Source organism: Acanthaster planci, unplaced genomic scaffold, assembly GCF_054643075.1.
Source record: "Acanthaster planci isolate LZ-2023a unplaced genomic scaffold, COTS_SCS Contig76, whole genome shotgun sequence".
In the NCBI taxonomy this organism is placed as follows: Eukaryota; Metazoa; Echinodermata; class Asteroidea; order Valvatida; family Acanthasteridae; genus Acanthaster; species Acanthaster planci.
In genome coordinates, this window is record NW_028257698.1 from 1 (window position 1) to 66,231 (window position 66,231).

At 40.0% G+C, this 66,231-nt stretch overlaps 2 protein-coding genes across 13 annotated transcripts; both read left to right on the forward strand.

The window, feature by feature from the left end:
- The first annotated feature begins 203 nt into the window (after positions 1-203).
- LOC110982772 (uncharacterized) lies at positions 204-21,332 on the forward strand. Of its 4 annotated transcripts, XM_087132068.1 has the most exons (29): positions 204-333; positions 2,011-2,301; positions 3,603-3,731; positions 4,661-4,960; positions 5,117-5,245; positions 5,786-6,082; positions 6,275-6,412; positions 6,589-6,735; positions 7,172-7,459; positions 9,163-9,444; positions 9,747-10,037; positions 10,189-10,338; positions 10,728-10,877; positions 11,367-11,470; positions 11,846-12,068; positions 12,198-12,309; positions 12,595-12,744; positions 14,448-14,634; positions 14,913-14,955; positions 15,594-15,745; positions 16,061-16,280; positions 17,492-17,602; positions 17,712-17,878; positions 18,014-18,127; positions 18,326-18,396; positions 18,666-18,706; positions 18,907-19,003; positions 19,423-19,528; positions 20,048-21,332. In XM_087132068.1, the coding sequence occupies exons 1-29, from the start codon at positions 210-212 to the stop codon at positions 20,117-20,119; spliced, it is 4,686 nt and encodes a 1,561-aa protein (XP_086988194.1). In that variant the 5' UTR covers positions 204-209; the 3' UTR covers positions 20,120-21,332. The 4 variants fall into 4 exon arrangements, 2 of the variants coding, with proteins under 2 accessions (XP_086988194.1, XP_086988195.1); XR_015424009.1 differs by lacking the exons at positions 19,423-19,528; positions 20,048-21,332 and having other exon boundaries at positions 18,596-18,706; positions 18,907-18,998; XM_087132069.1 differs by lacking the exons at positions 15,594-15,745; positions 16,061-16,280.
- Positions 21,333-22,643: 1,311 nt separating this feature from the next.
- Positions 22,644-32,454, forward strand: LOC110982773 (angiopoietin-1 receptor-like). Of its 9 annotated transcripts, none has more exons than XM_087132073.1 (17): positions 22,644-23,169; positions 23,368-23,580; positions 24,560-24,679; positions 25,436-25,570; positions 26,224-26,358; positions 26,891-27,148; positions 27,494-27,622; positions 28,272-28,423; positions 28,705-28,933; positions 29,234-29,344; positions 29,592-29,758; positions 29,905-30,018; positions 30,218-30,288; positions 30,557-30,597; positions 30,798-30,894; positions 31,298-31,403; positions 31,919-32,454. In XM_087132073.1, the coding sequence occupies exons 2-17, from the start codon at positions 23,397-23,399 to the stop codon at positions 31,988-31,990; spliced, it is 2,121 nt and encodes a 706-aa protein (XP_086988199.1). In that variant the 5' UTR covers positions 22,644-23,169; positions 23,368-23,396; the 3' UTR covers positions 31,991-32,454. The 9 variants fall into 9 exon arrangements, with proteins under 9 accessions (XP_086988199.1, XP_086988198.1, XP_086988196.1 ...); XM_087132072.1 differs by having other exon boundaries at positions 23,382-23,580; XM_087132070.1 differs by having other exon boundaries at positions 22,644-23,089.
- Positions 32,455-66,231: the final 33,777 nt, after the last annotated feature.

Consider the following 66,231-nt stretch of genomic DNA (forward strand, 5'->3'; position numbering starts at 1 on the left):
GCACACAAAGCAAGAAAAGCAAGATTTTTTACACTTCTTCATGTGATTTCTTCATGATTTCTTCACGTGTCTATCAAATATGGGACAAGGTTTTCCTTATCGCCCATCTTCCCCATCGCCCATCTTTTGAAGATTTTATACAATGTAAATTATACCCTGGCAGAATTTCGATGTAACTATTTACAATTATGTACTTTCGTTTAGATTGTATGGCTGATTTCTCAGGAGCCAATTGTGATCAGAGATGTAACTGTGTGATTGGTGAGACTTGTAATCAAGACACTGGTGGGTGTAGCTGTTCACCAGCATTTAATGGAGCTGTGTGTGATAAAGGTAAGTCAGAGAGATGACAGAAAAACAGTCTTGTAGGAGTTGTAGTATTTATACCCTCAGTTAGTCCTATAAGCGTCTTAGGAAAAAAAATAGAATTTTTTTGCTGTAGCTTTAGCAAGTCATAGCATTATGTAAATGATATAACACATCATCTATACTTGGATGACGGAGGCTCTTCAAGACACATGGAACTATTTGAGAGATTGAAGTATACATTCATAAATACCTGGGTTAGTTTTTCTATTCCTATTGGTTGAAACATGCCACGTGACCCAACATTTACATTTGATAATGCTCACTGCGTAAAGCACGCACTGGCACCTGGATATGAGACAGTTTAATCCATTCCTATTGGTCAAGAGTCTGTGTGCGCGCAGCATGCGGAACTCGCCACACACACGCCAAGTCCATATAAGGAGATTCTTCTGGACTACTTGCACAAAGAATATACCATCGATTGGATGGGGACATTCAAGATAATGAAAATAAAATTCTTGAACTAAATCCTTGGAAATTTATCATGGTTTCCTTTGTCTCTCCAACTAAATGGTATTTATGAATGGGAAGAGATGTGTAGGAGAATGAACACTGATAAAGCCCTTGCATGTGGCTCGGGCATTAGTGGCATCCATTCTCATGAGCCGGTCTTAAACGCCCATTTCAGACCGGCCAAGCACATATTTATTCCCTTAGTAATGCTCAGATATTTGTTGGATAGAATGGGACCAACCAATTTTTTTCCAACAAAAGCGAAAATCCGACAACTGTGACGAAGGCTACAGGTATATACTTGACCACTGATTTTCAATCATACAACGGTTAGCAGTCCACGAAGAATAAAACAAAGCAGTACCATTGTGCCTCTGGTAAATTCTAACATTAAAACATGTTGTACTATGTAAACAGAAAAAAAAATGAAACTAAAAAAAAAATAAGGCAAGTTTCAGCCATTGTGCCCCACTTATTCTTGTCGTAAGTGTTACCATATTTAAAAACTGTCATAACAATTTGTACTTAACCCACACAAAATAATCAATCCAAAACTGGCAGCCTGTGATTTCATGCATATGTAGACTTTTATCCAGCTAGAAAGACCTGGTACATGCACTTGTGCACAGTGCTGATTTCTTGCAGTTTAGCAATGGCAATGGAGCAGGAAATGGAGCGTCAGGCCAGGTATATGAAAAGTCTGTTGCAGAGAATATACTTGTGTGTAGGATGGGTACTTAAACAGCATGCGTGAGGTGGCATTACAGAGATCAGTGCTGTAAAAACCCAGCAGAGCCAGTGGCAAAGTGATTGATTTAAGCAAAACATTTCTGGAAATTTCGCAAAGTCCCTGTCATGATTGGAGTGAATAAATATATAAAATATTATTCTTTGTCAGTTTGACTTAAAAGGGGGAAACATACATGATTTTGAACAAATGTTCCTGGTTTATTTGCCTGGGAAAAGTTGAAATCCTATTAACTCGATATGACTTCAATTAAAAAGGAGTTTTATAAAGGACACGTGAAATCAAATGTTTCACGTGATTTTTTAAGTTAAACTTCGAATCAATTTAACCAAATCTGAATTTTCTTGGGTTTACTGTGTTCTGTGTTATATATTGCACTGTTTGCATTTGACATCAACTGTAAGACATTGACCGAGACGTTTCCCTTTTCCCTCTTTCAGATGATCTGATTGTAGACATGACATCCAATCCAACTGGTCCAATTACGGACGTTGCTGGTACACCTCAGTCTGTATCCTTGATGTGTAACATCAATCTTCCTGCTCCTGATGTGTCTGTAACGATAACTAAGGTTCCAGGTACTACACCAATCTCACATAGTGTATCAGATGGCGTTTACACTGCAGACTTATTTGATGTCCATCCTGCGGACACAGGAACCTATAGATGTACGGTTACAACAAATGGTGCAAGTCCAGTGACTAAGACTGCTGACCGCATGTTGCAAGTGGGTAAGTTGAAGCTTGTGGAAAACATGACTGATAAATTCTTTAAACTTAATATCGTGAAGCATCCCTGCTGAGACACAGATTTTGTTATTAACCACTTCGGACCAGGGCATTTTTCAATGTTGAGGATGCTGGGCCGGCATGACTATCATTTTTTCCGTTTTCAAAATCCTTCAACAATTCATCATTCCATTTAACAGTCGTTTATAGCCGCACAGAGTAATCTTCAGGCACTACTCTAAGTTGACAGGTGACCTTCATTGACACCCGAATATTTCAGCCAGGCCTGCAGCCTTGTAAACAGAGCCCAGATTGTGCGGTGTTATACAGCTGTCTTTTGTTCACGAACCTGGCTCAGTGCACTGCCGACCTCTTTTCAATAGGGGCCAGATTAGCATGCAGCAGTGCTGTGTGGCTCATCGCTGCGGTGGTGGAGAGCTTTTGTCCCCGGTGGTAATCCGTTTGCTCTAAATACCCAAAACCCTGGTATACGGTTTCAAAATAACGCTGGATTATCACCACTTTTGAGAGCGAAAAATGCCGGTCATGCCCAGCAGCCTGGTCTTTTGTTCGGAGTACGGTCTTTTGTTACAGGGCCTTGTTTCCTTTGTCCGAGTTCGGAGACCCCGGCCACACATATAAACCATACGGCTCCGATCCCGGAGTCCCCGGCTGGTAGTGGTTAATACATTATACTCCTGTTTTGTCATATCAGAGCAGAATAGTGGAGGTACGCTTATCGCAATGTTTCCATGCTAACCTGCTCTGTCAAGCATGGCTGTCAAAATAACAAAATTTGCTGCTTTCCATTGTTTCAAATGGTTTATTTTTGAGTAAATGCTATTAATTTACAAGTTTGTATGTCTATATTTTCGTCCTACTGGCTTGAGCATCATATTTTCGTACCCTATTTTCTAGGTGGGATTTGAATTCTAGTAAATAGGAATTTAATGTAGTCAGATATTTGGCCATCTCCTTCAAGGCTTTGCCTAAATAGTCCAAACTGTGACGTAAAGTATAAGCTATTAGTCGGTCACAGTCAGGCACTCAACTACCAGTAATGTGAGATGTCAGTACCAGAAGCTTGAGTGTACCATAAAGCACACATAGCAAGAAAAGCAAGATTTTTGACACTTCTTCATGTGATTTCTTCATGATTTCTTCACGTGTCTATCAAATATGGAACAAGGTTTTCCTTATCGCCCATCTTCCCCATCGCCCATCTGTTGAAGATTTTATACAATGTAAATTATACCCTGGCAGAATTTCGATGCAACTATTTACAATTATGTACTTTCGTTTAGATTGTATGGCTGATTTCTCAGGAGCCAATTGTGATCAGAGATGTAACTGTGTGATTGGTGGGACTTGTAATCAAGACACTGGTGGGTGTAGCTGTTCACCAGCATTTAATGGAGCTGTGTGTGATAAAGGTAAGTCAGAGAGATTGTGAAGTATGTATAGGACTTGACAGTCCAACGAAATCTGTTTTGCTTTTGCCTAAGTACTCAGGTTTATTTTAATGTTAACAATGCATAATAAACTCAACCCAAGGAGGTAGCATTGTTTTTTCCATATACCTTTTAAACACTACCGTTTTATGAAAAAGTGTGCCAAGAACAAAGTTTGTGAAAAGGGATATTTGTGAGATGCACGCATTGCCAAATAATTCCAACACAATTCAAATGAAACATTTATGAAAATTGAAAATAATATAATTACCAATTTAAATAACAAAAGCCTCTGAATAAGGAAGCAAACATGTGGAGGGCCCTTTTAAACTAGTACTTTACAAGCACAAGAGGGACCTTTGGACGTTAATGCACTGAGCCAATGGCTCATAGCCGTCTTTAATCATATTAGTTTAAAATTGACCCATCACACTATTATTCCTATTTGTAAATACATGTACCTTTTTGAGTGAAAGATTGAAAACAATTCATACATTCATATTTTGCAATGATTTTGTTCTTCAGTTTAAAATCAGATTTTATGAAACACCCCTCCATCCATATCTATATATTAGTGAACGTCTCTAACATGTATAATATGACTCAGAATACTGCCCAGTTGGTGTACATGTAATTTTCATTCCCAAATCTGTGAAATAGATACGCATTGATTGTGTTAATCGTGCTAACATGATGATGATGGTTGCCGAGTATTGGAGTTAGAATCCAGACACTCAGCTTTTTGTATAAAACCGGGAAAGTGTTCATCAACTGTTACAAATCACACAGGTGACTGGCTCTCGACCAAGAGAAATGGGTAAAACCCATGTAGATTTTTTTTACAGAGATGCTATTGCAATGGACACACAGAATATTTTTCTTACTTACTTTCCTCTTGGTTATCATTTCAGATGATTTGACGGTTTCCTTGACTTCTAATCCTGCTAGTCCAGTAACAGACACAGCTACAAACCAAGAGGCAGTGTCTCTGACTTGTACTGTTAACCTTCCTGACAATGATGTCTCTGTCAAAATAACCAAGGTTCCAAACAATCAAGCACTTCCATTGAGTGTGTCAACAAATGGTGTCTATACTGTGGATTTGACCAATGATGTCCATCCAGCCAACGCAGGAACCTACAAATGTGAAGCAACAAGAGTCATTAATGGAATGTCAGTTCCAATGTCTGCAAATTACCCCTTAGTTGTTAGTAAGTAATGTCAAACAACTTGTCGGTGATAATATGATTATTGTGAAGAAAATTGTAACATGTTTTGGCGTATTTTTCTATTTTTTATATTCCATAATAAGAATTCTGTACACTTACAAACAAATATGAAGCAAATTGTGTGGATTTTTTTACCAGATTGCTTTGATGACTTCTATGGAGCCAATTGTAATCAGAGATGTAACTGCGTGAGTGGTGGGACTTGTAATCAAGAAACCGGTGTTTGTAGCTGTACACCAGCATTTCATGGAGCTGTGTGTGATAAAGGTCAGCAATTAATTTTCCTTATCGTGTGTCTTAATGAAAGCATTGACAACGACTTTATCGCTCATCATTTCCAGACACATATTGACTAAAACAGTGGTTGTTACAGTCCCCTTTTAAACCTATTAGTACAGGCCTGTTGAATTGGAGTTAGATCTTTTCCTTTTCATTCAAGCTAACTGTTAGCTTGAATGGAAAGGAAAAGATCTAACTCCAATTCTAAGTAGAAGTTCTGTTAGTAACAGAACTTCTACTTACAATGTACATTCCGCAGCAGATGTTCATTAACACAAAATTTGTGGGGCCTTTCCTACGTGTCCTACACTGCTGTTTTCTAAAGTCTTTGTTTATTACATGTATGTGAACGGAATGCCAATTTAATTTGAGATTTGTCTCTGTCCTTTTCACTGTTACAATACAAGGTAGAAGCGACCTGATTAAAGTTTCCCACTTTACGTTGGTTTTATCAGACTTTGTCTGTCCTTTCAAAGAGCAACACACTCATAGAACAAAGCATTTGGTTTATTGAACATTTCTTTTCAGACTCCTTGAATGTTGTTTCTGTGACATCTACACCACCTAGTCCAGTTTCTGACACACGGTCTGCAGACAACGTAACCATACAGTGCACAATAAACCTACCAAATAGCGATGTACTGGTTGGTTTGATGCATCCAGGATCATCAACATCAATGACAATGACTCATCGCATGAATGGATTGCATGAGCAAACACTCAGTGATGTACACCAGACTAATAGTGGTATCTATACATGTGTGGCCACTGCAAATCCAGAAACCACTATTTCTGCCGATGGAACCTATCAACTGAATATAAGAGGTTTGTTTTGTAGGTCTGATCGATTATTTAGGGAGATAAATGATTAATTAAGGCATTTTTAATGGCGATGGCTTTTGAGGCTTTGTTTTAGGATAACTGTGTTATTTATTTTAGGTTCAATTTGTTTAAGGAAATGTTAAAAAAATTCAGACGTCTCGTCGTAAAACGTTTGTGGTTTGTCATTTTTTTTAGATGTTGATGAATGTACCAGTGCTCAAGACAGACATGACTGTAATATGCATGCTACATGCAATAACACAGAAGGTGGCTTCACCTGCCAATGTAACCGTGGTTTTGAAGGAAATGGTGTTGGTGATGGAGGTTGCACAAGTAAGTACATAGGGTAGGCAATGCAACACCCAAGTGAATGAAATCATTGAAAAGCAAACATTCAGTGGCTTAATTTGTGTTATGTTCCTGGAAAGTCAATGATTTTTTACCACAAAGCAAAGGAGCTTATAGAATTTATCATTATGGAATTCTTGACTTTCTTTGTCTTTCCACAGTTTGTACTCCAGGAGTCCATTATGGCTTCAATTGTCAAGAGAGTTGCACCTGTGTAGCACCAGTCCAGAATGACGTCGTATGTAATAATGTTGATGGAACTTGTACGTGCAATGATGCAGAATTCAGTGGCAAGACATGTGACAAAAGTAAGAACACATTTCATGTCATCTCAATCAAGCAACTGACCTTGACTAACAAGATGTTCAAACAGGTTGTTTGTCATTTCCGTTGATACGGGGATACTAGTTATGAAATGATACGCCACTGGGAACTAGAACTGAAGGGACACACATATCACTCTTAAAGATTATGCATCAACATTAACTATACTTAAAGTGGGTTTAGGTATGGTCAAAGACGGCTATGCCAAGGGATAAAAAGTCATTATTTTCACCGGTCATGTAACCTACACACATATTGACCAGCACACTTTCCCAAACCAAATTGGACACCAGTTATGCTGTAGGTTTATGACTCATTATCTTGTGTTGATTTCTGATTGTGAACTTTCAAGTGAATCAATCATGAAGATAGAATTCACTTGTATTTTAATGTAACTCAAATTCTATTTCCATTTTACAGGAAATCTTGCAGTGACCCTGATGCCAGATCCTAATCCTGTCTTAGACAGGCCTGGTGTAGATAATATCACATGGAATTGCAAAGTCAATCTGCATTCCAGAGATCTTGTCTTACCAGTGACAATCACCTATCCCAATTTCACTGTTTTGCCAATGAACATGAGTGAAGAGGGATTGTATGAAAGGATACAGAGTGATGTGATGCCAAATGACAATGGCAGATACACCTGTACAGCCATTGCAGTCGGAATGGAACCGGTAACTGGGCCGTTTGATCTGGATGTACTCAGTAAGTAGTTCTTGTATATAGATTGATTCCAGCATGGTCACGTCATATTTGACCCGCTCTGCAAAAAAGTACAGTACTCTCATTATAAAGAACACTGTTATAAAAAATACTGTTACAAAGAACAATTTCTGAGAATCCTACTTTCTTGAATTCTTATGTTTTTCGTTGTTTTTCCACTCTTATAACAAAGTCCTGGTTATAACAACGTAATTTGTCTGGTCCTTGCAACTGTGTTATAACGAGAGTCAACTGTAATAAGTTGTGTAATGCCAAATCACATAATGGCCTGTTCTACATGTATTTGGAGGTTTCCTCAGAAACGTGATATTTTGGTTTTCTTTTATACTTTGCTTTGAGAATTTGAGACTACAAACACAGATACTGATGAATAAATATAAAACATTGATCATTCAGTAGGAAATCCTGTATAGCATTGTGTTTGCAAGTGCTACACTTCTTGAGTTTTTTTTTTTGAGCTTTTTCTCGAAAAGTGCTTTTATTGAATCCGAAAATGTGGATATATAGATGTCCATGTCTCCAGAACGCAGCGCACTACAGAGGTCATTCAGATATCATATTGTAGGTTTTGATGTACAGAATCCCAGCCACTCCAAAAACTCATAACCTGAATCTGGCGACGTATTACCCATTTTTCTGGAGCGGATCATATATTGAAAACAGCCCTTTATCCCTTTGACTTAATAAGAGAAATTTTAAAACAGTTTAAAGTTAAGGTAAGTTGCAAGCTTGAAAACCAGTTTTTCAGTAGTCCAAAACTGATGTCATCATGTAATGATTACATCATGCCAACATTTTGGAACATGGTTCATGGGAGTGGCTCTTGTTAAAAATAAGAACCTTGCATATACATGTACATGTACCTATGTATCAGCTGAATTTTTGGTGTTTTCCCTGTTAAGTCTGTTTATCAAATACCAAAATTTTTAGCATCATGTACATTACTTTGTGTAGACTTGCATACATTGTACTTTCAGGTACATGTACATATGCCGATAGTTTATAAACAAGGAAGGCACACTACCCCCATGATTGAGTTCATTGGAATTATGATTTTAGCATCAGGGATATTTCCTTTTTTATGTTTGGAATTGTGCCCCTCAAAAAACTACCGGTACTCCCAATAAAAAAATGGAAATTGAAAACTGGGAAAATTATATTTAAAATAGCAATTTAGTATCTGTTCTAATGTCCTACGTGTATAGTCTGCCAATGTCCATTCACATTCTACAAGAAGTACATGTAATTTATATCAAATCAGCAATAAAACGTCATCTTAAAACTGACCTCTCCCACGAGGCCTTAATTCTTGAATAGCCTCGAAGAAGCCATTTCCATAAAGATATTCATCATTTATATTCATATTGAAAAATCAAGCTGAAGACAAGCAACGAACAGTCTGATCCCTTGTGCTTGCTTCTGTAATTAAAATGTTTTGTCCCACAGTTTGGTTTGATTTTACTTAACGCTATTGTTGTTATTCCCAGGCTGACATTTAGGACATGAATCTACAATGTACATCTTAAAATAAAATCATTTCTCAACAATATTGTGTTTTGTATGTCTATAAAAACCACGCTGTCCGCATAAAAAAAGTAAAGTAGAGAATAAGTAAAGTAGAGAAAGAAGTGCAAGCTATAACCAGGACTTTTTATTTTATAGTTGATGTGATCTTCTCTTAATAGTTGATGGCAGAATCATATCTGTGTCGGATCCTGTTGAGGGAGAAGTCGGTGATACTGTTCGGATCAGCTGCACAGTGTATGCAAGATCAAATGTTGACATCGCATGGTACTTTGGAAGTAATCAAATTATCGATGATGCCAAGTACGCCATAACAAACTCGTCCCTTGGAGACTTTGAGCAGATAAGCTACCTGACTGTCAACAACGTGATCGCTACCGACAATGGCAGTTATGCCTGCAGTGTGATGGATGACATAAGGGAGGCATTGGTCTTCGTTATCGGTATTTTTTATTCCTAATCTCTCAGCTCTTCAGTTTTTAGATATAAAATGCTCTGGAGACTAAAGCCAAGTAAACAGTTTAGTAATACACGTAGTGATGTAATTATAGCCGGAATATCGCCAATGTTATGCTCTCAAATGCAACCAAAACCTGGACTGCTAAGCTTTGGAAAACAATTCTTGCAAAAATGATTACTAATGCCTTCATCACTTAATCGATAAACTTACACACATATAACTGTAATCATGTTCTATTGGTCAGCCATCACTGAACCACGCATTTTCTTACTGATTTCGTTTCAGAGAGACCTGCGATTGGCACTGTTCAGGTTTCTGCATTAAGTTCTGATCAACTTAACGTATCCTTGGTCATCACCTTCGATGGTAACCTACCACCTCCAATCTGCCAGGTGAATTACAGCACTACTTCAACTGGTCCATTTATGTCATCACCAGGCAGTCCAGTCACTGATGTGAGTCACATTGTGACAGGTCTGCAAGCCTACACGGAGTATTACGTGCAAGTCCAATGTACAAACAAGGTTGGATCAAGCGACATCCAGGCAGGTGGACCTCAACGGACTTTGAAGACAAGTAAATATTGCTTCCTCGTGAATTATAGAAATATATCCCCAAAATAAATGTTTCACTTTCAAATAAGAGCTAAACTTCATTTAGTATGGCAGCATTATTTTCTTTAGCTTGGATCAGTCTATTAAATTAGTGTTTGAAAAACCTGCCATAGAGCCATCTGAGCCTCGGAATCTTGCTCCAATGGATGTCCAACCAGAAAGCTTTGTTGTCATTTGGGATGAGCCAGCCGTTCAAAATGGACCAATTGATGGCTATAAAATCAACGTAACTAGACAGTCAGATGGTGCCAACATTAAAATGGGTAAGTTACAAACTGTTGTGCCTGTACGCTGTTTATAAAAGTTAATTTGCAACAACAGAAGAATAAACATCTGCAGCCATTAACAATATCTTCTAATCAAACACAGTCATGAACACTGCTATTACAACATCATGTTTACGAGAAAGAAAAAATGAGTGCCCAAGTCTTTATTGACCTTTTACTCATTATACGAGGTACTTGTGATAAAAGGTAATTTTGTAACATCCCAATTAGGACCTTGTTATCTTCCACTGTACTTTGAGAATGTCGTTAACAAAAATCACCTTTGAACATAAAGAACAAGAAGACATGAATGCCCAATTATTCTTAGAACTTCATCCATTATAAGCGCCTTGCTGAAATGTTTCTTAATGTGTTTCAAACAACAGCTCAAGTAACTGGAAATGTGACATCATTACTAGTCGAAGGTCTGACAGCATACACTGATTACACTGTGGTGGTGATTTCATTTAACAAGGAAGGTGGACAAAATCTTACAAGCAACCCAACTCAGCAGATTTTCACAACTGCTCAAGACAGTGAGAAAACATTGTAAAGAATTAAATGTCTCTAAGGATTCTTTTTGAAAATTATACTTCACTCATTTCAACGTCATTTGAAGCAACAGTTAGATTTTTTTACTGGCTTAGGCTGTGAGAACACCAACTCCACGCACTGAGCGATAAGTGTCGAAAACATACCCAAGCGTACTAGTAAAAAATGACAGACAATGACTCCCACTCTAAATCAAAGTCCCCCGCCCCAAAACATTGAAAACAGAATTCTGCCCCGGTAGCTATTTTTGGCTCGATATACAGGCCTCGGAGGGTACTAGAATGCTTTTACGATTCTTTCAGACCTGACTTTCTTAGAAAGCCTCTCCCTTCGATTTTTGATCCGTCGGTAAGCATTTTAGAGGAAAACTTGGGACGACAATGTTCCAGATTCACTCAATATGATTTTTGCAGCGACTCTGTCATTTAAATTCTTGACCAAGATTATCAATGTGCAATAGTTTTCCCTTCCAGCTCCATCACGACCGCTGAATGTTGCAAGCCAAGAGCAAGAAAACTCCTGCATTATAAGCTGGGACCAGCCTGAAGTTGTAAACGGAATAATTCAAAGTTACACGGTAGAGTTAATCATCCAGTAATCTTGTTTGTAGGCATCAACCTCACTCCTAGGGTCTAACTTTAAAGTGAATTATTTCACTTCGATTTATCTGCTTTTTATCCAGAAACAGAAGGTTTATCAGTTAGAATGACCGAACCTCCAAACGCACAAGAACTTTTGGATAACTAATAAATAATTTATATCCTGGGTGTTCACCAACTGACCACCACAACTTTTGTAGAGGTTTGATAAAGGTTCGCCTCAAATACCACAGGTTAAGTTTCAAACATTTCTATTATCGCGTAATGCACCGTGGGCAGTAATATCCACACTCCTGGCGATAGTTCAGCAGGCAACAGATCCAGGTATTTTTTTTATCATTGTATCTTTTTAGGTTTACTACAATGCTTATCCCCAGCCCGGGACGGGATTTAGTGCACAGGCTGACATCCAAAACTCCGGTGCAAAAATTGTTGATGGCAGTCAAGAATCATATTCATTTAACAAGAGCGACTTGGCCAGTTTTACAGACTTTCGATTCAAAGTCAGCGCCACTACTATAGCAACGGGAGAAAAAAGCTCAGAAGCAGTCGGTAGCTGCACCACCAACGCAGCAGGTATTGAAATAGATTGCTTCCACACACACTGTAAATTATACACACACAGTCTTTATGCTCGCCTTTTGCTTGAATTACACTCAACTAAGACTGACTTTCCATGTTTTTTATCCTGCAAATCATGCATAGTTCCTGCTAAGCCAACGACTCCAGTCCCACCAACGGACATCGGCAATCCTGTAACTGCAAACACATTCATAATGAGGTTAGCACCAATAAGTCAACGAAGAGGACCAATAAGGTACAACGTCTAAGTATTACTATCACACTAAAAACACCCCACAGTTGATTCTGTAACCCAGTTTTTTACCCACTAAAATGACCTTGAGTCATTTTTCAAGTTGAAACAACGTCGTGTGCCAATTTTCAAACAGTGAAATGACAATTTTGCACAAAACCTTGAGCAATCGATTCATACAACCTATTTAATACAACCTATATGATATTTTCACAAAGCTGAATTTCACGGGCATAACACAAATTGCTGAGCACATAAATTCACTCAAGCCTGTCATTTATTCAACAGCTGCTTTGAAGTAACAATCATTCGGTTGAATAATAATGACGACATCGATGACAGAGACCCGGATGTTTTGTATCATCCCGACATGCTTGGTACCTACCTCGAGGCACATGATACAACAGGAAGAGCTTATGTAGCATTGACCCTAGTAGGGTATGTGCGTTCTGCCACACCAGTACTGCAATGCTTTAAATTTGGCCGTTTGCGGTTGTAATGCTTTAACAGGAATTTTATTGAGCTGTGCATGATAAAAAAAAGGCCTGTTGCGTTGGGAAGCTATAGACGCACAGAACGCGTGTTGAAAGCGTCCAATTCTGTTTAGCAATGAGCAGATTCTTTCTCAAGTTAAAATCAAACACTTCAATGTTTTCACCTAACGCTATGTTCGACTAAGAATTCTTATTCATTTTTGTTCCTAACAAGGAAATTGACTCTAATTTAACAAAACAAATAAATTGAAGCAGAAGTGTTTTGACAAAGACGGTAAGAACACACACATTTATTTAAGCATAATCGGTTGTTTTTTTCTTAAAACGTATTGTTGCGCTCCCGCAAATCTTGGAATTCTAGCGCCCCCTAGTTTACTCTTTCTCGGTACTTGCATTGGTCAGGGTCTCTTATTTAGCTCAGCTATGCATTATGGACATGTAGCAGAGACGCTAATTTTGTATTAAGTTATTCATGCTGTACTCTGGCATGATCGCGTGTTCCTTCACTCCTTTATCCTTGTGTTTTCTCTGTTCAGTTTTGGCATGTCGAAATTCCCCTCCACGTGGCTGCGTGGTTGGGCGTGGTAAGGTTCCCTGAAATGCTAATGTTCAGAAACCTCAAACTTTGTAACTGTCAATCATACGCTAGAGATGACCGGGTAAGCACTTTCACGCACCCGCCTCTACACTTTGTACACGTGACTTCTTATTCTGTCTCTAGCAGGAAGTCATGTGACCCTTTGAGATGGAAGGTTTTCATTGGTTGAGCTGTTCACCGACGCTCATACTTTATTAATTCCTATGACTCTAAAAGCCTATAAATAGAGCAGATTTTCCCTCGCTCGTCGGTCAGGTGCGGCGGACCAAACCCCTGTCGTAGTGCGGCAGTTGGACCCTTTCTGAGAGAAGTGCGATAGTACCCATTCTTATGGCAAAGAAATATAACCATATGAATGGCCAGCTTGCTTAGCTTGGACCGATGCGAGAGCGGTACGAATTAGCCCAGGGTGCTAGAGCGAGTAGTAGCAGCCCGTCACCGCTACGTCTGAACCGATTGCCGGGCGAGACACCCCCGTGTCCCTCGCCACCCTTGTCCTGCTAACTAGCCCAGTCCTCCCCATCTCTATGCTGAGCCAATGGTACACAGTGTGGCGACTTTATCCTTGCGCTCAACTCATTGCAGTCTGAGCAGCAGTGCGGTCGGTACATACCGGCGCTGGCCCCGTCCAGCCCTTGCTAGTCAATGTGGTGGTCAATGTGATGAGTGTAGCCTAGCTGTGTGATGCTACACACATGTACCGTACCCACTCCGTCCGACTCACATTTCCAATGGTCCTGCCAAACTGTAGTTTAGTTACACTCGTATACAACTTCGCCTCTCTATAACTTTGCCTTTTGTGTGTTGTATTATGTTAAGCTACACCTTCTTCAAACCCACATTGAACTTTGATGAAGAGAAGTGAGAGCAATAAACCAACCATACAGTTTGACTGTCACCCAAACCCCTTGTTTCACGTCCACCTTTTAATAAATTGTTGACCCCAAATATCACATCCCGTAGACACTAATAAAGTCCATGCTACCATCGACTTGATATTTAGGGAACGCAACAGTATAATAAAATCTTTTCGATTACCAACACAAAAGGCACGAACTGACTGAAGGAAGAGACGTTACTGTAGGAAGTGGAGGAATCTCTGTGTGTGGTAGCAATGACTCAAGACGCAAGCGAAGGCAAACGACACGACACCACGAGGGAGAGAATGGACCGCTAGCGCCTAGTACCAAGTATACAGCGTTCATAAGGGCGTATGCTGTGTTGGAAGATGGAACGGTAAGATCTGAGCCCATTTATTCAACTACCAAATGTAAGGGGTTGAAGGCTGAAGCCATCAGATGATCGTTTTGTTGAGTGAGTCATCTCAGGGATATGGGTAACACTCCTGATGTTTCTAAGATTCCGGGTTTTACAGATTCCCATGAGTCCCCTGTGTAAAGGTGAGAGGTGCGTGTATGAAATAAAACAAATCCTGGTCCCCTCACGTTATCTTGTTTACAGCACTTCTGTATCATTGTTCATCACTTTGAAAATGATGTTCTTCCCCTTTACAGGAAGATTATGTAACGAGTGACTTGTTGCAACCAATCTACACAGGTAAGGAAAAACGCTGCTGTTAAAAGGTTTTTACGACAAATTGCCACTGTTGGAAGCATGCAGGTAATATATTAGGCGAGGCATAGGAGTTGCAAAACACTCTAAGCATTATTATATATGCAGGATCATGGACACTAATCAAGGAAAGAAAGAGTCCTATATCGAGGTATCTTGACCAGCGTATTTTAGGTGCTGTCCGTGGTTCGAATTGTTCTAGTTTCCCCCTTATGGCTATTTCCTGTTGGAATGATCACTGTTGAAATGTGATTGAACCCACTACCAGTCTGCCCCCCTTGGGTAGTCTTAAAGTTTGTTTAAAATGGACACATCAACGTGCTTTCGACTTGAGCTTCCCATATTAGCAAGACGCTTAAGGCCTATTTCACATCACATAATACGATAATACATTACTTCCTTGATCTGAATATTGGCATTTTGCTGTAAAGCTCGTTTACAAGCAGCGGTTAGATCAGATGCATTAAACACGTGTTAAGAATTTAAACTAAGCATTATTGATTGAAGTTCTCTTCATTAAAGACTTGTCAGTTCTATAGCCTTCCTGTTCCATGGTCTTTTCAGCTCACTTTATCAATATTAGATCGCCTTATTTTGTGTTAATCTGGTAATTTTCTTTCTAGCAAATGCCCAAGCCGACAATGCTACAGTAATCGCCGTGGTGAGTGTAGTAGGTACGGCATTCACCATCGTATTGATTGCATTTGGTGTGAGGATATGGAGGAAAAAAAGAACGGCAAAGAATAATCGGCCAAAACGGACAACTGTAGAGATGGTAAGTGTAATGCTTGGTTCATCTCTGGTTATCTGAAATAATAGATGAGTGCATAAGCGAAACAAGGAAATGAAAAAATTGGCCAGTAAAAGGAAAATAAAGTACATTTAACAAACGTAGTCGTTCGGCATTTTACAAAACAATTGTGTGTTTGCTATTTCTTTCAAATGAATAATGCTTCCTTGCTTTTGATTTTACGGAATTCTTATGTTTACTGTTTGATTTACCCCTCTTTGAAAACGTTGGAAACAATTACGCATGGAATACTTGAAATGTATTTTGGTTCCCTTTTTTATGGCACATTTTTATGCACAGGATGAAGTTGACTACGAAAGGACAATGCCAGAAAATGGTATAGCGTCCACTGTCTACGAAGACATTGGCTTGCCATCTTGGGCGCTGAGATGGGAGATTAAGTGGAAGAACATGGTGGTTGGGGACACAGTCCTCGGTCAAGGGAACTTTGGTGAAGTGAGATCAGGAACTGTGAACATCGGCGGGAAGATGACAAAGACAGCAGTCAAAGTTCTAAAAGGTTACAAAAATTAGTTGTTTTACATGATGCCAACTCCGTAAGTTTATCAGTCCTTGAATTGAACATTACGCAAATAGAGTATGGCGCGGAGGCAAAGAAGATGCAAATCTTAATGAAATCATAAAATTTAATATTTTACAAAATCATGTACTTTGAGTGGTAAAAGCTAAAATTGTGTCTCCATTTCACTTCTTTTGGTTAATTTATCTCTACCTTCCTGTAGAATTACAAAATTAAATCCAGTGGTAAAAAAACGCGGTACACTAACGACCCTTTTAAGTTGTACATTATTTGTACATGTACCTGACCAGGCCAAACAAGGTCGCGGAATATTTCTTATCAGCCACAGTAAGTTAGCAGGGGCGCTAAAAAGTCTAGTGGGAACAGTTCCCGTACAATGTAGATTGAACGCCACCACGCTAGACCTACGAACAAGACTACCGCTACATAGAGATCGACAGCTTGCACGTGAAAATGGACGTACGGTTCCCCGTCTCCTTGCGAACACTGTGATAGTGTGCCGCGCACACACAGTGAAGCGTGCCCAGATAAAGCTATAGACACATTGTGTACGGGTACATCTTGTTCAAACGCCACGTAAAAGGTGGCAGATTTGGCCGATTTGGGGCTGGCAATGTATTCATCTTTCACAGCGAATAAATGTTTCTTTACGGTAAAAAATTTAAAGGTCCACATGGGAATGTGCATTAGATTGACACGAAGGAATGTCAAGGGAAGTTTCTGCCTGGCCAAGGAAGAAAAAATCTAATGGAAGAAAAATCCGATGGAAAAACTGCTTTAGTCAGCAGTACGGTGGCTGATCTCCGCCAAGAATACACTTTTTTATTTTACGGCGTTGGAACGCCCCATTTTAGGGCGTAATGACGCCATATTATGACGTTATAACGCCCTATTGGACCTAACGCCCAGGCTTTATATCCATGTTATTAATGAGCATCAGGACTACCTGCAGAAAAAGGACTTTTATCACATACCTTGCAAGATTCAAACCGTCCAAGAACGGCCACAGTAACTGCAAATACTATGCGCATAAGCGGAGCCTCGTGTATGTGAGTGTGTGGACGCCGTAAGGCGTTATAACGCCATAAAATAAAAAAAGTGTATTCCTGGCGGAGATCAGCCACCGTACAGCAGTAACCTTAAAATAAAAGATACATGGTTTGTTCTCTACGTTTCCTTTATGATCGCAGGACAAGCATCCAAAACTGATCGGGATGACTTCATGGAAGAATTTCGTACAATGACCTGCATCGGTTACCATCCTAATGTTGTGTCGTTACTTGGGGCTTGTCAGAATGAAGGTAAGTTTGTAACGGTGTGGGTCATTCAAACGAACTCAGTCTTGATAAATGTAAGTTTACAACTCAACACCTATACCTATCATTATTACGATTGTTTTTGTTTACAAAGATGTTCTCTACGTTGCTCTGGAGTTTCTTCCCAACGGTGATCTGCGCAGCTATCTGCGCACAGGCCGCTTGGAGTCAAGCTCAGGTGAGGGTGCCTTATCGTCTGACCAACTCATTGAGTTTGCCCTGCATGTTGCTAAGGGAATGAAGCATCTAGCTATGTCCGGGGTAAGTTACTAAGCAATTCGATTCATTTGTAATGAACTACATGTAGTGGGAATCTGTTTGCGTGTTTGTGTTTTCTTCTGTCATTCAAAAAATCATGTTCAGCTTACACTTCTCTCTAGTGATCTTTTTCGATAGGTAATTCATCGTGACCTGGCTGCACGAAACATCTTGCTCGGAGATGGACTGGTTGCTAAGGTTTCTGACTTTGGACTTTCAAGGGGGGAGGATATCTACGTCCAGACTTCTATGGTATGCATTTTAGATGCGTGTTGTTTCACTGGTGTTGATCTTTGTCAAACAAATGTTGTAAGGAATAAAATCAACCAGTTTTTGAAAAAAAAAAAAATTTGCCCCTGGCCAGTTTTTCTGACTGTTGAGTTTCAGTTTGCCTGTTAAGTTGGATAAGGTTTACAAAAAGTAATACTTATACTTCTTGATAATTTGCAGCGCCGTGTTCCCACTCGTTGGTTGGCTATTGAGTCCTTGATGCATCGTACCTACACAACCCAGAGTGATGTGTAAGTAGAAAGTGGTGAATGAGAATACTTCATGAAAATATCAAGACAGGATAGCACAAAGATTCATAGAGATTACTCCAATCAATGCTGGGGAGCCAAGCAGCTGAGGTACCGTCAGCTCTTTTGACAAACATATATCATTGCATTTTCCCAAACTATGATGGTGTGGCTATAAAATCCTCTTTCCTGTGCATTCTAGGAATTCAACGCTACGTTTCACTTATTTGTGCCATGGCTGATGATAGTGTTTTTCTTCTGTCTAACATTAGGTGGTCCTTTGGAATTCTGCTTTGGGAAATAGCTTCAATTGGTGAGTCATCTAGGACATCCTGTAGAAATAAATCCACAACTTATGCAGTACAATTCATGACTGCATTCACAAAGTTCGAACTGATTCGAATCGTTCAGATCGTCTCACCCTCCATTGTGGCCTTAATGTGCTTTTGATGTGCTTTTAAAGAAGTTATTAGATTCTCTACAATTTAATCACGATTCGCTCATTTGGCACAGGGGGCACCCCGTATCCATCTATTGCTACCAAGTCATTGGCAGCTCAACTTATGGACGGATATCGCATGTCAAAACCACCGAACTGCAATGACGAAATGTAAGAAGATTTTATAAGATTTCAAATCGGTAGGATGGACCATTGTTGGAAACAGAAAAGTATGCTCCAACCTTTCCGATCCATACGATTCAGTGCAACGTTTTCTTTTAGTTTAAGCAAAATTTTTAAATGGTTGGTGTTATTGAGTGAATAAATATGCACACATTCCTGTTTGTATCATCATAAATTACCAAATGTGTTTTCCTAATGTTCTGTGCGTACGATGATGAACTCTGTATGAAAACCTGCGAAGTGTCATTGCCTTGACTGGTGTCCGTAGGTAAGTAACAGGGCAAAGTGGCAGATGTTATTTCCTGTAACTGGTATGATATACCTGTGGTATATCTATTGAGCTTTTATTTTCTTTTCGGTGTACAAGGTCATTGATGATTTTTGTATTTCATTTTCTTCCCAATTAGCTACTCTTTGATGCTTCGTTGCTGGGAGGAGGACCCTAGCAACAGACCCACCTTCAGCGATCTGGTCTGCATCCTCAGAGAAATGGATGACAATAAGACTGAGAACGTGAGGAATCTTTTCAAAAAGAGAATGTCAATTTCACGCATTCCGTCAGTAATATAGTTCTTTGCAGCTTAGTTGTTAGCTTTGTACTAGGATCCATCTTTGCAAAATGCATTAGCTGCTTCTTCCTTTGTCTTTGCAGTATTAAAAGATTTTTAACCACTTTTTTCACCACTAACATATTGGGTTTGTTCATTTGAACTTTAGAAAGACTAAAAAACAAAGGCAGAAATATTTTCTGAGCAAAGTTTAAAGCAAATAAATAAAATGAAATTGACAAGTCAGTTGGAGACTTAATTGCGCTTCTGTCCCATGAGCTGCATACAGTTACAAAATAATGAACTTCGAATGTACTTCTTCAATTTTATACATACGTCTGTTTGGTATTATTGACTCTAAACATTTCTATAAGTCAATCATCTGCACTTTTTAAGGAATCTGCTTTAGTTTCTAGTACTCAAGGTCGTGAAAATACTTACGACTAAATTGATGACAGATTTTAACTTTGTGATCTTGTTGCAGACATACATGGCTATAGATCGCGCTCACTATGAGAATTTCAGTGTGATCCGACCAGAGCTTGATGACAACTGAACTGTAGGTGCGAGACTCGCCGTCAGCAGATTCACCTAAGGAATTGAGATTATAAATGCATTATGCAAATAACAGTTCACTTCTCACCGACTTCACGGTGTGTGTGTATTTCTTCAGAGCATGAGAGTGGTAAAAATGAAACAGTCTTCAAATGTTTCAGTATGAATAAGTCCCAAAACTGCGTGTTGAATATTTGTTCGTTTTGATATGAAATTGCACCGATGATTTTCCTTTTTACAGTTTGAATAAAGACTTTGTTATTGATAAGAAGACAGACAGTACCCTTTCGAAGCCCTCAAGCTTTAAAATATTATTCAGGTAATGAGTCAATATGAATAAACTGCGATAACTGTGAAAATTAAATGTGTGAATTAAATCAGTGTCTGTGACTAAAACTACAAATGTTACACTTCTTGCACAAAGCATGTTTGGAGAAGGGATGACCAAAATATTTATGCAAACGAAGTAATTCACCCATAATTCTTAGTAATGTTGACATTCAAAATACATAGACACTTTAAATTACCTTCAAGGTAATTGTGTTTTATTCATTGTGTGTTTTGGTCGTAATAAAACATCTATCTTAATAGTATTAGAAATTATGGTAATTAAGACCAACTTTGTACTTACTCCATTTTTTAATATTTTACATTCTGACATTTCTTCCAAACACTCAGACAATTTGTGTGAAACTAAAGATAGTTAAATGTATACTTAATCTTTTACAACAAAAAGGTAACGCATTCGTTTAACTAATCTTTATTTTGGTTAAGTCAAGTACGCAGATACCTGTATACGCAGTTTAGAAATTAAAGAAGCAAGGATTACCTTTATTCTTAATGTATTTAAACATTTTTAACACCACACAAAGCAATGATAATAAGAGGTGAGATGGCCATACATTGGCATCACCCGCTACTGCTGTTACGTACTTTCATTTCCTGAACGGTATCGTGATTATAAATTGAAAGTATTGACTTAAGGGCAGTTTGTTCATTTTTATGCATATAGACAGATCCAAACGGCTGATGCTTTGTAAATAGTAAATATTATCCTTTATTAATACTTGGAATCAGACTGAAATATTTCATCTTTCCATTCCTGTGTGCCGCTTCGTCTCTGTTTTCTCAGGGTTGCTGGAATAATGTATTTGGAATGTTATTATAGTTGTGTACTTTCCATGCGGAAATAAAACGTTTTTTTTCAAATTTTACTTGTTATCTTAGAAGTGTTAATCGGGATAATTATGGGAATATTGGGTTAGGTAACTATTGTCTATACTTAGGACATGTTGAAATTATAGGTAGCTGCTGGATTCTGCAATATTCATAAGATTTAAATTAGAAAATTTATCCAAGATAGTAAAAGCTCATCTCATATATTAGTTAAACATAACAAGGCAACAGCCTTAATGAAAAATCTCGTAGTAAACTGGTGTTTTACGCAGTATCGATTTGAAACTTTGTTAATCCTGTACCAGGGATGCACGAGTTTCATACTTGTTGGGACGATGGAGATTTTTAAAATCATTTTCATAGTGCTGTGATTACAGTGACATAACAAAGGAATGAAAGTGTGGAGGGGACCTGGTGAAGTTAATGAAAATATAGCCAATATTAAACGGAGCTGTATACCACTCCATTCGTAAATACCCTTCAATTCAAATATCACAAGAATTTTGTAAAAATTGTAAACAGATTAAAGTGACGAATACAATTGAGTTCAATAAATTTCTTCCGAAAGATAGATAGTTTGGATCATTTAGTCTACCACTACAGGAACCGGGCCCCGAGACACGGTCACAATGCTGGTTACTATTGCAATAGCTGATTTAATTTATCACTACGGAGAGAAAAAGTGTATAACATGTCATCGAATTTGCACTAGCACTGAGAGAGTTACTCTCTCTGGCAAAAACGTTTGTGAGGATGGCAGTTTACAAAACAGGACAATGGGGGTCATTTGGATGGTAAATATTGTGCGCACATTGTCAAAAGGCAGTCAAGCGAACTGTAGTTCGAGCGCTAAAGCTGTTTTTTTGTACAGATTCATGGGCCACATTTATTGCTAAATGGATTTAAAGACTTCAGTCAATCAATCACAGTTACTAACACAGTCAAATGAATTCGGGGATATGACCTGTCTTACAGTGGTATAACTCCCTCTTCATTATTGGCTTCAGGTAGGCAGGCATTTACAGCTATTTTTACCGTATACTTCCTTACCGTAAGCGACCGACTTTATATAGCAAGTGGGCTAGATATAATCGTTAAAATTCCAACTAAGAATGCACGTGAGTAGCCGTTTTCCCATGGTTAAATTTGAAATCTTGGTGGTCATAAATAATAAGCTGTAAGATAAAATAAAACCAGATATGCATTCAAAATTTCCAGAAGTGTTCTCTTTTGTTTTCTTCCAAGATGGATTTTGTCTCTGTTTCCTTTACCAAGAATTTTCCAACAATATTTGATTTAAGTGTATACCTCCTACAAAAACTTGTTCAACTTCACATTAACTTGGCTTCTGTTTTGACTGCACTGCTGAGGGTCCTTCCATATTTTGCCTGCCAATTTGGCTAATGAGAAAAAGCTGAATTTTGCCATATAAATGGAATTGCGCACTTCTCAATCGATTGGACAATTGATATCAATGGCACCCTCTCAAACTCTGAACCGAGTTCAGGCTAGTTGAGAGTCACTGAACTATGCAAATAGTGAACGGCTGACAAGGTTGGTCGAAAGGCCATAATTCCAGGGTTCATGACGAAGTTCGTGTTGAATATTCATCGAGAGTACATTTTGAAAATAGAACGGGTCAGTACTTTTGTTTGCATGTCTGAAAGACTGCAACCTGACTACATGTATTAGAGTTTGTGTGCACAGTTGCAACGCGGAAGCAGAATTTCTTCCGGGTATATTTTCCCTTTGCATCGCTCGGAATTGTCATGATAGGCTTGCTGAATGCTTGAAGGTATGGACCTTCGTGCTCGTTCACAGCATTGTATTTGTAAACAGCATGAAAAAGGTTCAAAATATTAGAGGCACCGAAAGGTGAGTGATCAGAAAAGGCAAAAAAATATCTTGGATGTAAATTCTTGTCCATAAAACACTTCTTCGGATCAGTGTTGTTACGACACAATCGACTTAAGATATCTTCAAATTGATTATTGCACCCAGAGGATATACAAGAAGGAGAACATTTCCACGAAGAAGGATGTCTGACACAGACCTAAAATTCACGTCTCCCAGTTTCTTGTACACAGATTAAAGCGTTACAGATGACAACCAGTGCCATGGCATCTCTCTGGACCAACCTGAATGTGATGACGTCCGTGTGCTTGCTTTATGCATGCTATGCAAGTGGGCAGTACTGTTTGCTGAGCGGCAGTGATGACATCAGAAACTGTCCAATATTCAACTGTAACCCCCCTCCAGAGCTTCCAACTTTGCCAGATTGCTTAAGTAAAACCTTTTGCTATTCGTGGTGCAATGATGTTCGCTTCCAGCAAAAATTAAACAAGTTTTTATAAGTCGCTCTCGTAAGATAATGGTCTCATTGAAGTGAGGCTTTCAGTCTTTTTTTATAACTTTTAACATGAGCAGAGTAATAAAAAATGCACAGCAATCGGTATATTTGCAAGGTATTTAAAAAAACCCCGAAGGTCCGGAAGTGTGGGCGTGTAAAAAAAGTCCTACAAGGGACAAGGGAGATATTGGAGAAAATGCTGAGGGGAGTCCACCACTGACGTTTTCGGGGTTAAAGTTTGGCTGCAATGAATTTTTGTGGAACACAATTTTTCTTCAGCATTATCTTCCTTCTCAATGTTTGAAAATTCTTTTACGTTCCTGTTTGGTGAAATACAATGAAAAGTGCACTTTTTAAAATAATTTAAATCATCCATGCTTTCCTGGACAACTAAAGGCGCTCTTAATGTGAAGTCATCTAGAGAAGATAAAGTTCAATCCATAGATTTTTCTTTTCAAACCGTGACCGACAATTTACTTACTAAAAACATTTCTGAAAAAAGGATTGATGGTTTCTTATTTCTATGCATATAAACAATAATGAATCAGCGTTGAAGAGAAAACTGGGTCCAACAAATTTACAAAAAATGCAGAATATTTTTAATACAAACCAATGTGTCATTGAGGCTTTCTTCCTGAAATGACAACACCCTTTTGCTCATGAATATGGAAATACTCATCAGCATAAAACCAAAAAGACTGTAAAATACCTTCTGAAACAGTGAAACACAAAGGTGCATTTTGAAGTTTTGTATTTCAACAAATTAATTACAGCTACCTTTTTGAAGGGATACAAATGAGATGGGGAGTGCTTTGTGTTAGGAAAATCCACAATACATTCCTTCTTTGCACACTCCTGCCACCTTGTTTGTTTCAATTCCCATCAGTTATGTAGTTGAATTTCTGTGATTATTAGACATTACTAAATGCCCGCCTTGCGTCAATGGTAAACCCAACCGACTGCCTGACGAAAGCTGCAATTGCACGTGTGATCCTGGCTTTAGTAATCCAAGTGGAGATGGGAAGATATGTACAGGTATCTGTCTGTAAATTCTAAACGCAACCTTCATGAAGCGTTTGTTTCTTTGATCTTCATTTTGTTTGAGTGTGCCATAAAAGCATTTCTTGACCTAATACTTACCACTAAGCATGTTTACATGCAGTTTGGACTGAGTCTTTTTAAGTCTATGCATGAAAATACATAGACTTTTGTCCTGTTGCTCCGTGTCCGCAATGGACTTTCACCGAGGGTTTTACCGAATTGATGGTCAAATGGTCAAATGTGACCATTGTCCGCACTTGGACTTTCTACACAAGGCATTTTACCGAAAAGTAACCAAGGCATGTTGTTCATATGACTGAGGTCGCTTTGTGACTGATTTTGCCAGTCTTGTATATAAAGAAAGTAGCGCTAACATAAGGCTTTGGAACCAAAATGGCTAATCATTGTGTTTGGAGCATGAGGTATTGTGTGCTAATTGTCCATGTGTGCTGACGCATAATCCACCATTTTGATTCTAACTATCGAAACACTCATGTCGCAACTCTCTCCATAAACAGCTCTGGATTTCTTTCTGACCCTTCCACAAATTATATTATCAGCTGAAGCATCCGTTTACATGATTTATTTCGCTGTGAGACAAAACCAATGTCCGCACTGGAATTTCTGTCACGGTTGTGTGAGTTAATGGAACCAAAATCGTCCACTGAAATGAATACTACTGCGTTTTTATTATCCAACTGTTTTCAATGCTCAGAAGTTATTCAGTTGATTTTCTGTGTTTGCCTTCAGACATCAATGAATGCGCAGCATCACCACCTCAACATGATTGTGTCAATGCGCAATGCATTAACACCGTTGGTAGCTTCACTTGTATGTGTAACACTGGCTTTAGTAATCCGAGTGGAGACGGAAAGACATGCATAGGTAGGACCTACGTGTACTTGTGTGTTGATTCCTATATTTTCAAATGAACTATACTAAAATGTTACTCTATCAAATGAAAAGACCAAATAGAGTATGTCTAGGCTGTCAACCATTTTTCTGTGAGATGGCTGCATTTGTAAGGAAATTTTTTAGTTGTTTGATGAAGTTATGAAGTTTTTCACTTGAAAGGGATTGGAATTTTGAATTCATTTGTTTAAAATCACTCCATCTTTGTGATTTATCTAAGAAAACTACCACCGAGCATGGTTTATGGCAACACTGCAAAACCCAGTGTTATCAGTGGACCATGCCAACACTTTACACCGGTGTTAAAAGTTTTGGTGTTATTTCAAAACTGTTGGTGTTACTTTTACCACTCTTCAGTGCACTGCAACACTTGTGAGTGTATAACGTAACAACAGTGGTGTTAAAGTAACACATTTTGGTTTGGTCATCTGGTTCCACCACAAGGTGTTGTTTTTGACGTCAGAGTTTGTGCAGTGAAGTGGAAAGTCTGTAAATACCAATTGGATCAATAGTGAATTTTTAAAGATTTTTTACAATTTCTGATCACATTTCCCATTATTGACTCTATTTCAGCCAACCTTACCGTTTGCAACAAAAAATAATGTCTTTTCATACTTTTTTGGGAGACTTTAACGAATGCACAGGACAATCACCACAGAATGATTGCGTCAATGCTCAATGCATCAACACTAACGGAAGTTACACCTGTAATTGCAATACAGGCTACAATAATGTTAACATGGATGGAAAGACATGCATAGGTAAGATGGTACAAAAATTGGTTATATTTATTTGATTCTAGGGGCTAAAGTCAAAGACACTGTAAAGTCATTAACATATAAAGAGGAATAAAGCAAGTGCATACAGTGTACATGGACTTGAAGCAAAGGTATGTGCAATATTGTGTCATATAAAACATTAGTAATACATAAAGAGACGAGTTAGCACATGCATTTGTAATTTGTACAGCTGTAATTTAAAGAAGGGGCACTGTTTTTTAAGAGAAAATGTGGACTGGTACATTTTTAGCAGTAAGCCTTTCAACTTACATTAAGGTTTTTACATTCGAAGCTTAACTGTCAATGCTAGAAATGACAGAATATGTCAAATGTCAAAACAAGTAAAGACGGAGCAGGAAAACTTACAGAACCAATCTCCAGCTTTGATTACAGTCGAGCATTTGACGCCCGCATAACCTTGTCTTGTATTCAGGAGAGAACAAATGACAAAGCAAAAAAAGAATACAGTCTTGTATTTTGTATTTTTAAAACGTTGTCACTTTTCTGTTCATAGATAATGAACCCCCAGTTTTTACAAACTCACTTTGTCACATGGCTGTAAACAAAGTGGCAGATCCAAGCAGCTTGACTACCTCCGTTACTTGGAATGACCCACAAGCCTCTGACACGACTGGCAAATCTCCGATTGTGACATGTTCACCAGGATCAGGAACTCATTTCACGATAGGCCAGACAGATGTGACGTGCACAGCCAAAGATGATGCTGGAAATTATGCTGTGATAAATTGCACATTTATGGTCACAGTGACAGGTACTAGTCATCAAAAACACAGTTGTCTTAATTATTGTCATTAGCCGCTGCAGAGAGTTGTGCATGACGTTGCACAACATGGAGTAATTAAATAATAAAACTTATTTTTTCAATTCCAAACTCAACTTTTCGGTAGAAGTACGTTTCAGTAGAAACAGAACGTCATTTTTACAATGAATTGGAATATGATAAGTGTAAACAAATCTCCACATGAAGTTATTTCGAACTGAAGACTGATGTCTCCCTTGCTCAGTGTTTTACTTGGAGTGAATTCTGAAATATTACAGTATTTATCCTCAAGCGGTATTTTATGCAACAGACTTTTCCTTTGCCTTCCTTTGGTAGATTTTGATGAATGTTCTGCAGATGTGAACGGAGATAACTGTCATAACTATGCAAATTGTACTAACATAGATGGAGGCTTTTTGTGCGACTGCACGGCTGGTTATATTGGAAATGGAGTGATATGTACAGGTATGTTAAAAGAAGAAAGTCATAGGTCCTTGGCCGTAGTTTCTTGTACAGGAATGGTGATGACTTCTCGAGTTTTTGTCAAAACTCATCAGACGTAATAGGGTATGCAAGCATGGAAAGTATGCTAGCGTATTACCAACTTCAATCGTGCGTATGCAATTTGCCTTCAACATGTAAACTAAAATTATTCTGTGATGCCGACCTTGTGAAATCGATAATACCACCTATTTAATCACTGGACCTTGTGATAAGAGATGTTCCGTTGACAATCTTCCTTAAGCTGTCTAATAAAAATATTTTTATATATTTTAGGGCAAGGTTGCCAAAATAGAGTTGACTGCTTGGTTTTTGCACGGCCTATACACCTGAAATCACGTGGTACAGTAAAAGTTCAGTCATAGATGCAAGCAATCCTAAACACTCGATTACATCAGATGGGGGAAAGGAACAGCTTACAAGCTCTGTAGTTTCCTTTAAAACCTCTTTACTAACAGCCTTGCAATTGGTAGTTAGATCAGATGCTTTAATAGGCGTGTCGCGCATTTTAGCTAAGCATTATTTAATTGATTTTTTAATTAATCAAGACCTGTCAGTTCCACGACCTTTTGAGCTGCGTTATTTTGAGTTATTCTGATAATTTTGTCTCTAGCAAATGACCAAACCAACAATACTGCAGTAACCGCCGTGGTGAGTGTAGTAGGTACGGCATTCACCATCGTATTGATTGCATTTGGTGTGAGGATATGGAGGAAAAAAAGAACGCCAAAGAATAATCGGCCAAAACGGACAATTGTGGAGATGGTAAGTGTCATGCTTGGTTATCTTAGATTATAAGGTAGTTCATTTAAAGAGCAAAACAAGGAAATGAAAGAATTAGCCAGTACAGGAAAAATAAAGTACTTGTAACAAACCCAGTCGTGCGGCATTTTGCGAAACAATTGTGTATGTCAGTTATTTCCTTCCAATGAATAATGCTAGATTTGCTTTGATTTTCACGTATTTCGCATGTTTGCTATTCGATCTACCTGTTTGAAAACGTTGGAAACTATTGCGCATGGAATATGTGAAATATATCCCTTTAGTTTGTGGCACATTCTGATACACAGGAAGTGACAATGCCAGAAGATGGTATAGCGTTGACTGTCTACGAAGATATTGGCTTGCCATCTTGGGCGCTGAGATGGGAGATTAAGTGGAAGAACTTGGTGGTTGACGATAAAGTCCTCGGTCGAGGGAACTTTGGTGAAGTGAGATCAGGAACTGTGAACATTGACGGGAAGATGACCAAGACAGCAATCAAACTTCTGAAAGGTTACAAAGAAGTATTTGTTTTACACGATGTCAACTCCGCAGTTTATCAGTCCTTGAATTTAGCATCACGCGGAGAGAGTAATTGCTAAGTAACTGGACTACCGACAGTAAAATTGGCCGGTGGCGTAATGGAAGACGCAGATCTTGTAATTGAGATGATATAGGAAAGACGAAGGCAAAATTAATGATATTTTACAAAATAATGTAATTTGAGTAAGCCCCAAAATATTGAGAGTGGTAAAAACTTGGTCAGTAGTGACCTGAAAGTAAAAGGCACATGTATTGTTTCCTTTACCGAAGGACAAGCATCAAAAACAGATCATGACGACTTCATGGAGGAATTTCGTACAATGACCAAGATTGGATATCATCCTAATGTGGTGTCATTACTCGGTGCTTGCCACAATGAAGGTAAATCAGTCATGAAGACAGACCTTTTTAACGACTTCAGCAATGATAAACGTCATTGAAAAGCAAAGAATTAAGTAAAGCTCTAAATGATGTTTGCTCTTTAGCCACTATACAAAAGATTTTGCAGCCTTAAAGCAAACTGTTTCTCTTTTGTTTTTCGGCTTGCACTAATTGTGACTCAATACTACACAAAAAGTTATGAATATTAAGTAGAAGTCATCTATAAGTATTATTCTGTTTTACAAAGATGTTCTCTACGTTGCTCTGGAGTTTCTTCCCAACGGTGATCTGCGCAGCTATCTGCGCACCGGTCGCTTGGAGTCAAACTCAGGTGAGGGTGCCTTATCGTCTGACCAACTCATTGAGTTTGCTCTGGATGTTGCTAAAGGAATGAAGCATCTAGCTATGTCCGGGGTAAGTTACTAAGCAATTCCCTTCATTAGTAATGAACTACTTGCAGTGGGATTCTTTTGCGTGTTTGTGTTTTATCTTAAGCCCGAAAGTTCAAAATCGTTTCTCAAGGTACGTCTCTATGTCATGTCTTTTATTTTCTCTTACAGGTAATTCATCGTGACCTGGCTGCACGAAACATCTTGCTTGGAGAGGGGTTGGTTGCTAAGATCTCTGACTTTGGACTTTCTAGGGGAGAGGATATCTACGTGCAGACTTCTATGGTATACATTTTAGATGCGTGTTGTTTCACTAGTGTTGATCTTTGTCAAACAAATGTTGTAAGGAATGAAATCAACCAGTTTTTGAAAAAAAAAAAGGATTTGCCCCTGGCCAGTTTTTCTGACTGTTGAGTTTCAGTTTGCCTGTTAAGTTGGTAAAGGTTTACAAAAAGTAATACTTATACTTCTTGATAATTTGCAGCGCCGTGTTCCCACTCGTTGGTTGGCTATTGAGTCCTTGATGCATCGTACCTACACAACCCAGAGTGACGTGTAAGTAGAAAGTGGTGAATGAGAGTACTTCATGAAAATATCAAGACAGGATAGCACAAAGATTGATAGAGATTACTCCAATCAATGCTGGGGAGCCAAGCAGCCGAGGTACCGTCAGCTCTTCTGACATACATGTATCATTGAATTTTCCAAACTATGATGGTTTGGCTATAAAATCCTCTTTCCTGTGCATTCTAGGAATTCAACGCTACGTTTCACTTATTTGTGCCATGGCTGATGATAGTGTTTTTCTTCTGTCTAACATTAGGTGGTCCTTTGGAATTCTGCTTTGGGAAATAGCTTCAACTGGTGAGTCATCTAGGACATCATGTAGAAATAAATCCACAACTTATGCAGTACAATTCATGACTGCATTCACAAAGTTCGAACTGATTCGAATCGTTCAGATCGTCTCACCCTCCATTGTGGCCTTAATGTGCTTTTGATGTGCTTTTAAAGAAGTTATTAGATTCTCTACAATTTAATCATGATTTGCTCATTTGGTACAGGGGGCACCCCGTATCCATCTATTGCTACCAAGTCATTGGCAACTCAACTTATAGACGGATATCGCATGTCAAAACCACCGAACTGCAATGACGAAATGTAAGAAGATTTTATAAGATTTCAAATCGGCAGGATGGACCATTGTTGGAAACAGAAAAGTACGCTCCAACCTTTCCGATCCATACGATTCAGTGCAACGTTTTCTTTTAGTTTAAGCAAAATTTTTAAATGGTTGGTGTTATTGAGTGAATAAATATGCACACATTCCTGTTTGTATCATCATAAATTACCAAATGTGTTTTCCTAATGTTCTGTGCGTACGAAGATGAACTCTGTATGAAAACCTGCGAAGTGTCATTGCCTTGACTGGTGTCCGTCGGTAAGCAACAGCGCAAAATGGCAGATGTTATTTCCTGTAACTGGTATGATATACCTGTGGTATATCTATTGAGCTTTTATTTTATTTTCGGTGGTTTTTGTATTTCATTTTCTTCCCAATTAGCTACTCTTTGATGCTTCGTTGCTGGGAGGAGGACCCTAGTAACAGACCCACCTTCAGCGATCTGGTCCGCATCCTCAGAGAAATGGATGACAATAAGACTGAGAACGTGAGGAATCTTTTCAAAAAGAGAAAGTCAATTTCACGCATTCCGTCAGTAATAGCGTTCTTTGCAGCCTAGTTGTCAGCTTTGTACTAGGATCCATCTTTGTAAAAATGCATTAGCTGCTTCTTTCTTTGTCTTTGCAGTATTAAAAGATTTTTAACCACTTTTTCACCACTAACATATTGGGTTTGTTCATTTGAACTTTAGAAAGACTAAAAAACAAAGGCAGAAATATTTTCGGAGCAAAGTTTAAAGCAAATAAATAAAATGAAATTGACAAGTCAGTTGGAGACTTAATTGCGCTTTTGTCCCATGAGCTGCACACAGTTACAAAATAATGAACTTCGAATGTACTTCTTCAATTCTTTAGATAATGTTGGGTATTATTGAGACTAAACATTTCTATAAGTCAATCAGCTGCACTTTTTAAGGAATCTGCTTTACTTTCTAGTACTCAAGGTCGTGAAAATACTTACGACTAAATTGATGACAGATTTTAATTTGTGATCTTGTTGCAGACATACATGGCTATAGATCGCACTCACTATGAGAATTTCAGTGTGATCCGACCAGAGCTTGATGACAACTGAACTGTAGGTGCGAGACTCGCCGTTAGCAGATTCACCTAAGGAATTGAGATCATAAATGCATTATGGAAATAACAGTTTACTTCTCACCGACTTCACGGTGTGTGTATTTCTTCAGAGCATGAGAGTGGTGAAAATTAAACAGTCTTCAAATGTTTCAGTATGAATAAGTCCCAAAACTGCGTGTTGAATATTTGTTCCTTTCGATATGAAATTGCACCAATGATTTTCCTTTTTACAGTTTGAATAAAGACTTTGTTATTGTTAAGAAGACAGACAGCGCCCTTTCGAAGCCCTCAAGCTTTAAAATATTATTTGCGATAACTGTGAAAATTAAATGTGTGAATTAAATCAGTAACTTTGACTAAAAATTACAAATGTTACACTGCTTGCACAAAGCATGTTTAGAGAAGGGATGGCCAAAATATTTAAGCAAACGAAGTAATTCACCCATAATTCTCAGTATTATTCTCCAACTCTATGTGCACAAACCACACATTGACACCACGTTTTGGTTTTTGGCAAAGATTTCGAGCGGCAAGTTTATTTGTTTTTGCTGATTTCAACACCACTTTCTATTGCCACACTTGGCAGAAATTCTGTAAGATTTCTTGGCACACTTGCCATACTTGCCACACTTGGCAGAAACTTAGGCACACTTGCCAAAGAGATACTTGCCACACTTGGCAGAAAAACAGGAACAAACTCGCCAAAGGCTTGCCACACTTGGCAGAAAAAAGCAAGGTTGTTAGCAGAAAGACTTGCCACACTTGGCATAACAGGTTGGAATTCCTTGGCACACTTGCCATGCAGACAAACCCCACCGGAACAAGTAGGTGCTTGTCCTATAATGAATAGTCATGTGATTCTATTTATCCTTTACAACTTAAGAAAAACTTACATAAGGCACGCCGTTTTTTCCACCGCTTGAACAGGCGGTTAGAATAAGCCCCACCAGAACAAGAGGGTGCTTGGCGTAGTGTTGAAGAAAAACGAAATGAAACATTACTAACAACTAACTTTACGTTATAATCACTGCGAGATAATTCGCCTAAATTGTTTATTTGTTTACTTCGGAAACTGCGTGTCGCTCCCAGGTAGTTCCCGCCATTAAACCAGTAAAAGCTAAATTCATAGTCCAAAATTATGGTGGAGATGGGGAGGTGGTGGGTTTAATTTGTGTGTTGCCGCCTTGAAAATCTAAGCCGAAGTGGCCCATTTTTAGTGCCAAACTTGCTGTGGTTCAACCGTTATTTCCTTGTGGCCTTCTGGCTTCACCAATTATTCCCCTCGAGACAGTTTAGGTGTCTGAGCCCGGAAGAAGTACTACATTCTCTGAACCCTCTGAGGCCTCTGTTGATTGATGTAAGGCCATGCAGCCACTTTGCTGATCCCATTAAGCCAGCTAGTGCAAGACCGTGATGGGTGAGACAGTAGTGCCTTGTTCACCATGGTATAAGCCAGATGACCAGGACTGTTTCAATGACTAAACGACGTGCGTTGTGGTGAATAATGCATTTTATCCCATAGCGATAAAATAAATTATTCTCCAACTCTATGTGCACAAACCACACATTGACACCACGTTTTGGTTTTTGGCAAAGATTTCGAGCGGCAAGTTTATTTGTTTTTGCTGATTTCAACACCACTTTCTATTGCCACACTTGGCAGAAATTCTGTAAGATTTCTTGGCACACTTGCCATACTTGCCACACTTGGCAGAAACTTAGGCACACTTGCCAAAGAGATACTTGCCACACTTGGCAGAAAAACAGGAACAAACTCGCCAAAGGCTTGCCACACTTGGCAGAAAAAAGCAAGGTTGTTAGCAGAAAGACTTGCCACACTTGGCATAACAGGTTGGAATTCCTTGGCACACTTGCCATGCAGACAAACCCCACCGGAACAAGTAGGTGCTTGTCCTATAATGAATAGTCATGTGATTCTATTTATCCTTTACAACTTAAGAAAAACTTACATAAGGCACGCCGTTTTTTCCACCGCTTGAACAGGCGGTTAGAATAAGCCCCACCAGAACAAGAGGGTGCTTGGCGTAGTGTTGAAGAAAAACGAAATGAAACATTACTAACAACTAACTTTACGTTATAATCACTGCGAGATAATTCGCCTAAATTGTTTATTTGTTTACTTCGGAAACTGCGTGTCGCTCCCAGGTAGTTCCCGCCAGACGCGCAACGCGCGCCCCACTGGGACGACCGCCCGGACTTCGAGCCTCCCTTTTCAAACACTTGCACAATGCCACCCATTAGGCCCACATCCCGGGAAACGATTCTATTTTTCCAAGGCAGTAATGATGTAGTCTTCTAAGTTGGCCCTAAAATACGCGTTGTCCATGTCAGATAAGTGGACACCATCGTAACGATACAATGCGAACTCCGACCATCGGAACTGAGGGTGGTGCAGCACTGACACTCCCAGTCGACTACCGAGCGAACATGCCCACCTATTGATCGCGCGGCGTTTCTTTTCCATTTTTGATGGATTAGTAGACCCAAAGTAACAGGCGCGCGGTAAAATATCTGACCAAACCAACTGCGCCTCTGGGTAAGTGTCAAGACACTCTCGCATAAAAAGTGCCAGCCTTTGTCGGAAACAGAAAAAATCGGTCTGAACCAACTCGTTAGTGCCTAAGTGGACGATTAGCATGGCCGGACAAGGCCATCTTGCTGCGAGTTCCGCCATTAATTTGGTTACGTCACCATATTTCGCTCCACCCAGGCCATTCCAGCGGACGTCGTGCCTAGTCCGGAGTGTGGTCTCTGCTCGACTTATGATGGAATCTCCAAGTATCCAAACATCCCCTGTGAACAAAGGGGAGAGGAACCAGGAATGTTCCGGTGCCGTTGTTGCTGTTAAATATGAGTATTACTTTCAGTAGTTTATACATATGTATATATCGATATATATGGGTTTTTTTTTTTTTTTTTAATTTTTATTTTTATTTATTATGATTAATAGTGGTAGTATTATTCTTATTATTATTATTATTTTTTTTTTTATTTATTTATCCTTAATAATATCATCCAAAAGGTGGAAAGTTCTAGGCTATGCACACAAGACCAGGAATTGTCTCTGGCTGACTACACGTCGGGAAAATGACACGATATCAGCGGGCGAATATAACGCTGTGCGGCCTCCGAACGCCAGCGGCCCATTGTCTTGATCTGCTCAAGGGGAAAACCCAAGGCGAATGCGGTTGACGCCGCTCCGATGCGAAAGGAGTGGGAGCGAAAGTGGGTGTCTGCAAGCCCTAAAAAACAAAGAATTTTTCTTAAAGTGGCATTGAATTGATACTGTGTCAGTGGCTCGCCCCCAAAGTGGCAAAAGAACGCGCCGGGCGATGTGGGGCGAATCCGTGAGAAGTTTGTCAGCGCGCGGACCGGGCAGACACGTTCATCAACTGAGCGCACCAAGCGAATAACTTGAGGACGGCCAGTTTGATTAGCTTTCGTATGCCGGAGGGAAATGAACACCGCTGCATTGTCATCATCTGCCTCCTGAATATGTACGTCAGACACATGGAGGAGTGATTGTTGGATGTTAGACTTGGCAACTGCAGCGAACTCGCTTATGCGCATAAACCCAAAGAATGCGCATAACATGGCAGCCCGGAAAAGCGCAGCTTCATAGCTTGTGGGGCACACATGCTGAAGTGCGTTAATGATATCGGTCAATAACGGTAAGGTCATTGGCCACCGTTCATCGCCACCCGGTTTGTCCCGGCGACAACCTGTCAATAATTTCGCCACCAGAAAATCCCGCGTGGGATCGGGCCAACCTTGAAGCTTATGAAAATAGCCCACCGCCGATACATAAGTAGTTATAGTTGACGCGGCAAGACGCTGGAGGGACAGCCATGCTATAAACTGCCGAACATCGTTGCTTGAAGCACAGTTAGTTTCATTAGGTCGTTGGCCCATAAATGAACAAAACGCACGCCAACCCGTCCGGTAAGTTTTGTGCGTGTTTGCTGTTGAAGCAGCCACCAATAACCGATGCATCTCACCTTCTATTACACCCGGAGAAGGTCGGGGAGCGGTGTCATTGCTATGTCCGCCTGTGGGGCCAAGGCCCGGAAGCGATGCACCTGGAAACGTGAGAGGGAATCGGCAATTTCATTGTGTACTCCGGGGATATGCACGGCCTTAAATGTGATATTGAACCGCAGACACTGACACACAAAAGCTCGCACTAACTGCATGATCTGGTCGCAAGTGGATGACTGTTTGTTGATGATGTGCACTACTGCTTCGTTGTCTGTGCGGAAAAGCACTTTGCGCTGAGCTAACTGGGAACCCCAACAATGCACTGCAATCACTAGTGGATAAAACTCGCAGTATGCTATCGACGGGGATAGCGCCCTAAACTCAGGGGACCAACGCCCGTGAAACCATCGACCGCTGAAGTACCCACCAAACCCAATGCTTGCAGCAGCGTCTGTAAATAACTCTAAAGCGTCATTGTCGCGCCAGATCCGATCTCGGAATGGGGAAACCCCGTTGAAGTGCTTAAGGAAGGTTAACCACATACGTAAATCAAGTTTCGCGCCGTGAGATAGGCGGGCTTTGTGATGGGGCTTCCGCAGCCCGCGGGACATACCAATCAACCGACGAGTAAACGCCCGTCCTGGCGCAATTGCGCGGCATACAAAATTAAGGGAACCCACCACGGACTGGATTTCTTTCAGGGACAATTTATGCCGACCCAAAAATGACTGAATCTCCTCCCGGAGGGCAAGCACTTTGTTGTGTGGTACTCGGACTTCGCGCTTAACCGTATCGATCTCTAGACCGAGATAAGTAATTACCTGGCTGGGGCCCTCGGTCTTCTCTGCAGCTAGCGGCACTCGCAACTGGGCGCACATGTCCTGGAAGGTATTAAGCAGCACTTGGCAGTAGCGCTTGGACTGCCCAATAAACAAGAAATCATCTCAGTAATGGGTGACAGTGTGAGTTTGCAAAATTTGTTTAAAGTGAAATTCCAGAAAGGTGCCAAATGCCTCAAAAAGCCTGCAAGACTTCGAACATCTCTTGGGTAAGCACTTATCATAATAAAACTGATTGTGAAACTTGAAGCCAAGCAATTCATAATCAGAGGGGGAGATGGGTATCAACCGAAAAGCCGACTTGATGTCCGTTTTTGCCAGCCAAGTGGCTGAATCTGCGGACATCGCTAAATCGACAGCAGTATCAAATGATGCATAATTAACTACACACTCTTCCTTATCAAAAAAGTCATTCACAGACTCACCTAGTGGATAGGAGAGATGGTGAATAAGGCGAAAAGAGCCCTGTCGGTGCTTTGGCACGAGACCAATAGGTGAACACTGAAGATTTGGAAATGGCCGGTCCGAGAAGGGACCTGCAATCCTGCCTAATGCAATTTCATCGCGTAATTTCTGGAGGACGATTTCTGGCCTACCCTTCGCGGACTTAAGGCAATCAGAATCTTTACGTACCCTCGGACCATGATAGCTCAGCGAGAAACCGTTTGCAAAACCGTTATACAGCAAATTAGCCGCCGATTTATCTGTATAACCCGACAACCATTGCTTGAGGACTACGATATTAACGGGTGTTGGGGGGACGAAAAGTAGTATTTCTGTCCCCGTTAGCAGTACCCGCCGATTGGCGGTTGTTATCGCTCACATTGTGCGTGTCCAGCCTTGTTACTGTACTGGGTAAAGCCGGCCGAGCCGCTTGCCGTGCGCCTGACGCTGCCAACGGCGTCTTCGTGTAACGCGTATACGCATGTGAAGCGCGACCGGGACCAATCGGCTGGTGCGCGGGACCGGGGGTGGCTGGAAATGCGGGCCCGAGCCCCAAAGCTATTCTGCAGTCGGACGCCCCGTGTCCAGAACGGCCACATCGAGTGCAGCTATGGACGTACCGGCACGAGGCCCACCGGCAATCCGTTGGGGAGTTAAAGGGAAAACAGACACGTTTATTGTACTGTTGGGTCCGAGCGACTGCCGCTGGGGCTGACGCTGAAGATAACGTACCAACGGCTGCAACAGTAACCCACAGTTCCATGTCGATGGTAGCCCAAGAACGAGAGGGGTTTACTTCCATACGCAAACGGAACTGTTCGTCATAATTGCGCCAGCCTAGGCCGGGGAATTGCGCGGCGGCAGTGCGGATAATTTCCGCATACTTCAATAAATCGAATATGCGGCTGGGGTGACGCACTGCATAAATTGCCATAAACACATGAAAGGCACTGAGCCATTTATCAACGGACTCGATTTTACGCGGGTGCGTCGTCGCTGGCTTAAAAACTACACGGCCTTGTTCGACAGCTAAGGTCAGCTCGGAAGCGGCCCCCAGCGCTTTAAGAGCGTTGTCACGATATAGTAACGCCATATCCACATATTTTCCGTTCCAAATCTTCTCTTTGGCTGACTGCGGAACGTGAATATCAAGGGGAGCCCCTTCTCCCATGGCGAGCAGTGGGACAGGTCTAGTGTTTCCGAAATCGTTAGGAATAGCGGGCAGGGCTACTGGAGAATTGAGAGAATTGTTGGCCATCGCCCAAGTTGGAAAAGGGGAGTTGCTTAAGCCTGTACTTGAGATCTGATGAGCCTGGGCCTGAGTAATTGCCACGTTATCGGTTTCGATCTGAGGCTGGCCTGGGCCTAAAGCCGTGTTTAGAGCAAGCCCTACAGCCGGGGAATCCCCAGCATTGTCCTGGCGTGTCGTTGCGTCAGGTTGCAGTCCTAATGCAACTGAACTGAACTCACCACCTGAAGAGGTGAAAGTTCCGGGCAATCCGCTTCCGGCGGAACCTGCGCTGCGACTCCCGGCCTGTCCGCTCGTCACTGGGGTGGGGGACGTCGCTGAACCGGTATCCTCCGCCCTCGATCTGCCGACTGATGGGTTGGCTGGATCCGTTTCGACCGTAGTGGTGAAGGCACTGGCACTCGTAGGCGCAGACCTGGACTCAGCGGCCGAGGACTTGCGGGGCCGGCCGCGGGGACGAGGGGCATACGGTGTAGGCGACCGTTGGGCCCGGCGTTTCCGTGGCTGCTGCTGTCGGGGCATACTACGCCGTGACTGGTGCTCGGCAACCCAGCTGGGGAAAGGTGCTGGCAACCTCAGCAGCTTGTCCGCGCCAAGGAAATGTCGCAAACCTCTCGCACGCAGTCCCAGTAAACCAATCCGCAAGCCGACGCCTGTAATTTCAAGTAGTAACTTCAGCAATCCATATGGGTTGCCTCTTCCATGTGTAAAGGAAATGTCAGACACAGAACAAGGGAATCCCCCCTTGGCTGAAACAGCACGGCGATAGAGAACAACCGTTGTTCAAAAGCAGCATTCAAACCAGCAGAGTTTAATTTGTGTGTTGCCGCCTTGAAAATCTAAGCCGAAGTGGCCCATTTTTAGTGCCAAACTTGCTGTGGTTCAACCGTTATTTCCTTGTGGCCTTCTGGCTTCACCAATTATTCCCCTCGAGACAGTTTAGGTGTCTGAGCCCGGAAGAAGTACTACATTCTCTGAACCCTCTGAGGCCTCTGTTGATTGATGTAAGGCCATGCAGCCACTTTGCTGATCCCATTAAGCCAGCTAGTGCAAGACCGTGATGGGTGAGACAGTAGTGCCTTGTTCACCATGGTATAAGCCAGATGACCAAGACTGTTTCAATGACTAAACGACGTGCGTTGTGGTGAATAATGCATTTTATCCCATAGCGATAAAATAAATTATAACAAAAATTAAAAATTAGTCTAGCTTGACTAAAACAGCCAAGCTACACCAAAATTTAAATAAATTGTAACTAGTTCAAGCTGGTACGTCAATTAGGTTTAGGTTTGTTTTTAGCTAGCTTATCTGACTTTCTTTTACGATTACAACCCTAGCAGCAAATGACACAATTTGACTTAACGTGGCCAATTTTATTGTTTAACCGTTCACTGGTCATATTTTCTCTCTATAAGCTGCATTTTAATTTTACAATCGGAATAAAAACATCACTGGTAACCTTCAATTAATCCATGGCAAAAGTTTGAATCTATGAAATAATCGGGATCAAATCGATTAGTATTTTTTCTTCTTCACAGCGACAATGATTGACCCAAAATACTAATTGTTACTTTTACAGGGTCACTGCACGATTTGCATTTGTTTCTTTCTTTACCAAGTTCACAAATAGAAGATTCACCGCATTTCGACGCATAGATGTCTTTGTTTTCAATGGATGCATTTGCGCCGGCTATTGGAAATTTTTGCTGCCGAGTTGCAGCTGATACATCCTGCACATATTTTGCCACTGTCTTTAACTTTAAACGAACATGGAAGTTTCATATTCATATGTGCTTTAGTTTCGGAAATTTCTCCCAAAGAAAACGCGACTTTGCGTCCAACAGCTTGATTTTTTACGTAAATCTCAAATGTTCTCCACTACTAGAGTTCAGTCCCGGTCAAAGAAGGCTCCGTATATGCGATTCTGAAAAATTAAAAATTTCTCAAGATCTGGGAATCGTGGTACCATCTTAAAGGGAACATGCTACTCTTTGGATTTATGCAAGTTTCATATCCATATGTGCTTTAGTTTCGGAAATATCTTGCAAAGAAAGTTTGTGTGGAAGTGCATGATTTTTTTGCGTAAATCCGACATGCTCCTCACTCCCGCGTTCAGACCCGCTCAAAGAAGGCTCCGCATATGCGATTCTGAAAAATCAAAAATTTGATAAGATGTTCCAATCGTGGTGTCATTTTAAAGGGAACATGTTCGTCTTCCTATACAGGCAAGTTTCATACCCACATGTGCTTTAGTTTCGGATGTTTCTCCCAAAGAAAGCGCGACTTTGCGTGCAACTGCATCATTTTTAACGTAAATCTGACATTATCTCCACTGCTTAAGTTCAGCCCCGCCCAAAGAATGCTTCGCATATGCGATTCTGAAAAATCAAAAATTTTATAAGATGTTCCAAATCGTGGTGTAATTTTGAAGGAAACATGCTACTCTTTTGATTCATGCAAGTTTCAAATCCATATGTGCTTTAGTTTCGGAAATATCTTGCAAAGAAAGGCGCGAGTTTGTGTGGAAGTGCATGATTTTTTTGCGTAAACCCGACATGGTCCCCACTCCCCAGTTCAGACCCGCTCAAAGAAGGCTCCGCATATGCGATTCTGAAAAATCAAAAATTTATAACATGTTCAAATCGTGGTGTCATTTTGAAAGAAACATGCTACTCTTTTGATTCATGCAAGTTTTAAATCCATATGTGCTTTAGTTTCGGAAATATCTTCCAAGGAAAGCGCTACTTTGTTTGCAACTGCTGCATTTTTTTAACGTAAATCTGACATGCTCTCCACTACTCGAGTCCAGCCCCGCTCAAAGAATGGTCCATATATCCGATTCTGAAAAATCGAAAATTTTATAAGACGTCCCAATCGTGGTGTCATTTTAAAGGGAAGAGGCTACTCTTTTGATTCATGCAAAAATCATATCCATATGTGCTTTAGTTTCGGAAATATCTTGTAAAGGAAGGCGCGAGTTTGTGTGGAAGTGCATGATTTTCTTGCGTAAATCTGACTTTCTCTCCACTGCTCGAGTTCAGCCCCGCTCAAAGAAGGCTCCAGATATCCGATTCTGAAAAATCAAATATTTTATAAGATGTGCCAATCGTGGTGTCATTTCAAAGGTAACATACTACTCTTTCAATGCATGCAAGTTTCATATCCATATGTGCTTTAGTTTTGGAAATATTTTGCAAAGAAAGGCGCGAGTTTGTGTGGAAGTGCATCATTTTTGTGCGTAAATCCGACATTATCTCCACTGCTTAAGTTCAGCCCCGCTCAAAGAATGCTTCGCATATGCGATTCTGAAAAATCAAAAATTTTATAAGATGTTCCAATCGTGGTGTCATTTTGAAGGAAACATGCTAGTCTTCTGATTCATGCAAGTTTCATATCCATATGTGATTCAGTTTCGGAAATATCTTGCAAAAAAAGGCGCAAGTTTGTGTGAAAGTGCATGATTTTTTTGCGTCTAAAAAAAACCGACATGCTCCTCACTCCCGAGTTCAGCCCCGCTCATAGAAGGCTCCGCATATATGCGATTCTGAAAAATCAAAAATTTGATAAGACGTGCCAATCGTGGTGTCACTTTTAAGGGAACATGTTCGTCTTCCGATTCATGCGAGTTTCAAATCCATATGTGCTTTAGTTTCGGAAATATCTTGCAAGGAAAGCGCTACTTTGTTTGCAACTGCTGCATTTTTTTAACGTAAATCTGACATGCTCTCCACTAGTCGAGTCCAGCCCCGCTCAAAGAAGGCTCCATACATCCGATTCTGAAAAATCAAAAATTTTATAAGATGTCCCAATCGTGGTGTCATTTTAAAGGGAACATGCTACTCTTTTGATTCATGCAAGTTTCATATCCATATGTGCTTTAGTTTCGGAAATATCTTGCAAAGAAAGGCGCCAGTTTGTTTTGGAAGTGCATGATTTTTTTGCGTAAATCTGACATGCTCCTCACTCCCGAGTTCAGCCCCGCTCAAAGAAGGCTCCATATATCAGATTCTGAAAAATCAAAAATTTTATAAGACGTGCCAATCGTGATGTCACTTTAAAGGGAACATGCTACTCTTTTGATTCATGCAAGTTTCATATCCATATGTGCTTTAGTTTCGGAAATATTTTGCAAAGAAAGGCGCGAGTTTGTGTGGAAGTGCATGATTTTTGTGCGTAAATCCGACATGCTCCTCACTCTCGCGTTCAGACCCGCTCAAAGGAGGTTCCCAATATATCCGATTCTGAAAAATCAAAATTTATAAGATGTGCCAATCGTGGTGTTATTTGAAAGGTAACATGCTACTCTTTCGATTTATGTAAGTTTCTTATTCATATGTGCTTTAGTTTCGGAAATATCTTGCAAAGAAAGGCACAAGTTTGTGTGGAAAAGCATGATTTTTTTGCGTAAATCTGACATTATCTCCACTGCTTGAGTTCAGCCACACTCAAAGAAGGCTCCGCATATTCGATTCTGAAAAATCAAAAATTTGATAAGACGTGCCAATCGTGGTGTTATTTTAAAGGGACCACGTTCGTCTTCCGATACATGCAAGTTTCATACCCATATGTGCTTTAGTTTCGGATGTTTCTCTTAAAGAAAGCTTTGCGTGCAACTTTTTCATTGTGTGCGTAAATCTGACATTATCTCCACTGCTCTAGTTCAACCCCGCTCAAAGACCGCTTCGCATGTGCGATTCTGAAAAATCAAAAATTTTATAAGATGTGCCAATCGTGGTGTTACTTTGGAGGGAACACGCTCGTCTTCCGATAAATTCAAATTTCCAATCCATATGTGGTTTAGTTTTGGATGTTTCTCCAAAAGAAAGCGCGACTTTGCGTGCAACTTTTTCATTTTTTGCGTAAATCTGACATTATCTCCACTGCTCTAGTTCAGCCCCGCTCAAAGAATGCTTCGCATATGCGATTCTGAAAAATCAAAAATTTATAAGATATGCCAATCGTGGTTTTACTTTATAGGGAACATGCTACTCTTTTGATTCATTCAAGTTTCAGATCCATATGTGCTTTAGTTTGGGAAATATCTTGCAAAGAAAGGCGCGAGTTTGTGTGGAAGTGCATGATTTTTTTGCATAAATCTGAAAATGCTCTCGACTGCTCGAGTTCAGCCCCGCTCAAAAAGGGCTTCGCATATACCGATTCTGAAAAATCAAAAATTTTATAAGATGTGCCAATCGTGGTGTTATTTGAAAGCAAACATGCTACTCTTTCGATTTTCAAGTTTTGTATCCATATGTGCTTTAGTTTCGGAAATATCTTGCAAAGAAAGGCGCGAGTTTGTGTGGAAGTGCATGATTTTTTTGCGTAAATCTGACATTATCTCCACTGTTCTAGTTCAGCCCCGCTCAAAAAGGGCTTCGCATATACCATTCTGAAAAATCAAAAATTTTATAAGATGTGCCAATCGTGGTGTCATTTTCAAGCAAACATGCTACTCTTTTGATTTATGCAAGTTTCATATCCATATGTGCTTTAGTTTCGGAAATATCTTGCAAAAAAAGGCGCGAGTTTGTGTGGAAGTGCATGATATTTTTGCGTAAATCCGACAAGCTCCTCACTCCCGAGTTCAGCCCCGCTCAAAGAATGTTTCGCATATGGGATTCTGAAAAATCAAAAATTTTATAAGATGTGCCAATCGTGGTGTTACTTTGAAGGAAACACGCTCGTCTTCCGATAAATTCAAATTTCAAATCCATATGTGGTTTAGTTTTGGATGTTTCTCCCAAAGAAAGGCGACTTTGCGTGCAACTGTTCATTTTTTGGGTAAATCCGACATTATCTCCACTGCTCTAGTTCAGCCCCGCTCAAAAAGGGCTTCGCATATGCCATTCTGAAAAATCAAAAATTTTATAAGATGTGCCAATCGTGGTGTCATTTGAAAGCAAACATGCTACTCTTTCAATGCATGCAAGTTTTTATATCCATATGTGCTTTAGTTTCGGAAATATCTTGAAAAGAAAGGCGCGAGTTTGTGTGGAAGTGCATGATTTTTTTGCGTGAATCCGACATGCTCCTCTTTCCCGAGTTCAGCCCTGCTCAAAGACCGCTTCGCAAATGCGATTCTGAAAAATCAAAAATTTTATAAGATGTGCCAATCGTGGTGTTACTTTCAAGGAAACACGCTTGTCTTCCGATAAATTGAAATTTCAAATCCATATGTGGTTTAAGTTTTGGATGTTTCTCCCAAAGAAAGCGCAACTTTCCGTGCAACTGTTCATTTTTAACGTAAATCTGACATTATCTCCACTGCTTAAGTTCAGCCCCGCCCAAAGAATGCTTCGCATATGCGATTCTGAAAAATCAAAAATTTTATAAGATGTTCCAAATCGTGGTGTAATTTTGGAGGAAACATGCTACTCTTTTGATTTTTGCAAGTTTTGTATCCATATGTGCTTTAGTTTCGGAAATATCTTGCAAAGAAAGGCGCGAGTTTGTGTGGAAGTGCATGATTTCTTTGCGTGAATCTCACAATGTCCTCCACTGCTCGAGTCCAGCCCCGCTGAAAGAAGGCTCCATATATACGATTCTGAAAAATTAAAAATTTTATAAGATGTGCCAATCGTGGTGTCACTTTAAAGAGAACACGCTCATCTTCCGATAAATTCAAATTTTAAATCCATATATGGTTTAGTTTTGGATGTTTCTCCCAAAGAAAGCGCGACTTTGCGTGCAACTGTTTCATTTTTTGCGTAAATCTGACATTATCTCCACTGCTCTAGTTCAGCCCCGCTCAAAGAATGCTTCGCATATGCGATTCTGAAAAATCAAAAATTTTATAAGATGTGCCAATTGTGGTGTCGCTTTAAAGGGAACATGCTACTCTTTTGATTCTTTCAAGTTTCATATCCATATGTGCTTTAGTTTCGGAAATATCTTGCAAAGAAAGACGCAAGTATTTGTGGAAGTGCATGATTTTTTTGCGTAAATCTGACAATGCTCTTTACTGCTCGAGTCCAGCCCCGCTCAAAGAAGGCTCCATATATACGATTCTGAGAAATTAAAAATTTTATAAGATGTGCCAATCGTGGTGTCATTTTAAAGGGAACAGGTTACTCTTTTGATTCATGCAAGTTTCATATCCATATGTGCTTTAGTTTCGGAAATATCTTGCAAAGAAAGGCGCGAGTTTGTGTGGAAGTGCATGATTTTTTTGCATAAATCTGAAAATGCTCTCGACTGCTCGAGTTCAGCCCCGCTCAAAAAGGGCTTCGCATATACCGATTCTGAAAAATCAAAAATTTTATAAGATGTGCCAATCGTGGTGTTACTTTGAAGGAAACACGCTCGTCTTCCGATAAATTCAAATTTCAAATCCATATGTGGTTTAGTTTTGGATGTTTCTCCCAAAGAAAGCGCGACTTTGCGTTCAACTGCTTTATTTTTACGTACATCTGACATTATCTCCACTGCTCTAGTTCAGCCCCGCTCAAAGAATGCTTCGCATATGCGATTCTGAAAAATCAAAAATTTTATAAGATGTGCCAATGGTGGTGTCATTTGAAAGCAAACATGCTACTCTTTTGATTCATGCAAGTTTCATATCCATATGTGCTTTAGTTTCGGAAATATCTTGCAAAGAAGGGCGCTAGTTTCTGTGGAAGTGCATGATTTTTTTGCGTAAATCCCACATGCTCCTCCCTCCGGAGTTCAACCCCGCTCAAAGACCGCTTCGCATATGCGATTCTGAAAAATCAAAAATTAAATAAGATGTGCCAATCGTGGTGTTACTTTGGAGGGAACACGCTCGTCTTCCGATAAATTCAAATTTCAAATCCATATGTGGTTTAAGTTTTGGATGTTTCTCCCAAAGAAAGCGCAACTTTGCGTGCAACTGTTCATTTTTAACGTAAATCTGACATTATCTCCACTGCTCTAGTTCAGCCCCGCTCAAAGACCACTTGGCATATGCGATTCTGAAAAATCAAAAATTTTATAAGATGTGCCAATCGTGGTGTTATTTGAAAGCAAACATGCTACTCTTTCGATTTTCAAGTTTTGTATCCATATGTACTTTAGTTTGGGAAATATCTTGAAAAGAAAGGCGCGAGTTTGTGTGGAAGTGCATGATTTTTTTGCGTAAAATCCGACATGCTCCTCACTCCCCGAGTTCAGCCCTGCTCAAAGACCGCTTCGCATATGCGATTCTGAAAAATCAAAAATTTTATAAGATGTGCCAATCGTGGTGTCATTTTAAAGGGAACAGGTTACTCTTTTCATTCATGCAAGTTTCATATCCATATGTGCTTTAGTTTCGGAAATATCTTGCAAAGAAAGGCGCGAGTTTGTGTGGAAGTGCATGATTTTTTTGCGTAAATCTGACAATGCTCTCCACTGCTCGAGTTCAGCCCCGCTCAAAGAAGGCTCCATATACCGATTCTGAAAAATCAAAAATTTTATAAGATGTGCCAATCGTGGTGTCATTTTAAAGGGAACAGGTTACTCTTTTGATTCATGCAAGTTTCATATCCATATGTGCTTTAGTTTCGGAAATATCTTGCAAAGAAAGCCGCGAGTTTTTGTGGAAGTGCATGATTTTTTTGCATAAATCTGAAAATGCTCTCGACTGCTCGAGTTCAGCCCCGCTCAAAAAGGGCTTCGCATATACCGATTCTGAAAAATCAAAAATTTTATAAGATGTGCCAATCGTGGTGTTACTTTGAAGGGAAGACGCTTGTCTTCCGATAAATTTAAATTTCAAATCCATATGTGGTTTAGTTTTGGATGTTTCTCCCAAAGAAAGCGCGACTTTGCGTGCAACTGTTTCATTTTTTGCGTAAATCTGACATTATCTCCACTGCTCTAGTTCAGCCCCGCTCAAAGAATGCTTTGCATATGCGATTCTGAAAAATCAAAACTTTTATAAGATGTGCCAATCGTGGTGTCACTTTATAGGGAACATGCTACTCTTTTGATTCATGCAAGTTTCAAATCCATATGTGCTTTAGTTTCGGAAATATCTTGCAAAGAAAGGCGCGAGTTTGTGTGGAAGTGCATAAATTTTTTGCATAAATCTGAAAATGCTCTCGACTGCTCGAGTTCAGCCCCGCTCAAAAAGGGCTTCGCATATACCGATTCTGAAAAATCAAAAATTTTATAAGATGTGCCAATCGTGGTGTTATTTGAAAGCAAACATGCTACTCTTTCGATTTATGCAAGTTTCATATCCATATGTGCTTTAGTTTCGGAAATATCTTGAAAAGAAAGGCGCGAGTTTGTATGGAAGTGCATGATTTTTTTGCGTAAATCTGACAATGCTCTCCACTGCTCGAGTTCAGCCCCGCTCAAAAAGGGCTTCGCATATGCCATTCTGAAAAATCAAAAATTTTATAACATGTGCCAATCGTGGTTTTACTTTATAGGGAACATGCTACTCTTTTGATTCATTCAAGTTTCAGATCCATATGTGCTTTAGTTTGGGAAATATCTTGCAAAGAAAGGCGCGAGTTTGTGTGGAAGTGCATGATTTTTTTGCGTAAATCTGACATGCTCCTCACCCCCGAGTTCAGCCCCGCTCAAAGAATGCTTTGCATATGCGATTCTGAAAAATCAAAACTTTTATAAGATGTGCCAATCGTGGTGTCACTTTATAGGGAACATGCTACTCTTTTGATTCATGCAAGTTTCAAATCCATATGTGCTTTAGTTTGGGAAATATCTTCCAAAGAAAGGTGCGAGTTTGTGTGGAAGTGCATGATTTTTTTGCATAAATCTGACAATGCTCTCCACTGCTCGAGTTCAGCCCCGCTCAAAAATAGCTTTGCATATACCGATTCTGAAAAATTAAAAATTTTATAAGATGTGCCAATCGTGGTGTTATTTGAAAGCAAACATGCTACTCTTTTGATTCATTCAAGTTTCAGATCCATATGTGCTTTAGTTTCGGAAATATCTTGAAAAGAAAGGCGCGAGTTTGTGTGGAAGTGCATGATTTTTTTGCGTAAATCTGACAATGCTCTCCACTGCTCGAGTTCAGCCCCGCTCAAAGAATGCTTCGCATATGCGATTCTGAAAAATCAAAAATTTTATAACATGTGCCAATCGTGGTGTTGCTTTAAAGGGAACATGCTAGTCTTTTGATTCATTGAAGTTTCATATCCATATGTGCTTAAGTTTCGGAAATATCTTGCAAAGAAAGGCGCGAGTTTGTGTGGAAGTGCATAATATTTTTGCGTAAATCCGACATGCTCCTCACCCCCGAGTTCAGCCCCGCTCAAAGAATGCTTCGCATATGCGATTCTGAAAAATCAAAAATTTTATAAGATGTGCCAATCGTGGTGTCACTTTATAGGGAACATGCTACTCTTTTGATTCATGCAAGTTTCAAATCCATATGTGCTTTAGTTTGGGAAATATCTTCCAAAGAAAGGCGCGAGTTTGTGTGGAAGTGCATGATTTTTTTGCATAAATCTGACAATGCTCTCCACTGCTCGAGTTCAGCCCCGCTCAAAAAGGGCTTCGCATATACCGATTCTGAAAAATCAAAAATTTTATAAGATGTGCCAATCGTGGTGTTACTTTGAAGGAAACACGTTCGTCTTCCGATAAATTCAAATTTCAAATCCATATGTGGTTTAGTTTTGGATGTTTCTCCCAAAGAAAACGCGACTTTGCGTGCAACTTTTTCATTTTTTGCGTAAATCTGACATTATCTCCACTGCTCTAGTTCAGCCCCGCTCAAAGAATGCTTCGCATATGCGATTCTGAAAAAATCAAAAATTTTATAAGATGTGCCAATCGTGGTTTCGCTTTATAGGGAACATGCTACTTTTTTGATTTATGCAAGTTTCATATCCATATGTGCTTTAGTTTCGGAAATATCTTGCAAAAAAAGGCGCGAGTTTTTGTGGAAGTGCATGATATTTTTGCGTAAATCCCACATGCTCCTCACTTCGGAGTTCAACCCCGCTCAAAGACCGCTTCGCATATGCGATTCTGAAAAATCAAAAATTTTATAAGATGTGCCAATCGTGGTGTTACTTTGGAGGGAACACGCTCGTCTTCCGATAAATTCAAATTTCAAATCCATATGTGGTTTAAGTTTTGGATGTTTCTCCCAAAGAAAGCGCAACTTTCCGTGCAACTGTTCATTTTTAACGTAAATCTGACATTATCTCCACTGCTTAAGTTCAGCCCCGCCCAAAGAATGCTTCGCATATGCGATTCTGAAAAATCAAAAATTTTATAAGATGTGCCAATCGTGGTGTTATTTGAAAGCAAACATGCTACTCTTTCGATTTTCAAGTTTTGTATCCATATGTGCTTTAGTTTCGGAAATATCTTGCAAAGAAAGGCGCGAGTTTTTGTGGAAGTGCATGATTTTTTTGCGTAAATCCGACATGCTCCTCACTCCCGAGTTCAGCCCTGCTCAAAGACCGCTTCGCATATGCGATTCTGAAAAATCAAAAATTTTATAAGATGTGCCAATCGTGGTGTCATTTTAAAGGGAACAGGTTACTCTTTTCATTCATGCAAGTTTCATATCCATATGTGCTTTAGTTTCGGAAATATCTTGCAAAGAAAGGCGCGAGTTTGTGTGGAAGTGCATGATTTTTTTGCGTAAATCTGACAATGCTCTCCACTGCTCGAGTTCAGCCCCGCTCAAAGAAGGCTCCATATACCGATTCTGAAAAATCAAAAATTTTATAAGATGTGCCAATCGTGGTGTCATTTTAAAGGGAACAGGTTACTCTTTTGATTCATGCAAGTTTCATATCCATATGTGCTTTAGTTTCGGAAATATCTTGCAAAGAAAGCCGCGAGTTTTTGTGGAAGTGCATGATTTTTTTGCATAAATCTGAAAATGCTCTCGACTGCTCGAGTTCAGCCCCGCTCAAAAAGGGCTTCGCATATACCGATTCTGAAAAATCAAAAATTTTATAAGATGTGCCAATCGTGGTGTTACTTTGAAGGAAACACGCTCGTCTTCCGATAAATTCAAATTTCAAATCCATATGTGGTTTAGTTTTGGATGTTTCTCCCAAAGAAAACGCGACTTTGCGTGCAACTTTTTCATTTTTTGCGTAAATCTGACATTATCTCCACTGCTCTAGTTCAGCCCCGCTCAAAGAATGCTTCGCATATGCGATTCTGAAAAATCAAAAATTTTATAAGATGTGCCAATCGTGGTGTCACTTTATAGGGAACATGCTACTCTTTTGATTCATGCAAGTTTCAAATCCATATGTGCTTTAGTTTGGGAAATATCTTGCAAAGAAAGGCGCGAGTTTGTGTGGAAGTGCATGATTTTTTTTACATAAATCTGACAATGCTCTCGACTGCTCGAGTTCAGCCCCGCTCAAAAAGGGCTTCGCATATACCGATTCTGAAAAATCAAAAATTTTATAAGATGTGCCAATCGTGGTGTTATTTGAAAGCAAACATGCTACTCTTTCGATTTATGCAAGTTTCATATCCATATGTGCTTTAGTTTCGGAAATATCTTGAAAAGAAAGGCGCGAGTTTGTTTGGAAGTGCATGATTTTTTTGCGTAAATCTGACAATGCTCTCCACTGCTCGAGTTCAGCCCCGCTCAAAAAGGGCTTCGCATATGCCATTCTGAAAAATCAAAAATTTTATAACATGTGCCAATCGTGGTTTTACTTTATAGGGAACATGCTACTCTTTTGATTCATTCAAGTTTCAGATCCATATGTGCTTTAGTTTGGGAAATATCTTGCAAAGAAAGGCGCGAGTTTGTGTGGAAGTGCATGATTTTTTTGCGTAAATCCGACATGCTCCTCACTCCCGAGTTCAGCCCCGCTCAAAGAATGCTTCGCATATGCGATTCTGAAAAATCAAAAATTTTATAAGATGTGCCAATCGTGGTTTCACTTTATAGGGAACATGCTACTCTTTTGATTCATTCAAGTTTCAGATCCATATGTGCTTTAGTTTCGGAAATATCTTGCAAAGAAAGGCGCGAGTTTGTGTGGAAGTGCATGATTTTTTTGCATAAATCTGAAAATGCTCTCGACTGCTCGAGTTCAGCCCCGCTCAAAAAGGGCTTCGCATATACCGATTCTGAAAAATCAAAAATTTTATAAGATGTGCCAATCGTGGTGTTATTTGAAAGCAAACATGCTACTCTTTTGATTCATTCAAGTTTCAGATCCATATGTGCTTTAGTTTCGGAAATATCTTGCAAAGAAAGGCGCGAGTTTGTGTGGAAGTGCATGATTTTTTTGCGTGAATCTGACAATGCTCTCCACTGCTCTAGTTCAGCCCCGCTCAAAGAAGGCTCCATATACCGATTCTGAAAAATCAAAAATTTTATAACATGTGCCAATCGTGGTGTTGCTTTAAAGGGAACATGCTAGTCTTTTGATTCATTGAAGTTTCATATCCATATGTGCTTAAGTTTCGGAAATATCTTGCAAAGAAAGGCGCGAGTTTGTGTGGAAGTGCATAATTTTTTTGCATAAATCCGACATGCTCCTCACCCCCGAGTTCAGCCCCGCTCAAAGACGGCTCCATACATGCGATTCTGAAAAATCAAAAATTTTATAAGATGTGCCAATCGTGGTGTCACTTTATAGGGAACATGCTACTCTTTTGATTCATGCAAGTTTCAAATCCATATGTGCTTTAGTTTCGGAAATATCTTCCAAAGAAAGGCGCGAGTTTGTGTGGAAGTGCATGATTTTTTTGCGTAAATCTGACAATGCTCTCCACTGCTCGAGTTCAGCCCCGCTCAAAAAGGGCTTCGCATATACCGATTCTGAAAAATCAAAAATTTTATAAGATGTGCCAATCGTGGTGTTACTTTGAAGGAAACACGTTCGTCTTCCGATAAATTCAAATTTCAAATCCATATGTGGTTTAGTTTTGGATGTTTCTCCCAAAGAAAACGCGACTTTGCGTGCAACTTTTTCATTTTTTGCGTAAATCTGACATTATCTCCACTGCTCTAGTTCAGCCCCGCTCAAAGAATGCTTCGCATATGCGATTCTGAAAAAATCAAAAATTTTATAAGATGTGCCAATCGTGGTTTCGCTTTATAGGGAACATGCTACTCTTTTGATTTATGCAAGTTTCATATCCATATGTGCTTTAGTTTCGGAAATATCTTGCAAAAAAAGGCGCGAGTTTTTGTGGAAGTGCATGATATTTTTGCGTAAATCCCACATGCTCCTCACTTCGGAGTTCAACCCCGCTCAAAGACCGCTTCGCATATGCGATTCTGAAAAATCAAAAATTTTATAAGATGTGCCAATCGTGGTGTTACTTTGGAGGGAACACGCTCGTCTTCCGATAAATTCAAATTTCAAATCCATATGTGGTTTAAGTTTTGGATGTTTCTCCCAAAGAAAGCGCAACTTTCCGTGCAACTGTTCATTTTTAACGTAAATCTGACATTATCTCCACTGCTTAAGTTCAGCCCCGCCCAAAGAATGCTTCGCATATGCGATTCTGAAAAATCAAAAATTTTATAAGATGTGCCAATCGTGGTGTTATTTGAAAGCAAACATGCTACTCTTTCGATTTTCAAGTTTTGTATCCATATGTGCTTTAGTTTCGGAAATATCTTGCAAAGAAAGGCGCAAGTTTTTGTGGAAGTGCATGATTTTTTTGCGTAAATCCGACATGCTCCTCACTCCCGAGTTCAGCCCTGCTCAAAGACCGCTTCGCATATGCGATTCTGAAAAATCAAAAATTTTATAAGATGTGCCGATCGTGGTGTCATTTTAAAGGGAACAGGTTACTCTTTTCATTCATGCAAGTTTCATATCCATATGTGCTTTAGTTTCGGAAATATCTTGCAAAGAAAGCCGCGAGTTTGTGTGGAAGTGCATTATTTTTTTGCGTAAATCTGACAATGCTCTCCACTGCTCCAGTTCAGCCCCGCTCAAAGAAGGCTCCATATACCGATTCTGAAAAATCAAAAATTTTATAAGATGTGCCAATCGAGGTGTCATTTGAAAGGGAACAGATTACTCTTTCGATTCATGCAAGTTTCATATCCATATGTGCTTTAGTTTCGGAAATATCTTGCAAAGAAAGCCGAGAGTTTTTGTGGAAGTGCATGATTTTTTTGCATAAATCTGAAAATGCTCTCGACTGCTCGAGTTCAGCCCCGCTCAAAAAGGGCTTCGCATATACCGATTCTGAAAAATCAAAAATTTTATAAGATGTGCCAATCGTGGTGTTACTTTGAAGGAAACACGTTCGTCTTCCGATAAATTCAAATTTCAAATCCATATGTGGTTTAGTTTTGGATGTTTCTCCCAAAGAAAACGCGACTTTGCGTGCAACTTTTTCATTTTTTGCGTAAATCTGACATTATCTCCACTGCTCTAGTTCAGCCCCGCTCAAAGAATGCTTCGCATATGCGATTCTGAAAAAATCAAAAATTTTATAAGATGTGCCAATCGTGGTTTCGCTTTATAGGGAACATGCTACTCTTTTGATTTATGCAAGTTTCATATCCATATGTGCTTTAGTTTCGGAAATATCTTGCAAAAAAAGGCGCGAGTTTTTGTGGAAGTGCATGATATTTTTGCGTAAATCCCACATGCTCCTCACTTCGGAGTTCAACCCCGCTCAAAGACCGCTTCGCATATGCGATTCTGAAAAATCAAAAATTTTATAAGATGTGCCAATCGTGGTGTTACTTTGGAGGGAACACGCTCGTCTTCCGATAAATTCAAATTTCAAATCCATATGTGGTTTAAGTTTTGGATGTTTCTCCCAAAGAAAGCGCAACTTTCCGTGCAACTGTTCATTTTTAACGTAAATCTGACATTATCTCCACTGCTTAAGTTCAGCCCCGCCCAAAGAATGCTTCGCATATGCGATTCTGAAAAATCAAAAATTTTATAAGATGTGCCAATCGTGGTGTTATTTGAAAGCAAACATGCTACTCTTTCGATTTTCAAGTTTTGTATCCATATGTGCTTTAGTTTCGGAAATATCTTGCAAAGAAAGGCGCGAGTTTTTGTGGAAGTGCATGATTTTTTTGCGTAAATCCGACATGCTCCTCACTCCCGAGTTCAGCCCTGCTCAAAGACCGCTTCGCATATGCGATTCTGAAAAATCAAAAATTTTATAAGATGTGCCAATCGTGGTGTCATTTTAAAGGGAACAGGTTACTCTTTTCATTCATGCAAGTTTCATATCCATATGTGCTTTAGTTTCGGAAATATCTTGCAAAGAAAGCCGCGAGTTTGTGTGGAAGTGCATTATTTTTTTGCGTAAATCTGACAATGCTCTCCACTGCTCCAGTTCAGCCCCGCTCAAAGAAGGCTCCATATACCGATTCTGAAAAATCAAAAATTTTATAAGATGTGCCAATCGAGGTGTCATTTGAAAGGGAACAGATTACTCTTTCGATTCATGCAAGTTTCATATCCATATGTGCTTTAGTTTCGGAAATATCTTGCAAAGAAAGCCGCGAGTTTTTGTGGAAGTGCATGATTTTTTTGCATAAATCTGAAAATGCTCTCGACTGCTCGAGTTCAGCCCCGCTCAAAAAGGGCTTCGCATATACCGATTCTGAAAAATCAAAAATTTTATAAGATGTGCCAATCGTGGTGTTACTTTGAAGGAAAAACGCTCGTCTTCCGATAAATTCAAATTTCAAATCCATATGTGGTTTAGTTTTGAATGTTTCTCCCAAAGAAAACGCGACTTTGCGTGCAACTTTTTCATTTTTTGCGTAAATCTGACATTATCTCCACTGCTCTAGTTCAGCCCCGCTCAAAGAATGCTTCGCATATGCGATTCTGAAAAATCAAAAATTTTATAAGATGTGCCAATCGTGGTTTCACTTTATAGGGAACATGCTACTCTTTTGATTCATTCAAGTTTCAGATCCATATGTGCTTTAGTTTCGGAAATATCTTGCAAAGAAAGGCGCGAGTTTGTGTGGAAGTGCATGATTTTTTTGCATAAATCTGAAAATGCTCTCGACTGCTCGAGTTCAGCCCCGCTCAAAAAGGGCTTCGCATATACCGATTCTGAAAAATCAAAAATTTTATAAGATGTGCCAATCGTGGTGTTATTTGAAAGCAAACATGCTACTCTTTCGATTTATGCAAGTTTCATATCCATATGTGCTTTAGTTTCGGAAATATCTTTAAAAGAAAGGCGCGAGTTTGTATGGAAGTGCATGATTTTTTTGCGTAAATCTAACAATGCTCTCCACTGCTCGAGTTCAGCCCCGCTCAAAAAGGGCTTCGCATATGCCATTCTGAAAAATCAAAAATTTTATAACATGTGCCAATCGTGGTTTTACTTTATAGGGAACATGCTACTCTTTTGATTCATTCAAGTTTCAGATCCATATGTGCTTTAGTTTGGGAAATATCTTGCAAAGAAAGGCGCGAGTTTGTGTGGAAGTGCATGATTTTTTTGCGTAAATCCGACATGCTCCTCACTCCCGAGTTCAGCCCCGCTCAAAGAATGCTTCGCATATGCGATTCTGAAAAATCAAAAATTTTATAAGATGTGCCAATCGTGGTGTCACTTTATAGGGAACATGCTACTCTTTTGATTCATGCAAGTTTCAAATCCATATGTGCTTTAGTTTCGGAAATATCTTCCAAAGAAAGGCGCGAGTTTTTGTGGAAGTGCATGATTTTTTTAGCATAAATCTGAAAATGCTCTCGACTGCTCGAGTTCAGCCCCGCTCAAAAAGGGCTTCGCATATACCGATTCTGAAAAATCAAAAATTTTATAAGATGTGCCAATCGTGGTGTTACTTTGAAGGGAACACGCTCGTCTTCCGATAAATTCAAATTTCAAATCCATATGTGGTTTAGTTTTGGATGTTTCTCCCAAAGAAAACGCGACTTTGCGTGCAACTTTTTCATTTTTTGCGTAAATCTGACATTATCTCCACTGCTCTAGTTCAGCCCCGCTCAAAGAATGCTTCGCATATGCGATTCTGAAAAATCAAAAATTTTATAAGATGTGCCAATCGTGGTTTTACTTTATAGGGAACATGCTACTCTTTTGATTCATTCAAGTTTCAGATCCATATGTGCTTTAGTTTGGGAAATATCTTGCAAAGAAAGGCGCGAGTTTGTGTGGAAGTGCATGATTTTTTTGCATAAATCTGAAAATGCTCTCGACTGCTCGAGTTCAGCCCCGCTCAAAAAGGGCTTCGCATATACCGATTCTGAAAAATCAAAAAATTTTATAAGATGTGCCAATCGTGGTGTTATTTGAAAGCAGACATGCTACTCTTTAGATTTATGCAAGTTTCATATCCATATGTGCTTAAGTTTCGGAAATATCTTGAAAAGAAAGGCGCGAGTTTGTGTGGAAGTGCATGATTTTTTTGCGTAAATCTAACAATGCTCTCCACTGCTCGAGTTCAGCCCCGCTCAAAAAGGGCTTCGCATATACCGATTCTGAAAAATCAAAAATTTTATAAGATGTGCCAATCGTGGTGTTATTTGAAAGCAAACATGCTACTCTTTCGATTTATGCAAGTGTCATATCCATATGTGCTTTAGTTTCGGAAATATCTTGAAAAGAAAGGCGCGAGTTTGTGTGGAAGTGCATGATTTTTTTGCGTAAATCTGAAAATGCTCTCGACTGCTCGAGTTCAGCCCCGCTCAAAAAGGGCTTCGCATATACCGATTCTGAAAAATCAAAAATTTTATAAGATGTGCCAATCGTGGTGTTACTTTGAAGGGAACACGCTCGTCTTCCGATAAATTCAAATTTCAAATCCATATGTGGTTTAGTTTTGGATGTTTCTCCCAAAGAAAACGCGACTTTGCGTGCAACTTTTTCATTTTTTGCGTAAATCTGACATTATCTCCACTGCTCTAGTTCAGCCCCGCTCAAAGAATGCTTCGCATATGCGATTCTGAAAAAATCAAAAATTTTATAAGATGTGCCAATCGTGGTTTCGCTTTATAGGGAACATGCTACTCTTTTGATTTATGCAAGTTTCATATCCATATGTGCTTTAGTTTCGGAAATATCTTGCAAAGAAAGGCGCGAGTTTGTGTGGAAGTGCATGATTTTTTTGCATAAATCTGAAAATGCTCTCGACTGCTCGAGTTCAGCCCCGCTCAAAAAGGGCTTCGCATATACCGATTCTGAAAAATCAAAAATTTTATAAGATGTGCCAATCGTGGTGTTATTTGAAAGCAAACATGCTACTCTTTCGATTTATGCAAGTTTCATATCCATATGTGCTTTAGTTTCGGAAATATCTTGAAAAGAAAGGCGCGAGTTTGTGTGGAAGTGCATGATTTTTTTGCGTAAATCTAACAATGCTCTCCACTGCTCGAGTTCAGCCCCGCTCAAAAAGGGCTTCGCATATGCCATTCTGAAAAATCAAAAATTTTATAACATGTGCCAATCGTGGTTTTACTTTATAGGGAACATGCTACTCTTTTGATTCATTCAAGTTTCAGATCCATATGTGCTTTACTTTTGGAAATATCTTGCAAAGAAAGGCGCGAGTTTGTGTGGAAGTGCATGATTTTTTTGCGTAAATCCGACAATGCTCTCCACTGCTCGAGTTCAGTCCCGCTAAAACAATGCTTTGCATATGCGATTCTGAAAAATCAAAACTTTTATAAGATGTGCCAATCGTGGTGTCACTTTATAGGGAACATGCTACTCTTTTGATTCATGCAAGTTTCAAATCCATATGTGCTTTAGTTTCGGAAATATCTTCCAAAGAAAGGCGCGAGTTTTTGTGGAAGTGCATGATTTTTTTGCGTAAATCTGACAATGCTCTCCACTGCTCGAGTTCAGCCCCGCTCAAAGAGGGCTCCATATACCGATTCTGAAAAATCAAAAATTTTATAAGATGTGCCAATCGTGGTGTTACTTTGAAGGGCACACGCTCGTCTTCCGATAAATTCAAATTTCAAATCCATATGTGGTTTAGTTTTGGATGTTTCTCCCAAAGAAAACGCGACTTTGCGTGCAACTTTTTCATTTTTTGCGTAAATCTGACATTATCTCCACTGCTCTAGTTCAGCCCCGCTCAAAGAATGCTTCGCATATGCGATTCTGAAAAAATCAAAAATTTTATAAGATGTGCCAATCGTGGTTTCGCTTTATAGGGAACATGCTACTCTTTTGATTCCTTCAAGTTTCAGATCCATATGTGCTTTAGTTTGGGAAATATCTTGCAAAGAAAGGCGCGAGTTTGTGTGGAAGTGCATGATTTTTTTGCATAAATCTGAAAATGCTCTCGACTGCTCGAGTTCAGCCCCGCTCAAAAAGGGCTTCGCATATACCGATTCTGAAAAATCAAAAATTTTATAAGATGTGCCAATCGTGGTGTTATTTGAAAGCAGACATGCTACTCTTTCGATTTATGCAAGTTTCATATCCATATGTGCTTAAGTTTCGGAAATATCTTGAAAAGAAAGGCGCGAGTTTGTGTGGAAGTGCATGATTTTTTTGCGTAAATCTAACAATGCTCTCCACTGCTCGAGTTCAGCCCCGCTCAAAAAGGGCTTCGCATATACCGATTCTGAAAAATCAAAAATTTTATAAGATGTGCCAATCGTGGTGTTATTTGAAAGCAAACATGCTACTCTTTCGATTTATGCAAGTGTCATATCCATATGTGCTTTAGTTTCGGAAATATCTTGAAAAGAAAGGCGCGAGTTTGTGTGGAAGTGCATGATTTTTTTGCGTAAATCTGAAAATGCTCTCGACTGCTCGAGTTCAGCCCCGCTCAAAAAGGGCTTCGCATATACCGATTCTGAAAAATCAAAAATTTTATAAGATGTGCCAATCGTGGTGTTACTTTGAAGGGAACACGCTCGTCTTCCGATAAATTCAAATTTCAAATCCATATGTGGTTTAGTTTTGGATGTTTCTCCCAAAGAAAGCGCGACTTTGCGTGCAACTGTTTCATTTTTTGCGTAAATCTGACATTATCTCCACTGCTCTAGTTCAGCCCCGCTCAAAGAATGCTTCGCATATGCGATTCTGAAAAATCAAAAATTTGATAAGATGTGCCAATCGTGGTGTTATTTGAAAGGTAACATGCTACTCTTTCGATTCATGCAAGTTTCACATCCATATGTGCTTTAGTTTCGGAAATATCTTGCAAGAAAGGCGCAAGTTTTTGTGGAAGTGCATGATTTTTTTGCGTAAATCTGACAATGCTCTCCACTGCTCGAGTCCAGCCCCGCTCAAAGAAGGCTCCATATATACGATTCTGAAAAATTAAAAATTTTATAAGATGTGCCAATCGTGGTGTTACTTTGAAGGGAACACGCTCGTCTTCCGATAAATTCAAATTTCAAATCCACAGTGCGGATAATTTCAGTATACTTCAATACATCGAATATGCGGCTGGGGTGACGCACTGCGTAAATTGCCATAAACACATGAAAGGCACATGAAAGGCACTGAGCCATTTGTCAACGGACTCGATTTTACGCGGGTGCGTCGTCGCTGGCTTAAAAACTACACGGCCTTGTTCGACAGCTAAGGTCAGCTCGGAAGCGGCCCCCAGCGCTTTAAGAGCGTTGTCACGATATAGTAACGCCATATCCACATATTTTCCGTTCCAAATCTTCTCTTTGGCTGACTGCGGAACGTGAATATCAAGGGGAGCCCATTCTCCCATGGCGAGCAGTGGGACAGGTCTAGTGTTTCCGAAATCGTTAGGAATAGCGGGCAGGGCTACTGGAGAATTAAGAGAATTTTTGGCCATCGCCCAAGTTGGAAAAGGGGAGTTGCTTAAGCCTGTACTTGAGATCTGATGAGCCTGGGCCTGAGTAATTGCCACGTTATCGGTTTCGATCTGAGGCTGGCCTGGGCCTAAAGCCGTGTTTAGAGCAAGCCCTACAGCCGGGGAATCCCCAGCATTGTCCTGGTGTGTCGTTGCGTCAGGTTGCAGTCCTAATGCAACTGAACTGAACTCACCACCTGAAGAGGTGAAAGTTCCGGGCAATCCGCTTCCGGCGGAACCTGCGCTGCGACTCCCGGCCTGTCCGCTCGTCACTGGGGTGGGGGACGTCGCTGAACCGGTATCCTCCGCCATCGATCTGCCGACTGATGGGTTGGCCGGATCCGTTTCGACCGTAGTGGTGAAGGCACTGGCACTCTGAGGCGCAGACCTGGACTCAGCAGCCGAGGACTTGCGGGGCCGGCCGCGGGGACGCGGGGCATACGGTGTAGGCGACCGTTGGGCCCGGCGTTTCCGTGGCTGCTGCTGTCGGGGCATACTACGCCGTGACTGGTGCTCGGCAACCCAGCTGGGGAAAGGTGCTGGCAACCTCAGCAGCTTGTCCGCGCCAAGGAAATGTCGCAAACCTCTCGCACGCAGTCCCAGTAAACCAATCCGCAAGCCGACGCCTGTAATTTCAAGTAGTAACTTCAGCAATCCATATGGGTTGCCTCTTCCATGTGTAAAGGAAATGTCAGACACAGAACAAGGGAATCCCCCCTTGGCTGAAACAGCACGGCGATAGAGAACAACCGTTGTTCAAAAGCAGCATTCAAACCAGCAGAGTTTAATTTGTGTGTTGCCGCCTTGAAAATCTAAGCCGAAGTGGCCCATTTTAGTGCCAAACTTGCTGTGGTTCAACCGTTATTTCCTTGTGGCCTTCTGGCTTCACCAATTATTCCCCTCGAGACAGTTTAGGTGTCTGAGCCCGGAAGAAGTACCACATTCTCTGAACCCTCTGAGGCCTCTGTTGATTGATGTAAGGCCATGCAGCCACTTTGCTGATCCCATTAAGCCAGCTAGTGCAAGACAGTGATGGGTGAGACAGTAGTGCCTTGTTCACCATGGTATAAGCCAGATGACCAGGACTGTTTCAATGACTAAACGACGTGCGTTGTGGTGAATAATGCATTTTATCCCATAGCGATAAAATAAAATATACGATTCTGAAAAATTAAAAATTTTATAAGATGTGCCAATCGTGGTGTCATTTGAAAGCAAACATGCTACTCTTTCGATTTTCAAGTTTTGTATCCATATGTGCTTTAGTTTCGGAAATATCTTGAAAAGAAAGGCGCGAGTTTGTGTGGAAGTGCATGATTTTTTTGCATAAATCTGAAAATGCTCTCGACTGCTCGAGTTCAGCCCCGCTCAAAAAGGGCTTCGCATATACCGATTCTGAAAAATCAAAAATTTTATAACATGTGCCAATCGTGGTGTCATTTTAAAGGGAACAGGTTACTCTTTTGATTCATGCAAGTTTCATATCCATATGTGCTTTAGTTTGGGAAATATCTTGCAAAGAAAGCTGCGAGTTTGTGTGGAAGTTCATGATTTTTTTGCGTAAATCCGACATGCTCCTCACTCCCGAGTTCAGCCCTGCTCAAAGAATGCTTCGCATATGCGATTCTGAAAAATCAAAAATTTTATAAGATGTGCCAATCGTGGTTTTACTTTATAGGGAACATGCTACTCTTTTGATTCATGCAAGTTTCAAATCCATATGTGCTTTAGTTTGGGAAATATCTTCCAAAGAAAGGTGCGAGTTTGTGTGGAAGTGCATGATTTTTTTGCATAAATCTGACAATGCTCTCCACTGCTCGAGTTCAGCCCCGCTCAAAAATAGCTTTGCATATACCGATTCTGAAAAATTAAAAATTTTATAAGATGTGCCAATCGTGGTGTCATTTGAAAGCCAACATGCTACTCTTTCAATGCATGCAAGTTTCATATCCATATGTGCTTTAGTTTCGGAAATATCTTGCAAAGAAAGGCGCGAGTTTGTGTGGAAGTGCATGATTTTTTTTGCATAAATCTGAAAATGCTCTCCACTGCTCGAGTTCAGCCCCGCTCAAAAAGGGCTTCGCATATACCGATTCTGAAAAATCAAAAATTTTATAAGATGTGCCAATCGTGGTGTCATTTGAAAGCAAACATGCTACTCTTTCAATGCATGCAAGTTTCATATCCATATGTGCTTTAGTTTCGGAAATATCTTGCAAAGAAAGGCGCGAGTTTGTGTGGAAGTGCATGATTTTTTTGCGTAAATCTGACAATGCTCTCCACTGCTCGAGTTCAGCCCCGCTCAAAGAAGGCTCCATATACCGATTCTGAAAAATCAAAAATTTTATAAGATGTGCCAATCGTGGTGTCATTTGAAAGCAAACATGCTACTCTTTCGATTTTCAAGTTTTGTATCCATATGTGCTTTAGTTTCGGAAATATCTTGCAAAGAAAGGCGCAAGTTTTTGTGGAAGTGCATGATTTTTTTGCGTAAATCCGACATGCTCCTCACTCCCGAGTTCAGCCCTGCTCAAATACCGCTTCGCATATGCGATTCTGAAAAATCAAAAATTTTATAAGATTTGCCAATCGTGGTGTCATTTTAAAGGGAACAGGTTACTCTTTTCATTCATGCAAGTTTCATATCCATATGTGCTTTAGTTTCGGAAATATCTTGCAAAGAAAGCCGCGAGTTTGTGTGGAAGTGCATGATTTTTTTGCGTAAATCTGACAATGCTCTCCACTGCTCGAGTTCAGCCCCGCTCAAAGAAGGCTCCATATACCGATTCTGAAAAATCAAAAATTTTATAAGATGTGCCAATCGTGGTGTCATTTGAAAGCGAACATGCTACTCTTTCAATGCATGCAAGTTTCATATCCATATGTGCTTTAGTTTCGGAAATATCTTGCAAAGAAAGGCGCAAGTTTGTGTGGAAGTGCATGATTTTTTTGCGTGAATCTGACAATGCTCTCCATTGCTCGAGTCCAGCCCCGCTCAAAGAAGGCTCCATATATACGATTCTGAAAAATTAAAAATTTTATAAGATGTGCCAATTATGGTGTCATTTTGAAGGGAACAGGTTACTCTTTTCATTCATGCAAGTTTCATATCCATATGTAGTTTAGTTTCGGAAATATCTTGCAAAGAAAGGCGCGAGTTTTTGTGGAAGTGCATCATTTTTTTGCATAAATCTGAAAATGCTCTCGACTGCTCGAGTTCAGCCCCGCTCAAAAAGGGCTTCGCATATACAGATTCTGAAAAATCAAAAATTTTATAAGATGTGCCAATCGTGGTGTCATTTTAAAGGGAACAGGTTACTCTTTTGATTCATGCAAGTTTCATATCCATATGTGCTTTAGTTTCGGAAATATCTTGCAAAGAAAGCCGCGAGTTTTTGTGGAAGTGCATGATTTTTTTGCATAAATCTGAAAATGCTCTCGACTGCTCGAGTTCAGCCCCGCTCAAAGAAGGCTCCATATATACGATTCTGAAAAATTACAAATTTTATAAGATGTGCCAATCGTGGTGTTACTTTGAAAGAAACATGCTCGTCTTCCGATAAATTCAAATTTCAAATCCCTATTTGGTTTAGTTTTGGATGTTTCTCCCAAAGAAAACGCGACTTTGCGTGCAACTTTTTCATTTTTTGCGTAAATCTGACATTATCTCCACTGCTCTAGTTCAGCCCCGCTCAAAGAATGCTTCGCATATGCGATTCTGAAAAATCAAAAAATTTATAAGATGTGCCAATCGTGGTGTCATTTTAAAGGGAACAGGTTACTCTTTTCATTCATGCAAGTTTCATATCCATATGTGCTTTGGTTTCGGAAATATCTTGAAAAGAAAGGCGCGAGTTTGTGTGGAAGTGCATGATTTTTTTGCGTAAATCTGACAATGCTCTCCACTGCTCGAGTCCAGCCCCGCTCAAAGAAGACTCCATATACCGATTCTGAAAAATCAAAAATTTTATAACATGTGCCAATCGTGGTGTCATTTGAAAGCAAACATGCTACTCTTTCAATGCATGCAAGTTTCATATCCATATGTGCTTTAGTTTCGGAAATATCTTGAAAAGAAAGGCGCGAGTTTGTGTGGAAGTGCATGATTTTTTTGCGTAAATCTGAAAATGCTCTCGACTGCTCGAGTTCAGCCCCGCTCAAAAAGGGCTTCGCATATACCGATTCTGAAAAATCAAAAATTTTATAAGATGTGCCAATCGTGGTGTCATTTGAAAGCGAACATGCTACTCTTTCAATGCATGCAAGTTTCATATCCATATGTGCTTTAGTTTCGGAAATATCTTGAAAAGAAAGGCGCGAGTTTGTGTGGAAGTGCATGATTTTTTTGCGTAAATCTGACAATGCTCTCCACTGCTCGAGTTCAGCCCCGCTCAAAGAAGGCTCCATATACCGATTCTGAAAAATCAAAAATTTTATAAGATGTGCCAATCGTGATGTTATTTGAAAGCAAACATGCTACTCTTTCGATTTTCAAGTTTTGTATCCATATGTGCTTTAGTTTCGGAAATATCTTGCAAAGAAAGGCGCAAGTTTTTGTGGAAGTGCATGATTTTTTTGCGTAAATCCGACATGCTCCTCACTCCCGAGTTCAGCCCTGCTCAAATACCGCTTCGCATATGCGATTCTGAAAAATCAAAAATTTTATAAGATTTGCCAATCGTGGTGTCATTTTAAAGGGAACAGGTTACTCTTTTCATTCATGCAAGTTTCATATCCATATGTGCTTTAGTTTGGGAAATATCTTGCAAAGAAAGCCGCGAGTTTGTGTGGAAGTGCATGATTTTTTTGCGTAAATCTGACAATGCTCTCCACTGCTCGAGTTCAGCCCCGCTCAAAGAAGGCTCCATATACCGATTCTGAAAAATCAAAAATTTTATAAGATGTGCCAATCGTGGTGTCATTTGAAAGCGAACATGCTACTCTTTCAATGCATGCAAGTTTCATATCCATATGTGCTTTAGTTTCGGAAATATCTTGCAAAGAAAGGCGCAAGTTTGTGTGGAAGTGCATGATTTTTTTGCGTGAATCTGACAATGCTCTCCACTGCTCGAGTCCAGCCCCGCTCAAAGAAGGCTCCATATATACGATTCTGAAAAATTAAAAATTTTATAAGATGTGCCAATTATGGTGTCATTTTGAAGGGAACAGGTTACTCTTTTCATTCATGCAAGTTTCATATCCATATGTAGTTTAGTTTCGGAAATATCTTGCAAAGAAAGCCGCGAGTTTTTGTGGAAGTGCATCATTTTTTTGCATAAATCTGAAAATGCTCTCGACTGCTCGAGTTCAGCCCCGCTCAAAAAGGGCTTCGCATATACCGATTCTGAAAAATCAAAAATTTTATAAGATGTGCCAATCGTGGTGTTACTTTGAAGGGAACACGCTCGTCTTCCGATAAATTCAAATTTCAAATCCATATGTGGTTTAGTTTTGGATGTTTCTCCCAAAGAAAGCGCGACTTTGCGTGCAACTTTTTCATTTTTTGCGTAAATCTGACATTATCTCCACTGCTCTAGTTCAGCCCCGCTCAAAGAATGCTTCGCATATGCGATTCTGAAAAATCAAAAATTTTATAAGATGTGCCAATCGTGGTGTCATTTTAAAGGGAACAGGTTACTCTTTTCATTCATGCAAGTTTCATATCCATATGTGCTTTGGTTTCGGAAATATCTTGAAAAGAAAGGCGCGAGTTTGTGTGGAAGTGCATGATTTTTTTGCGTAAATCTGACAATGCTCTCCACTGCTCGAGTCCAGCCCCGCTCAAAGAAGACTCCATATACCGATTCTGAAAAATCAAAAATTTTATAACATGTGCCAATCGTGGTGTCATTTGAAAGCAAACATGCTACTCTTTCAATGCATGCAAGTTTCATATCCATATGTGCTTTAGTTTCGGAAATATCTTGAAAAGAAAGGCGCGAGTTTGTGTGGAAGTGCATGATTTTTTTGCGTAAATCCGAAAATGCTCTCGACTGCTCGAGTTCAGCCCCCCTCAAAAAGGG

Bases quoted from the DNA above. Each gene is read 5' to 3' on its own strand.
- LOC110982772 (XM_087132068.1), top strand. From the start codon at position 210: ATGGCTGATTTCTCAGGAGCCAATTGTGATCAGAGATGTAACTGTGTG. The intron at 334-2,010 runs GTAAGTCAGAGA...TCCCTCTTTCAG, and splicing joins TGGAGCTGTGTGTGATAAAG to ATGATCTGATTGTAGACATG. The intron at 17,603-17,711 runs GTAAGTTTGTAA...TTGTTTACAAAG, and splicing joins TGGGGCTTGTCAGAATGAAG to ATGTTCTCTACGTTGCTCTG.
- LOC110982773 (XM_087132070.1), top strand. The intron at 26,359-26,890 runs GTAAGATGGTAC...TTCTGTTCATAG, and splicing joins GGATGGAAAGACATGCATAG to ATAATGAACCCCCAGTTTTT. The intron at 27,149-27,493 runs GTACTAGTCATC...TTCCTTTGGTAG, and splicing joins ATTTATGGTCACAGTGACAG to ATTTTGATGAATGTTCTGCA.